Here is a 72,089-nt window from a genome sequence, read left to right as displayed (position 1 = left end):
ACAACACTGCCAAAAAACCTCTTGCTTTCGAATATCACTTCAGGACCCACCTGCACCAAGAACGCTTAACGTCAAAAACCCGATATAAGGTTTAATGAATACCAAGTTACCTCAACAATCCTATGACCAAAAGAAATATAAGAGCACGTAGACAAATTAAGGGAAAATTGTAAAGTAAATAAAATGATTAGAAATGAATACCTCATACGCGGCTGAGTTTGGTATAATGGTGCTAAGGTGAGGAAAATTCATAATTCTAAAATCTAAATCGTCTCGTTTGTCTACGATTTTATTTGTAATAAATCCATTTTTTTTGTACACAGTTACATCTTAACATTGAATGTTTGTCCTCGAAGTTTCATATCTGAATTCAGTGGCTGGATTTTGTTAGCAATTTTGAAAAAAAAAACATGCAGTTCATTTTCTTTTTTGTTTTTTTATTAAAACCAAATTGTTTAACATATTTACATGTGTTAATAGATACATCAAATAACGGTACCTTATCCCGGTCTCGTTTCCTGTAGTATAGAGAATATATTATGGTAAGTTGTGTTAGTACACAAATTTTTATTAATCCGGATATAATGTATGTCTTCCCCTGAGTGATTTATTTTTTTATTAATTGTTCTTTTAAAAAAGTAGCTTGATTAACACGTGTAGTGTGTTGTACGGAATATATTTGATCAAATGGATTAGCTACGAAAATTTTCTAAAACATTTGTTTTGCGGGGATTATGATTGCTATGTCGACATTTTATTCTGTGGTATTTGTTTGATTGAAATTCATATGTGTTTTGATTTATGAATCTACAATAAAATCGGATGCTATTTTATCAGATCATTTCGGTTTTAAATTTTCCAATGAGTTCGGTATTTCTTTTATTTTATTTTTTTTTAAGTTGAAGGTAATATTCATTTACTTAGTGTTCTTGTCATGTTATATACTTTATATCTTGAATATCATTGAACCAGTAAATGGTTAGTTGACAACAACAAAAGGAGACCAGTAATATAACACAACAAGAATAAAACTTCAGTCAAAGCTCTACACAAAAAATAATAAATAAGATGACACACATATGTATGTAGAACTATCAATATTTGAAAGAAGTATTTTTTAACCAGCAAGTTTATTTCATAATGTAAATCAAGTTCACTCCACTTTCTTAATATTTGTATTTATCTAAAATGCATCTAATAGATATGTGATTGTGCATTTGATATCTTTAACATGTTTTCTTTATCTTCTAAAAGATGGCAAATCCCCGTACAATGTTCAACATTATTCTTCTTTCAATTTATTTCAGTGTCATTAATGCTATGAAAGCAGGACATACTCCTGGCCTTGCTTATGCAGCTAAATAAAATCATATATTTGCCACAAAAATTGACTGAGGAAGATTACACTTATATCAAGGATAACTTAACAAAATCAAAAATAACAGCATTACAGTAACTGAAACAAATTAATGAAATAATAATTAGTAAAGCAGATAGAAACTCATCTGCAGTGGCTCTTGATACATGTACGAAGAATTATGCTGAACAAGCTTTGGATGAGCTTAATGACTGAGTACATTACGAACAATTTTTTTCAAATCACAATCTACGGAGATTTTCCATCTTATAAAAGATAGATTAAAGGTATTACATGCACAATCACACATAGAGAACATATCTCTGCGATACCTTTTAGATAAAAATACCGAAAAACTTCAAGTTGGAAGAATGTATCTAACGTTTTGTACGCCAATAATGAACATTTACACAAAATACGACATTCCTCATTAACAAAATTGTACAAATAGAGGCATATGATACTGACTACATTTGACATAAGTAGTTTGTACACAAATCTGAATCACGAAAAAATCCTTCAGGCTGTGAATCAAGCATGGCCTAAAATCAAATCATACAATTATGTAACCCTCTCCCTCCAAGAAAAGATTTTCTGAACTTACTAAAGATGACACTACAGAAAATTGACTTTGAGTTCAATAACAAGATATATAAACCAATAGTGGGTGTTCTGCAGTTTACATCTTGTAATGTTCTATTATATCATTTATGTATTTCTCTGTCCTGAGTGTTCTTGCGTTTATTTGTACTGTATTCCTATCACGTAGTGTTGTCATTTTAGCAGTATCATTAACACTAACATTGCCATATAGGCGGGAGGTTTTGCTAGCCATAAAACCAGGTTCAACCCACCGTTTTGTCTTAAAATGTCCTGTACCAAGTCAGGAATATGGTAGTTGTTATCAAATATTGCGATTTTATGTATGTTGGCGTTTGTTTTTGTTGCAGGTCAGTGTTTCTGTTGTTCTGTTGTTTTCCTATTATAGTTGATATGTTTCCCTCTGTTTTAGTTTGTAACCCGGATTTGTTTTCGTTTATTCGATTTATGACTTTTGAACAGCGGTATACTACTATTGCCTTTGTTTATTCCCATAGGAGCCACATATGGTCAAGCATAACATACTCGAGAATTTATCGAAATCTTCTATAAAAAAACTTTTCACACGCTTAAAAGTTATACACTTGTCAGTATATGTGGCACAGTAGTATTTCCTGGCCAATAGGGATAATGATAGCCTTTTTAGAATTTTCACTACTTTTTACACTGCCCGAATTCTACACACATAGTTAACTGAAGTACTTTCATTATAATAATCAGAAATTAATTTGAATATGTATGATGACCATTTATGTGTTTTGCTATCTTTATAAACCTAAGGCCACTAGTGCTTTTAGATCTTTTATCATGCAGTGAATACAAAATTAAAAAAAAATTCTAAAAAAAATCATTTTCGCCTGTATGTAAAATTATTTCATATCTTTCTACACCTTATTCATCCCTCATTTTGGGAAAGTATGTTCAGTAGACACTGTATTTTTTGTCCAATCATACTGTTCATATTCATTGATTTAAGTAGGGTACACAAAAGAACAACCTAAATTCCGGAATGTAAATTCTACCGTGCCACCGATATCGGGATGACGGCTTCATGTTATTTGATTTTTTCAATATTGCTAACAAGTTTCATCCATTAATTCAATACTGAAACTTCGAGGACCAACATTCAATCTTTAGATGTAACTGTGTACAAAGGAAATAGACTTATTACAAATAAATTCTTATATGTCAAGTTATATCGCAAACCAACAGATAACTATAAGTACTTTGTATAGACCATCAACTCATCCTTCTTCTTTGTTCAGGGATTTTATTACACACAAAATTATCAGGTTTATTCGGTCATTTAATAATAGAGGACATAGAATCTCAAATCAAATTATCAAAGATAAACTCAAGAAACGAGGTTATGTTGCGAATAAAATTAATCTTGTTATAACAACAACAATAATAGGAAAACGAGAGAATTTACATTACGATATAAAGCAAAGACTATAGGGATATCACATCCATTATGTTTCATAACAAAATATAATCCTAGAGTGAAATAACTAGAAAAGATTTTAAGAAAGCACTGGCACTTGATTTGAAATGATAGCGCACCAAACCAATTATTGTAAACACGGCCTATTATAATACTCTCAAATCGTATTTTCGTGTTAATTGACCTGTTAATACAATTTGTAATGTATTTTTGCTATTTAATGTTTACTTATTCAGTGTTATATCTAGTCTCACTATTTTTAATATATACCAACTTTGGTAAGTGTTTAGTATAACGATAAATTTTCACTTTTGTTCTCGTACTAAGAAAAATTATTTCCGTACTCCATGTATATCTCACAACAAAATTATTTTTATTTACCTGTGTACGTTATTTTACTTGGCGGCATTTTGTCCAAGGTTATGGTTGTTTTTCTGATATTGTTAAACATTTGACTCCCTTGTTTTATTAATTTTGTATTTACATTGTGGCATAGATCAAATTTATTCGTTCAGTGTATGTTCATTTCTCGTTTCTCATTTTTTATATAGATTAGACCGTTGGTTTTCCTGTTTGAATGGTTTTACACTAGTCATTTTTGATGCCCTTTATAGCTTGCTGTTCGGTGTGAGCCAAGGCTCCTTGTTGAAGGTCGTACTTTGACCTATAATGTACAAAATTGTGACTTGGCACTCATACCATATCTTCTTATAACTACAAGTGTGGACACAGATGAATGTGGATAGTATGTTTGGATGTTTGACAGTGTTTTATATGACAAAAGGAGTTCTATGTTTTTCCTATATGGTGTTATTAACTGTGTTGCACGATGACAACCAACCTGAGCATGAGGAGTGTTGTTTATTTAATATTTAGATTTTATGTTCAAGACGGGCATGGAAGAGACACTAATTGCATTAATTACCAAATGATTATGATTGAATATTTTCCACATCTTTCATTTTGGATACATTTTGTAGCTAGGAGAGCAACACATAATAGGTTCATTTTTTCATGTGATTTTTTTTTAAATGGGAGATGATATCTGAGAACATGATATCAGGAGGCTGTAATTCAGTGGTTGTCGTTTGTCTATGTTTTTCATAATATTTGTTTTTATGTTATTTTGTGTACGTAAATAACATAAATGACTATGCGTTATGGGCTTTGCTCATTGTTGAAGGCTGTACGGTGACCCGTAGTTGTTAATCTCTGTGTCATTTTGGTCTGTTGTGGAGAATTGTCTCATTGGCAATCATACCACATCTTTTTTATATGTATTTGCTCACTATTTGTATGGTTCTATTTATATTACTTTGTGGTGGATTGTCAGTATCATTAGTAAAATATTTTGTTAAAATGTCGAAATTGTTTTTCAGATTAGAAGACATTTATTGGTTTTTAGTAATGACAATGCCTGACATGATGCTTGGGGCTAGATGAGCTAGAAAGTAAACTTCTGTGTTGTTTTTTATCAATTCTTTGATAACATCTTCTCCAAAGCTGGCCGAAGCAAAAAAAAGTTTTGACCAATATGAAAATGATATCAACAAAAAAACCTTTGTGAGCATGCTTCAAAGACTCATAACTGCTCCAAAAGTAATCTGATAGAATTTCAAGCATGTCAAGTGGGTATTATGAAAATCTACTTAATATGTCTAAATATCAAAAAAGTTATAGTATTCAATATGAAAAAGGTATTGCAAAATTATTCTCTTTTCAATTTATTTTGTTATATGGATACAAATATAAGTGATACCAATACAGTATTTGTTGTGGTATGAAAGTGTAGTAATTAACATTTACTGTAACAATGTTAATTCACACAAATTAAGAAATAAACAAATGAATGAAAAATGTTGAACATGTACAATGAAATATAGTTTTAGAAATCAATTAGGCCAGATAGGCCTTATAAATTTTTGTCTTTTTTTTTAACATACTGAATGACCATTTACACTCAGGACCGAGTCATCAGTAGGCAGTACAGATGTATTAAAACTATCATATTGCTAGTAGCGAGTGTAGCATTGTCGGGTAAATTTGTTCTTTTTTTTAAATTTGGTTAATGGACAAAAAATGTTTGGTTCAAATCATAATAAAATGCTTTTATCTCCTTATTACTTACATTGTACATAGAATGGATACTACCCTGACAAATCCTTGTACATGAGAGTTGTCTGTCAAATCTTTATTTCACAAAGAATGAATTGCATAACAATGACCTGAGCTCAAAGCAAAGCACTCTAATAATACACTTAGACAAAAAGCTCAATCCAGTGATATACTTTGTACTACAGGTCTTTCATGAACATCCTATCCACCAAAACCATATCTCACAAACATGCCATACTACATGGTTGGATAAGAAGTCCTGAAAAAGACATGAATTTTATTATCATATTTAAATTATATATACAGAGGTTAAAAGTTATATACTCCAATGGCAGTCTTTCCTGCTAAAATGTCATGTGTAGAATGTGATATACCATTTTTGGGTCTATATGGGTACTGTCCTTTATATTTATTAGGTCATTTTGACACAGCAAAATATATAGAAAATGTTAACTTTGATCTGGAAATTGAGTTCTTTTTTCGCAAAATAAACCCACTAAAACTAAACTTTGAATGCAAAAGACCCCCAAAATGGCTTACAGATATTGCTATAAAGAATAGTCCATGATGATTCTTGTTATTAAAGAGTTCATGAAATGTACACTGATTCTGTCAGTTGAATGGACTAGAATGAGATAAGTTATATAAACATAAAGGTTTTTTCAACAGTTGTGGTGTAAATTAAATCAGTTTTATTTTATGGTTGACATATTTAAGTATATATGTAGATCATTGGCTTTTCAACACATTGATATTTTACAATATCGATTATCTATCTATTGTTATATTGTTGGTATATTTCACCTTCCTAAAACAGTTTTAACGCAACATGAACGCAAGCTTGATAGATCTTGATAGGGTGTCCTCACATATTTTGACGTTGCTGAAAAATTTTGGTTGACATATTATGTATCCTCTTCTCATCGTTTTTCGTGCTATTAAGAATGCATACTCATTACGTACTGTCGTCACAATTTCCATTGAAAAGGCATGCATAGTACAAATTCATATGACGTACGAAAACATATGATCTGACCATATACATGTACATGTATGTATAGGTTAACAGCTTTTCTACACATATTAGCCAGTAAGCTACAATGAACCTATTATGACGATTGAGCGCAGCTAATGAGCTAAAATGAATCAAATTGTGTCCTCAGTGGGGGATATTTTAAGAGATCTACAGAGCTCCAGATAAGCTGCGTATTTGCGTGATCACGCAATACAAATAATTAAAAACCCAATGCAATTGCCCATTGCAGGGTTCAAAAACCCAATTAATTCAAAGGAAAACCCAATTATATGCCAAAACCATGAGTTCTTAACGCTTTTATTTGCTATCGATTGCGTTATTTACCCTTATCTGATTACAGTCGTCGCGTAAATCTATTTTTATAATATTTATAATTGGAAATGTCCTTTCGTTCTTAAAATAGAGCCCTGCATCAAGTAGCTGTAATGGGTCCCTGTTGGAATTTTCCGTTGCTCAAAAGGTACACGTGTTTATGAAAACATTTCGATCTTCTCGGCGGTTATCCAGTTAGCGTGTGACATGCTGTCATATTTTTTCGAATTGCTCGGGATTTATCATAACATACAATGAATTAAAACGAAAGTAAATGTCCGATAAAAATATTGAATAGAAGCATGTTTTCGGCTTCTTTTTGATAGCTGAGGGAAAGTTATGATGATTACAAGACTCAGCTAGTGATTTTAGGAAGCGTCCATTGAACGCACGGGCGTGTTTGCGTACCTTGACGAGAACATTGCTATAGAACGATAAACTGCACGGGGTTTCGTAAAAAACGAAATCAGTTGGAAAAAGTGAAAGGCCAAATCAATTATGACATGATATGTAGTTGGAAAGCATCGGAAACCAAAAGTTCTGATATGGGACAACTTAACCCAGATTTATGTAAATTGAATTAAACAAAAACAGTTTATATATTATTTTTTTCATTTTAGTTGATGAATGAATACACATATCCGTTTTTTACGTCAAATTATGCAGCTTGACCCTTTCTTTGTTTTGGTCTAATTGTTCTGGATGCTTAAGATAGTTGTCTTATTGGCAAGTGCAGTATAACATTGTCATTTATTTACTTGATGTTGCAGAATTATTTGTAAATTGAAGTTGAATGTGGTCTCCATCATAAAACCACCCTATAAATCTCAAGGTTTTGGGGTATATCTTAAATCTGGGAACTACTTTTTATTTTTATTAAAAAGTAGATCTGGCAAATAGGTGAAAGGACTGGCAAAACTTTCTTACAGCACCTAAATTTCACATATATTACATAAAAATCTAAACACTTAGCCACACCTACCCCAACTATAAACTGTAGGGTGATCATATGGGATCTAGAAAGGCAATTAGTTACTGTCCAACTAGTGACACCAGCTGCAGTTTACATAAGTTTTGAGAAAATACAAAACTGACAGAACGTTTAAAACGGGACACAAATTAAAAGTACAATTGCTCGTCAGTGAATAAAACAAATAAAACAGCTAAGCACATATACAAAGAAAGAAATACATTTAAGATGGAAACACATCTGGGGTTGATATAATGTGATTACAACATGCCTAAATATTCAATATTGTGTTGATGAAAAAACCCAATACATTAAGGAGCTTGGTGGTGAAAAACCCAATTTGATATTTGCTTGAGGGGTGAATTGGAATTGATAATGCAATTAAAAAACTTTATCACCAACTTACATAAAAAAATGGTGGGTAAAAACCCCAATTTGTGAATTCTTATCTGGAGCTCTGGATCTATATAAAGAAAACCTGATCATCTGTTTATCGTTCTATTACTGGCTTTTTCACCTCCCCAACTTGGCCTAAGACAGTTTTTACAGACGAAAGCAAGCTTGATAACTACTCCTCACACACATGTATAGATTATCGGCTTTTCTACACGAGTCATGAATATCGTAAAATGTTAGCCAGTGAGCAGGCCCGCAATGAACCTTTTTAGCGAGTGAGCCCAGCTAATGAGCTAAAATGAATCAACTTGTGTATTCAGTCACAGTTGGTGATATTTTAAGGTATCTACACAAAGAAAACCTGCTTATATAAATCTCAGTGGCGGATCCACAACTTTTCATAAAAGGGGGTGGCCGCTGACTGACCTAAGGGTTGCCCACTCCCGTCATGCTTCCCCAGTGGCGGATCCGGGGGAGGGTTCCGAGGGTTGGAACCCCCCTTTTTTTGGACGATCAATGCATTTGAATGGGGACACATAGATGGAACACACCCCCCCCCCACCCTTTGTCCTGAGTTGGGAACCCCCCTTTTATAAAATGGCTGGATCCGCCCCTGCTTCCCTATAATATCAACAAAATTTTCCGAACCCCCTTGATCCGTCTATGTAACTGTTTATCGGTCTGCGTAATACTGGCTTTTTCACCTCCCTTACTTGGCCCTATAGACAGTTGCTTATCTGTTTATCGTTCTGTCACTGGCTTTTTTTAGACTAGAGACTTCATGTGTACAAACCTGACGTCAAACTCGTGTACTATAAAAGAAGAGACAAATAATTTCACATTAAATCCTGTAACATTACATCTAAAGATAATTATAATCCAAAGTAATTTATATTACGATATGTCAATGGACTAAATTCCCGCGCAAATGTCATCACTGGGATAGACCAAAACGAATTTTAGGTTTATGTATCATTCACATTCCGATCAATTTACTCAGTTAAATAAAATATATGTGTTAACTATTTTTATATTGGTTTTGAATTTAGTTAATCTATCAGAAAAAAGGATTTATTTCTCGCAGACAGCCTTCAATACTATACACCAACTCGACACTGAAGCTAAAAAAAACCCTAAAACATAATAGTATATGGAATCGTCCAAACGGATTACCTAATATTGATATAGGTGAAATATGTAGATTCAGAATTGTGTACACAGAAATAAGATCAGAAATAAAGCCCTATGTAAGGTGAAAACAATAACACATCTGTATAAAATCATTGTTTATTAAATTTGCTTGCATAAGAACCATGAAGTTAAAATTTATAACGATTACGTTTATCCTGTCAACCCCTTTTCTTCATTGCATCAAGGCATCCGTTGCTTTACACCGAGCAGCAATTCAACCAATCGGGGAATGTTAAGTTGGGACAAACCTCTATTTTTGGAAGCGTGATATTTACATCGAGGCTTGCGTTGCTTTACACCGAGGCCACAGTAGTTCGACCAATCGGGGAATGTTTATTTGGGGCATGTGACCTATTGAACTGCAGGTTTTATAATACTTTAATCGAAATTGTAGAAAAATGAAATGTTGTTAGTACATACAAAACAGAAAATGATGAATACTTTTAGTAAAAGATAATTTGGATCCGGGTTCTGTGTATTCACATCATTTGTACAACTCTCCTTACTGATGCCATTTTTTGGAATTTCTGTGACCTAAATGGTTCGCGAAAATTAATATTTTATTATATAGTATAGTAATTATCACAAAACAGAAACACATAAATTAATATATTGACTTATACCAAAACAGTAGGTGCAGTGACATCAAGATATTAATTGCCTCTCTACAAATACACCAATGAGTTAATTAATGAATCATTGAAATAATAACAAAATACTTATTTGCCAACATGGTCTTATTTTAAAACAAAATTGATATTCATTTTGATTGACTGGACTAACTATCTCCAATACGTAGGAAGTTTACATTATATAATGTATGTATAAACAGAAAAGATAATGATATCTTATTATAATTCGATGGACATATCTACTGTTGCAATAAAGACAGAATTATATGTTAGGGATTGTATTGATATATTTGGATCGGTTAAGGACTAGTTTCTTTAAAGAATTCAAAGGAATATATGGTACAAAAAAGGTCACAGCCCTTTTACATGTATACCTGTAGAACCCCCTAACTGTGTAATTGGGCCTTTGGTTTAAATGACAATATTCTGAGCAAATGAGGATATGAACCAATTTAAAATAACACCTAAAACATCAATTTGATATATACGTCATCTATATTTGTATATTTATATCAAGTCATAGATTATAAACAACTAGCGTATTTGTGAGCATCATCCCTTCAAATATATAGTGTGGGGCCCTAGAAACAGTATTGAAACATACATTTTTTCACTTGATATTCAATATAAAAGTAAATTGATTTTTTTTCAAATTCTTTCCGTTTTATTCTCTTTGTAATTTAACCAGCATAACAATCTAAGGAGTAATACAATCAGCTAGTTCTGCGATTTGTATAACTTCCTTAGTATCTTCTCGCTTTCTTTGATGCACAAATATGACAAACACTATATTTGTAATAACTTTATAATAGAATAGTTACCAATACATTCAGCTGTTGGCCTAGTTTGTCTCGTCGTCAATACTTTGTTCTTTCTTAGGAAGTCGGCCACAAGTCCAACTAAAATCGCCATGAAGGACCGACAAATGAACGGCAATGCTGACAGAGTTCCATTTTATAAATTAATTTAACATTGAATTACTATGCGCCAATTATGTGTGATCAGCTAGTACATAGACTCTACAATAAAATGTACGATAAAAGAGATGATTTGTCGTTCTCTATTGTTAATTTTCCTTTTTTTGGAATGATATTCCCTTGTCACCATCTTACGACGTTTATATATCAAAACTCGTTACCTATACCTATGTCTGTAGTGACGTGTTGGATTTCAATTTCAATGAATCTATGTATTACTTATTGATTTATGGATTTTGTTACTACAAATTAATGAAAACTTTTACTAAAATTTGGTTTGAAAGTTCGGCTTGTAGAAGGCTTATTACTAACGGGAAAGCACATCCTAATTTTTACGGTGATGATGTGTACCGAGCCCGTAAATTAAGATACGCTCCGGGGAAACTGATCGATCCTTTATATACACTTAAAAGGTTACCTATTCAATACTGTAATTGAATTGTGTACTATTGTTTGTCTGTTGGTCTTTTTCTCTTTTACCCATGGCCTTGTCAGTTTATTTTTGACTTAATATGAGTTTGAATGTCCCTTTGGTATCTTTCGCCTCTCTTTTAAATATTGTTTTATGGGTTTTGATATTGATTTCTTTTATAGTTTCTTCCATGTCGTACTGTTACACCACTGTCCCATGTTAGGGTTAGGTAAACACGTTTAACCCCGCCACATCATGTATGTGTCTGTCCCAATTCAGTGGTTATCGTTTGTTTCTGTATATCATATGTGTTTTTCGTTTATTGTTTTGTGTATAAATCAGGCTTTTAGTTTTCTCTTTTGAATTGTATTACATTTGGCATTTTTGGGCCTTTTATAGCTTACTATGCGGTAAGAGTTTTGCTTGTTGTTGAAGGCCGTATGTTGACCTATAGTTGTTAAATTCTATGTCATTTGGTCTCTAGTAGAGAGTTGTTTTTTGCAATCCTACCACATCTTCTTATTTTCATAAAGGTTAAAAAGATGTGAAAGATACCAAAGGGACATTCAAACTCATAAGTCGAAAATAAACTGGCAATTCCATGGATAAAAAAGAAAAAGACAAACAGACATTCAACAGTTCACAAATCTCAAGATATAAAACATAAGACTGAGCAACACGAACCCCACCAAAAACTTGGATTATATCCGGTGCGCCAGAGGGGTAAGCAGATCCTGATGCACATGTGGCACCCATCGAGTTACCCGATAATATAAGAAAATAAAATTAGAATTTTCTGACAGACTTGATGCATATTTCAGTCGACACAACAAGCCAAGAGCAAAACTTTATCACTGTTTCAATAGACGACATGACCTGTTATGTTTATACATTGTTCTTAAACCGCAAACATTCCACGACGAACGTAGTCGGTAAAATTGAAGACATCGATATAAATACTGATCTCTTTCTATGTTATTATAATCACAGCTTAAAAATGAACCGATATTCAAATCTCATTAATCCACTAGAATATACAAATCAAGATGAAAAAAACCGAGGGAATCGCATGTCTTGACTTCCAAACGGAGCAAGACATGGTGCGTCGTCATGATAGGGGTATATATATGAAACACCTGCAATGTAAATCCCCACTCGGTAAAATTTGATGATTTAGAAACGCGCATTTCTGTTAATCAAATGCCTAATTAACTTACATCTTTGAGGAAGTTATAAACCTAAGACTAAACAGCTAATGTTCCATTGTCAACCCGTTTCGTACGAATATAAAATAAGGAGATGGAATATGATTGCCAATGAGATAAATATCAAATGAGGAGCAAATGACGTGGATGGAAAACATTTCATGCTTATGATTATGTACGGATGACGCGCGTTTTGTTTACAAAATTCTCATTATTGACGCTCGAATCTAAACAGTAAAAAGGCCAAATTAAGTACGAAGTTGAAGAACTATGAAGAACCAACCGAACGGTCTTGACAAATACAGCTAAGGAAGCAACTATAGTTTATTTCATGGTCTTTAACAATGAACAAAACCCACACCGTACAGAAAGGGTTAATAGGATCTGGGAAAATGTAAAACAATTCAATGGAGAAAACCAATGGCCTGATTTCTGCCAAAACAAGAAAATAACATCATAAATGACAGACAGCAGCCGAAGACAACCTCTTAATTACAGGCTATGGAGTTGGGAAAGGCACATATATAATGTATATATTGTATTATAAAACATACAAACCATGGAATTAATACATTTATAGACAATGATAATGCACTTGATCATCGTTCTCAACTTTCAATTAATTTTAATGTAATAGTGACTTACACTTTTAATATTAAATTTCCGAACTGTCTTCATAAAAGCAGGCAGATTTGTGAGAAGTGTATACCAACCCCAATTTGCACTCACATGGGTACACATTCCCACCCAAAGAACAATTGCAGATCACATCTTTTTCCATAAAAGCGGGAGGTTTGGCATGCCACAAAACCAGGTTCAACCTACCATTGTTTTCTTAAAATGTCCTGTACCAAGTCAGGAAAATGGCCATTGTCATATTATAGTTCGTTTCTGTGTGTGTTACATTTTAATGTTGTGTTTTTGTTGTGTCGTTGTTCTCCTCTTATATTTGATGCGTTTTCCTCAGTTTTAGTTTGTAACCCGGATTTGTTTTTATCTCTATCGATTTATGAGTTTCGAACAGCGGTATACTACTGTTGCCTTTATTTTCCATGGGATTCCTGCCGCCTGCTGTTATTAGAACAATTACACATGAACAAATTTCAACAATAAAATAACAAAATATGTCACAATTAGATTTATCTTCTTGACATAGCAGTAAGACATAAACATTTACTTTTAACAATAAGTATAATTTGTAATAAGAACCTCTTCATATTGTATTCTTAAGTTTTGTAAAACCTTAAGATGAAATGAATGTGAATAAATTACTCTTACAACACAAGAAGTGTATATATAAAAGATAATTACCCCACTTATCGGTGGTGCGCTGTTTCAAGTACATCAATATAATATGTACCGTATACCAAATGAAGACGCTATCATTATGTAAATTGGTGTTCAATCTATCATTTGCCTTTTCAAAAATAATTTCTTCCATTTTTAGCAAAGGTTAGGTTTTAAGCAATTACAAATCGTACAAATTGTAAAAAGTAGTTTCCGACAAATTATGTTTGTTTGTTTTGCACACACGTTGTTGTCGATATAATGGAATTCCGTGCGAATGTCATACAAGTGAAAGATTTAGCTAGCCATAAATCTAGGTTTTATCCATCATTTTATACATAATAAAATGCCTGTACAAAGTAAATGATATGACAGTTGTTTTCCTTTCGTTTGATGTGTTTGAGCTTTTGATTTTGCCATTTGATAAGGGACTTTCCGCTTTGAATTTTTCTTGTAATTTGGTATTTTCATTATTTTACTTTTTTCCATGTACCTTTCTTGTTGTGTCAAACCCAATATTGTCTGTTAGATGGCGTAACTCCGCACGTGAAATCCTTTGATGCTCTGAGGACGAATCTCGAACTTGGTAAAACCAAACAACACTCCAAATACAAGTTAACCCTTCTAAGAAAAATATAAGCAAATACAGTATCAAAATGATGCTAATTGTACACCCCTTCTGGCCAACTTATTGTTGTACTCATTCAAAGCAGAATTCCTACAAAATCTTCTCAAAGACCAAACAAGAAATATCTTGCAAAGATCTGTCATTTCATTCTTAGATATCTTGATGATGTCCTGTCACTCAATACCAAACATATCAGTGAGTGTTTGAATCTTATATATTCCAGTGAACTTTAGATTAAGGATACCGAAATTAGAAGTTCTGTTACATATCTTGATCGTTTCCTCTTAATTTTCACTTCCCACTAAAAGCTATGACAAACGTGATGACATTTAAACTCATAAGGCGATAATAAACTGAAAACGCCATGGCTAAAAAAGACAAGGACAAACAGAAAAACAACGTTAACAGTACACAAAACAACATAGAAGCCCAAAGACTTAGCAACGTTTCAAAAGTCAGCTTTTCATTTCTCAGCGGTAACTTACCCTCTGTCAAATCGAATGCCGTTTAAATGAATCAATTGATAACTTACGCTCGTGCATGTTTATACTATACGGAATTATTCAGCATGTGCTCAAATAGAGGTATAAAGAAGAATGACTGATGTCAACACTACGTAAGTGTTACAGTCGTAATAACGAATTGATTAACCCATACGATATGTTTGTGTTTCAAATTACTAGGAAAATTTGTTCGTAGGTTTAGATCCTTAGATACCAGAATAGTCGTTTAGTGTGTTATTCTACCGATTGTTTCCTATTCCCGACTTTGACATTTGAATTTAGTGTGGATTCGCATGGCGGGTGATGCATGTGTAGCAGGAGACGCTTACTCTGTCAACCCACCCGGTCTAGCTCCTTTTAGAGTTTATTTGATTCCTCAGGTTTTTGTTTGCTGCTTAGATTTATCTTGTTGTCTTGATTTGTCTTATCGCCTTGATTTGTCTTGTCGCCTTGATTTGTCTTCTTTGCCGATTCATGAGATGTGAACCTCGGTAAGCTACTATTGCCTTAAATCATAAACAGATCGTTATGCATACGTTAAGAAAAATCTTTATTTTGTCAATGATGTGGCATTGTGTTGTATCTTACTTTCATGTTCGTGTTAATCAGTGTATTGTTTTCTATGTTATGTTTTGTATAATGTTTTTATCTATTGGTCGTTTTTCGTTTTTGCCATAGTAAAGTTAGTTTTTCATCGACTTAAGAGTTTGAATAGTTTGGTATCTTCCGCCTTTTTCATCCATTGTTTCCCTATTTGAGTATGTAATTAATACCTTTGCATCCCTATTTGTTTGTAATTTTGTCAATCTTAAGCAAACAGAAAGCAAACTAGATTTTCAAAAATGGTCCTCACACATGTCTAATATGTATACTATCTGGTCTTGTATAGGTAGATACATATATATATACATATTGTTGGAAAACCGAATGTTTTTTTCAGATTGTTTGTTGCTGTCTTAATGATGTATAACACCGGTAGTCTTAAAGGTCCTTTTTATTGAATATATGTCAGGTTCATGTATCTCTTTGATATGGCTAAAATGCCAGGCTTATCATTCAGCAAACTAGACGCGCGTTTCTTCTTCATAAGTCTCATCAAATGGAAGGTCAAATAAAATCAAGATTGAAGAGCATTTGAAAAAAACACATTTGGAAACCTATTTTGATTTTATACATTTATTCAATTTGTTTTCCCTCTGTGTGTTGTAATATAGCCTACATCTCTTCTACTTATATCATTATTATTTCAAATTACTTCAGTAAAAAACACTTTACACATTATGTGTTTGTTTTAGCTGTATGTCACCTTGATAATGCAACATATAGACAACTTCAGACTAAACACATGGATCAGATAAACACATTGGTTTGTGCCTTCTTATGAACATCAATTACCTTATATCTATTCATTATTTGCAACTGCAATGGCCTTAACGTTTATAAGTTAAAGAGTTATGATACAATACCCATGGTTCTCACTTACAATTTACTAGGTGTATACAGTAATATGATAAAAGATTATCTGGAAATACCAACGTATTTGAAAGTACGCTGATTACACCAACCAACAACACCCGACTCTTCAGATTCAAATCATGCCCTAATACATACAACAACGAACAAAACCTAGTCCATTAACCATGTTAGTATAAATCTAATTGACGAGTTGTTCTTCTAAAATTTAAACAACTCGACCACTACCACACTTTAAACCAGTTTCCTCCTGTTTTTTGTAATTTGTAAGCTTTTTTTCGGAACGCACGACGGTTGTGTAATGCATAGTAGCATTGTTCATCTTTCCAACAAATTACGATTACACAGATGCTAGCTTTCATCCTTCCAATGTTTATCTACCTGTGTCTATACCAACGTGCTTTGAAGTGAGGGTGGTTTCGTTGATATAGATCAGTTATTGTTATTTCGCCATGCCATCAAATTGTACACTTACCAGTGATGTAAACTATTGAACCTCATCCATTGTCAAAACCATACTCACAAAGCAATCCTGAATCAGCAAACGTGACTATTAGTCCGATCGTTGCACCTAGAAGAAAATTAGTTAAAGTCTGCTTTATTAAAACAAGAGTTCCTAGTGGTGAAGTTGAAACAACCCTTCGTAAATTTTACGGACGCCATCACGAGTTTGGTTGACCGTATGGAATATCCGTTTCACAGATGATAGCGGACATGTTCAAAATGTCGTAACTACAATACCGTCTCTCTTTACCCCGAATGTGACCTACCGATTTAGACTTATTACGGGGTTTGTACTAACATGTGAAGCAGGATCTACTTACCCTTCCGGAGCACCTGAGATCACCCCCAGTTTTTGTTGGGGTTCGTGTTGCCTAGTCTTTAGTTTTCTATGTTGTGTTTTGTGTACTATTGTTTGTCTGTTGGTTTTTTTCTTTTTTAGCCATGGCGTGGTCAGTTTATTTTCGACTTATGAGTTTGAATGTCCCTTTGGTATCTTTCGCCTCTCTTTTTTTTTTACATATAAAGAATCGTCTGTACTTATTAAACAAAGTAATAATAAACATTGACATATCATTCATAATCATTTAATAATTAAAAATTGCATTTGAAGTTAGAACATTTAACTGAAAATAAAATGAATTTTTAAGTTCAGTTGAAGTATGAATACAAAGTACAAAGCACAAGAAATTTCATGTTCATCTTATCTGTATTTTAACATTTTTAAACACTTCTCAAGTAATATTTATATTGGACATAAATTCATTTGAGTTTTTCAGCTCATAAATATGTGTCCAAATAATGCATTTGGCATTCTTCAAATAGTTGCTGATGGAGGTAAACCCCGAAAACCGCGTCGGAGGTAAAGACTTATAAAAAGTGTAATTTGAATTTATAGAAAATAGTTCTATCTTTCGACTATTAAATCTCATTTAATGTTAAGAATATTTGAGTTAATTTATGATTTTAGTTTGTTTCAATATTTTTTTTTAGAAATGTTGATTTTTGCTCTTTTTTGTTTGTTTTGTTTTTATATTTTGCTTTTGTATTTTATTCAGGTACAGATGAAATAAAGTTTTTTTTATATTAAACTTTTTGTTTTGTTTTTTGGTTTGTAAATTGCAACTGTATGAAGCAATGAAGCCAGGAGTGTCCTTGTATTTTAATACTTGCATTTTATATTATCGGAGAATATGAAACATCACCTTTTAGTTCATCCTAAGGTGTCTTTAGAGTGCAATGTTAAGTTTGTTGACTTTCAAACAAACTTTTAGTTCGTATTATTGACAGTGAAATTTATGCATTATCTAACTATTTGTTTTTTTTCTATTGGGCGTTCAAAATCAGTAATATTGATTTGATTATATTGAAACACGAATACATGTGTCTAATTTGCAAGAATATTATTTAATTGATGTTCCGTAAACACGTAATCTATACCATGGAATTCTATACTTTATATATACACTGTATTTAAAAGAATGTATATGTTATTACTTATAATATTTGATTACTTTTTACTGAACTTTTCCCCTGGAAATTCAGTAACTAATAACAGGGATACTCGTACTAACGCTGTAATCCGAGTAAATTGTTAAATCAGATATGTGATAAAAGTTATTTACTTAAAAAAAAAAGAATATTATTAGTCAAATGATTGTTTTGTCATGTAGTATTGGTTTTGATATGACCGTTCAATTCCAATTCAAGTAAGCTTGAAAGTACATAGAAAAGGATATTCCCTCCTTTATGAATCCAGTTTATTAGGTACCTGCGACACCGCCGGTTTTTGGTGGGGTTCGTGTTGCTCAGTCTTTAGTTTTCTATGTTGTGTAATGTTTACTGTTAGTTGTCTTTAAGTCTTGTTTTTTTTTTGCCATAGCGTTTTATGTTTACTTTTGACTGATGAATTTGAATGTCCCGTAGCTATCTCATGCCTCTCTTTATCAAATTAATGGTTTCCTTTTGTTATAAAGTAGACGAGACACATCTCTATGTCAACACTCCTTTCGCCAATTGTTCTTACTGCTACCCTTATTAGGTATGTATACGTACTGAAATAGTAACGTCAAGTTCCAACTACTAAATTATAAAATGACTGTACTTTAAAACTTGATGTATTTGTCTAATAGACATCAATTCAGTTCAGCATAATTATCAAAGATATAAACCTTACGCACATAGGATGATGCTACAAGTTTACTGTTTTTTTAACATTGTCATAAAGCGGTTGATTTGGCATGCCATGATACCAGGTTCAACCCACCATTTTTTCTTAAAATGTCCTGTACCAAGTCAGGAATATGGCAGTTGTTATCAAATAGTTCGTTTCTATGTGTGTTGGCGTTTGTTTTTTGTTGTACTTCGGTGTTCCTGTTGTTCCTTTGTTTTCCTCTTATACTTCGGTTTTGGTTTGTAACCCGGATTTGTTTTCTCTCAATCAATTTATGACTTTTGAACACCGGTAAACTGCTGTTGCCTTTATTTAAAATACATGGGGATTAGACTTTATAATAAAATAAGATCAGATGTATCACCAAGTTATACTCCGATCGAGAATAACTGATACGCTTTTATTACAGATACCTTCATTTCTGTTATCAATCGTAACACCATATTGCAATAAAACGACATAAAAAATAAAAACAACACTTTATAAATTTCTTGTCTCTGAAGCGCTTTTCTGGATTGACCTTCATCAGCAACGATATGGCCAAACATTTGAAAACCAAGAGGTCCAAGAACACAGTTATTTCGTAGTGCATTTCTTTTAGACAATAACTTTCAGAAACCTGCTCTATCCCAAAGAGATTTTTAAAGTGTAGTGTACTACTTTTGGGACAAATTATATAAAAATTATAGAAAAGTCTACCAACTCAAAATATGGATAATTCTATGTTAAAGGGGTATTTAATTCAGTTTGACACCATCAAACATAATAATTTTTGACCTTTTTAACTGGAAAAAATCACTACTTTACATAAAAAAAATCACCCAATTTTTTTTAACATGTTATTTCATCCCCTACTTAATATGTCATGCATGAAATATAAAGAAATAAATTTGGAAAGTGTATGAAAAAAATTGGCAAGTTATACATTGTCCACACTAGGGACTATATTTGTTGACAACGATTGATTGGGTTGGGTGCATCGACAGGTCAGCGTCTTCTTATTTGAGTGTATCAGCCTCCATGTGAATCCAAACTCAGTAAAATGTAACAATAAGGAATAGGACATACTTGATAACAGTGTTTTCGAATGTATATAAATTTATATTAACCATTGTCAAATTAATCTGATATCATTTTTACACGGACATTGTTTCATGAAAATTTGCTTTAATGAAATTTCGAAAATATTTTAAAATGGAGGAAAGTAACATTAACAAATAGTTATCAATGGTATACAAATACACGCTTCCCGCCTAATTTAGTTTAAACATATTTTATTTACTCAAAGTAAAATGGATTGGACACAAGTAAACCATACTTATGAAGTCCGCTCCGAATAACAATAAATTACAATACAATATTAATGTGAGCGTGCAATAATTCAGAATATACAATACTATAAGAGTCTCTATTGAAAAAAAAAGATAAAACATAATAACGGAAACATTGGTAATGATGATGAGGATGATGACGTGAATGTACCGCAAATACACTATTAGTATCATATAACAAGAAATCTCTCAGACCTTTTAATAAACTCGAATACATGTTTAAATATATTGACTTTTTGTTCATACGAAAGGTTTGGATTACCAGATGTTAGTAACTTAACATTTAATATAAGGTCATCAGGAAGCCATCTTAGATTGTTCATCAGAATTTCTCTCTGGTGTGTATATAAAGAACAGTCGAAAAGAAAATGGTGTACAGTCTCAATGTTGCATTTACAAAAACAAGATGGGTCAGAAATTATATTGACTCTAAACAAGTCATAGTTCAAGAAAGATGAATAGCATCTGAATTGTGTTAGAATCATATTTAGTTTCCTCGGTCCATATGAATAGTGCTTCGGTACATCTTTATTTATAGTATTTAGCCTTTTTAATTGGATTTTAAATTTTGAGATAGAGTCTGATTTTCGAAGGGACAAATCGGTATGATTCCATAGTCTAATAGTTGATGGTATAAAAGATTCTTTAGTAAGGGATAATCTACAAAAGGGAACAATAATATCATTGCCATTTTGCAAGGGATATACAGTTGTGCTCTGTACACTGGGTTGAACTAGATTACATAGATAATCCGGAGCATGTTTGTATTGAATGTTATAAAACATTTGTAATTTTCGTCTTTTCCTCCTGTCAGCTAAAGTTTCCCACCCAACTTCCTCATACAGATTTTCAGATTTTGTAAATATAGGCAAACCAGTAACTATTCTAGCAGCTTCTAGCTGCAGACTTTCAAGTTTATTAGCATATCCTATCCCACAATTATCCCAACCTTCAGTTGCATATTCAAAAATTGGTCTTATAAATACTATATAGAGTTTTTCAAAGTTTTTCCTACAAAGTTGATACTTGATTTTTCTCAGTATATTTAAATGTTTCGTTACACTAATAATCAAATTGTCTATATGGCTTTTCCCGCCTAATCTATCAGCCAACCATCCTCCAGGTATTTGTGTGAAAACGTACCCGTAAAAGAATGAAGATAGTATTGCAGATCTTGTGTTCTTATCCCGATCAAATTCTCCTCGCTTTAACAAAGAAAAAAATGTCAGTTACAGCGTTGCTATGTTTCAAAACATCATATCAGCAAAAAATACCTTGTACGTTATATGCACGAGTGTTTGACAGCTTCAGACATACTAATTTTTGACCTTTTTTAACTGGACCAAATTACTACTTTACATAAAAATTCATCACCTAAATTTTTTTAACGTGTAATTTTATCCCCAAACTTAATATCTCATGCATACAATATAAAGAAATAAATTTGAAAAGTGTATAAAAAAACTGGCAAGTTATACACTGTCTACACTAGGGACTACATTTGTAGACAACGAAAATCAAAGGACGATAACTGCGTCCTCGGGCCAAGATAAAAACTTTATTCACATCTCAGAGAGTATCTCCATCATGCATAGTTCTGATACCTTGTAAAGTTCAGGCTAAACGTTTGTCCATATTTAGTTTTATCAGCTGTTAAAAATTTGCATCACGTTTTTAGACTTTTAAAATATTTAGCCTTTAATATCAATCTTCAAACATTAGTTGTCAAAATGCGCATCTGGTGGAGTAAAAGAGGGACGAAAGATACCAGAGGGACAGTCAAACTCATAGATTGAAAACAAACTGACAACGCCTTGGCCAAAAATAAAAAGACAAACAGACAAATAATATTACAGATGACACAACAACAAAAAATAAAGACTAAGCAACACGAACCCCACCAAAAACTGGGGGTGATCTCAGGTGCTCTGGAAGGGTAAGCAGATCCTGCTCCACATGTGGCACCCGTCGTGTTGCTTATGTTATTACAAATCCGGTAAATAGTCTAATTCGGTAGGTCACATTCGTGAAAAGGGAAGGGTATTGTAGTTACGACATAATGAACATAAATTTGTACCTTTTATATTTTATACGTAAAGACAGCGATGACACTGGCAAATAATCTTTCAGAAAGCCAAATCATTTACAAGTTTTACAAAACAAATTGCTAAAAGAGTTTTACAAAATCTGGCTAAAGCTATATATACATTGGTAAGTACAATCCACATGGTTTTAGGAATCTAAGGCATTTAGGATAACACAAGCAGATCTGCTACTTTACATAGCAACATAGACTTATTTTAGTGTACCTTTTGTTTTCATATGACTATTATACAATCATATAATGCCATAGATGGCATTTGATGGGACATTCATTACATGTAACCTTATATTGCTTTAAGAATGATTTAAATACCTATTCAGCTTGAGGGCTGGCTATATCTAATTCACCACATGTATCATGTGCATAGTCCGTTGTGATATTGCTCTGTGATGAATTCATTAATGTAGAATTATCGAGTGGTGTCCTAACCATAGAAACAAGTGCAACACTGATGTTTACTCACAACGCGTATACATTGAAGAATCCCGTAAAAAACAAATATGCCAAAATCCATCTTTGTGACAGGAGAGTTGGAACTTTTTCTAAAAACAATGTTCAAATCAAAATAAAGGTACCATATTGTAATGTATAAACCCATCATACATGTCAGGCATATCATTTTGTCCATCGCTCGATCAGTAAAATAGAAAGAGTGAATTCAGTTTGCACTTTGTAAAACTGACCGGTACTTTATTCTTGATATTTGTAGCACGTGACAAGCTCTTATAATTCAGTAACACCCTTGATTGTAGACTGCAATTATTAATTCAGATATAAAATTTACGGATAGACAAGATATTTCCGACCTGGTTCTAAAACGTACGTGTCGTCAAAAACTTTCTTTTGTGGATGTTCATAAAAGAAATGTACATTTCTGAGAAAAGTGTTTCAAATATGAATGTCTACGCCGTTGGAAACACAAAATATACGGAAATATCAGCTTACCAATTGTGAACACTCCAGCAACGCATGCATATGGGGTATATTTCTCCCAATTGGGTCAATTTCCCTCATGCACCTCAAAATGAGCAGGACATCTAAATATAGAAATAAAAACCTTTATGCATTCATATTGGACACGATGCTATTTCAAACAATTAACTGAGCTTAACCATTTTTTGCTTTTTTTGAAGAGCAAAAGACAGTACAATAAAGATGTAAAACTTTGTTCCATCCGTCTGTCCATATCGTAAAGTTAGACATCGAAGGGGAGACCTTTTCATACATGTGGTTAAATTTTCGGGGTACACAGCATAAGTAAATCTTTCACAAATTGGGAAACCCCGAAAGGCCCCGAGATATGTGATTTCAGGAAGTAAAATGTCCTTATTTTCACAAACTTGTATTCTATGAAAAATTATTTCTTTACAAGCATTTGATAACTCCAAATGTTCACATCTTTATTGTACTGTTCATTACTACTCTTCATTACAAAAAAAACTTATTTCTTAGGTAGGATTTGATTACAGGATAAGGTTTTGAAATTGTTACTTCATATGTAGCCCTGAACATTTTATGATAGGAATGATGATCACAACAGATCAAAGAGGATGTTTAATGTTAGAAATACCAGATTTCCGGTAGTAGCACGTATTCAAATTATTTTTTTTTATAGTGATTAAAATTATAACACACTCTTGACTGCTGTACCCCGATTTTTGTCATTTTGTACATATTATGTCTGTTTGTTTTGCTAAAACATTGATGTCAATATAATGGAATTATATGCGACTGTCATACAAGTGAGAGGTTTATCTAGCTATAAAACATGGTTTAATCCACCGTTTTTTTACAAAAGGAATTGCCTGTACCAAGTCAGGAATATGACAGTTGTTTTTCATTCGTTTGGTGTGTTTGAGCTTTTGATTTTGCCATTTGATAAGGAACGTTCTGTTTTGAATTTTCCTTGGAATTCGGTATTTTGTCATTTTACTTTTTGCATAGATTCTTAGTTCAAATGCACTCTTAGACAACAACATGTTTTTCATAATGTTTTAACAAGGTATGTATATTGTAATTGATAGTTCTCATAAGATTTTACATCCATATTGTGACCTGTGAAGGTATACTGGAAGAAAAAAATTTATACTTACACATTAGATTAATAATTGATGACTTATAGCGATATGAGTGTCATTGCCTTAATGTGCTTAAACAACATTTTTCTACAGAAATGAACAAAAATGCACAAATCTTTTAAGATTGTCAAACCAAAGAGGATCACACTAGAATATTTCAAAAAATCAGATCAATCGTCTTCAATGTGGGTCAAAATCCCTATTCCGCCTCAAAAAGAGGAATACAACTATAGATAATATAAAAACCTCTATGCAATGATATTGGACGTAATGCTATTTTTAAAAATTGATTGAGCCTAACCAGTATCAAAGAGCAGCAGACAGTAAAATAAAAATGTAAAACTTTGGAGTAATTAAATATTTGTAAAGAACTTAATTTACAGAAAATTTGAATGTATAAAAGAATTGATTTTTTTACTTGCTAAAGCCGCATCATATGGGACCTTTGAGGTTTCGCATGAATCATATCTTCGAACAAAAAACGGGCGTCGTTGCGATCAGTTGACAGTTATCGAATTTCTGTGTCTCATGACCCTAGATGTTTGAGTAGTTATGATTCCAATCCTCGCGTGCATGATGCCGTTGGTTAGACCTTCGGTCGGGTCAAACCAAAGACTTGAATACTGGTATCTACTGCTTCTCCGCCATTCACACATTATGTAGAAGTTAGGCCCAAAACGGGTCGGCACGAAATCAAAATCATGTGTCTTTTTAGCATGCAGTTACCTTGGAAACTAGTACATCAAACACCCGGTTCAGCGTGTACAGTCTGTTCAAAGCAGAGTTCATATCACAGTATCATGTTATCGCCCTGATTATGCATGTTATTTGTCCTATACGTTAAACAACCATCCATCATCATCATCATCATTATCATCTTTTCCGTGATTGTGACCTCAGCCAATGGGACCTATCTACGATTTTTTATTTACCATGAGCAACATGATTGGTGCTACAAGTGGAGCAAATTTGCATATCATTCAGGAGCAACTGAAACCCCTATAAGTATTTGGTGGGGTTCGATTTGCTCAGTCTTTAGTTTTTTTATGTAGTGTTTTGTTAACTTGTTGGTCTTTTCATTGCTTTTTTGCCATTATGTTGTCAGTTTCTCTTCGACGTCTGAATTTTGAATATCCCTTTGTATTTCTGTGTCTTTTTGTATACCTATTCTCAATATTGACATTTTATGAAATAACAATCAAACAGTTTTATATGAATCTCTTTCCAACTAAGTTGCATATAAACCTGCTTACCATTAAGATTTTCATCCTTTTTACACACATCTTTTGATCACCCTTCTTATTCTTATATTTGTTGTCCCTATGAAGTATTTACTCACCTGATCCTCGTCGGAAATCAGTTGTAAAGTTTTTTTTAAACTAATTTTATAATATATGAAAAGCTGAGATTCTAACAAAAAAAATATTAAAAATCATATTCTGAATTCGAATCTACTTCCTTGCTACATAGACTAAAAAACCTGAAATTGGCAGTGTGTGTAATTGATTGTACTGTTTTTACTTGACATATTACTCCGGCAAAAAGATGATCACAGTTGAAATCCATAGGAATGCCGATTGTTTGTTGAAAAATATGTCCTCCAACGTAACAAATATGTTGTCAATCAAGAAATATAGAATATTGATAATGTCTTTTTTCAGATAAAATCTTGTAATATTTGTCAAGTAGACACTGAATATTTATCAATTAAGTCTTGGTATTTTCCGATGAAAAAGGACGAGACTTTCTTTGACAAAACTCTGTCTCATTCACCTTTTGCTCAGACACCGATGACGTTTTACAAAGTCTGTGTAGTCTATGTACTCAATATTACTTGACGCCATCTTAATTATAACTAACTGAACTGCCATGAACTCTATCCTACTCAAAACTTAAAAGTGGACAAGGCTGATACGGTCTTAACCAATGCTTGACATATATTCGATCTATGTTTCACTTGTGTCAGACAAGATCATAACCTGTTCTTAATGTCTAAACCATACTCCACCAAAAAATGGGACCATACTACCAATTTAGAATTATACTCAACCAGTTGTGTTAAGTGTAACTTATTATACGACTTTTGCAATACAGCGCATTTGCAATGTTTATATCTTTTTCCAGTTATTAAAAAAAAGCAATTATGACTCACATTTTTTAAGGCATCAGGCAGGAACAGGATAATTAAATTCTTAATGCATTTTATGTTTCAGAAAAGTTATAAACTTTTCTGGATTTTGAGATTCCTTTTTTTTCGTTCCCACAGAAGGTGCCATATTAAACTAAGTTTGGAATTTTACATAATATGTTTACATACCTACATGACTGTTATCAGATATAGAACATCCGTTATTACTACTCCATTATCCAACATACCACAAATTCAAATTTTAAATTCTTGAATGTAGATTGAATACATTCATGTGAAATTTTACAGTATCCAAAATTCATCATATAAATGTTTAAGTATACAAGAAGGAGTACAAAAACAACAACAACACTTTTGGACAGGTAAAGACATTATTTGATGCACATTTCTAAAGGTTTTAGGCTATGTTATGTACGACAAGAAGCCGGTATGAATCAAGAACACTTGGTTACAGTACGAAAACGAAATTTACACAAGATATATGTAGTTTTTTTTTATTTAACAAAATAAACTTTAACTTAGATCTTCATCATGTGGTCTCATGTGGATAATTATCTCACTGGAAATCATACCATATCCTCTTATTTTCATATTTATATATATATTCTATTTATTTCCCATAATGAACTTATCACACGAATTCTGTTTCCTTATTAAAAAAATGCTTTCTTAAAATTATTACTTATTGAATGATATGTAATGAAACAAATGATCATGAACTTATTAAAATTAAATAAATTAGGTAAGTTGGACAGCAACAAAACTACATCCGAAACTAAATAGACACTTTCTTTTTCATTTTTATATTATTTGTATGCGGCCGTCATAGACGGAACATATCATGATGTAACGCTCTCCGTCAGTCCGTCAGTCAGTTTGTCTGACCGTATGTCCGCCATAAAAAGCAACACAATGATGTCATGAAATTTTTAAAGCTTGTATAGAATATTTGAAGCGGTTAAAGAAATCTCCCTTTTGATTTACGATTATTGTTGTTTCAAAGTTATTGAACTTTAACCGTCAAACTTAATACAATATTTAATATACTTCATAACACATTAAACATATGCTGGGATCGATTTTAAACGGTAAGCTCCCTTTCGATTTTAAATGTTTTTTTGGATGACGATCTCTAGTAATGTGACTTATTAGATTTACATAAATTTCTCACATGTCACTCACTTATTCGGGTATGTTCGCACGTATGAAACCACATGACGAATGTGTAAGCAAAAGTATACAAATTACACTATTTCAATGCCATCTTTGTTGCTTTGAAACTTATTTACCATTCAGAATTTTCGATGTTTAACCAAATTTTGGGATTCATCGTCCTTGTGTGTGTCCATATCACCTAGATTTATGACTATGTATTTGTATAGATTATATAACTGTATGCAATTGACAGATAATATTTGCTAATTGATAGTCATATCACGTATGGTTGTCCTATTGTCAAGTTTATACGGTTTTGTAGGTAACAAAGGGAATATTCTAGGCCATAATGTTTTGTTCTTTCAGTTTTTTTATATTATGTTTGTGAAGTCAAATTTAAAGGAATTGAACTGAATGCGGTGCAGCAGATAACAATCCCAAGGAATTATTAAGACAACCAACTAGGATATCAAATGAATAAACTTTAATTCATGTTCTTCTAAATTGCTGGAAGATCTAAGTACATATTTTGAGTGAGGTGTATGTCAAATAAAGAAGTTTTAGAAAATTGAAGACAGTATACGAAAATATGTGCATGTGATCAAAAACTGTAGTGATATATCCTGTATGCATCTTGTACAGTCATGATGCCTAATGTAAACCTAGTATCTTTTACAACCTGCTCATCTAACACATTTATCGCAGAAACGTACAAATAACATTAGTTGATTTGCGATACTGAGAGCTTGTTTTAAACACACACAAGGACACTTCTTTTTATCAATATTGCAAAACTATTGTGCCTAAATACAAAACCAAGTTGCAAACTGGAAAAGGAATTCGTGGGTTTTTTAAAAATAATATCAATTTTAGCAGCGATGATTGCTGATAATGCAAGAGGTTTCTAAATGAAATAAATACTTGGACTATATATTTAGTAAAATTTATTTACCTGCATTACTAAAAGCCTTTAATTGTTCACAAATACATGGCATGAATGGTAACTATTTACATAACGGGAATTTAAAATTCAATAAAACTTTGCTGTGAAATTTCATACATTTAAAAAAATGTTTGTAAAAAATACTTTTCAGGCAATTTATTCTTTTATGAAAGGCTTTGTTCAAAGTGAAATTAAATTCCGTTATTTCATGTCTTATTTCAGTATACATAAAAAAAAGTTTTCATCGAAAATCACGTTCGAAATTTTTCTTTTCAGTTAGTAACTCCTCCCTAAAATGATTTGAGGCATATGAGTCCGCTTTTGTTTCTCCTAAAACAAGTATCACAGAATGCGCGAAATAAGGACACTTATCCTGCAGCGACGAGGATGGCAACAAAGGGACACTGTAGTGACGAGGAGGCGACATAGGGATACTTATTCTGCAGCAACGATAATGATTACATATGGACACTGATCTTGCAGCGACGAGGATGGCGACGACATAGGAACACTTATCTTGCAACGAGGAGCATGTAAACATAAGGACACTGATCTTGCAGCGACGAGAATGACGACATAAGGACACCTATCTTTGGGCGACCAGGATGAAGACATATGGAATTTTATCCTGCAGCAAGGAGGATGGCAACAGAGGGACACTTATCCTGCAGTGACGAGGAAGGCGACATAGGGACACTTATCCTGCAGCAACGAGGATGGCGACAAAGGGCACTTATCCTGCAGCAAGGAGGATGACGACATAGGGACCCTTATTCCTCAACGACGATGACGACAACATGATTCTTTATATTAACCTATGAAACTTAGAGAAGACCTACCTTATGGTCACACGTTTATGTAAGACTTTTGTCCAAAGACTACCTCATTTTCATGGTTTAATAAAACCTGTACATCTATTTATCGCGTGATTGTTTTCATTTATTATGAATAAAAGAACAACAATGATATGTACATCAAATCATTGGAATGTATATAATATCACTAGGCATGCCCATAATCTCCTATAAATTTTGGGTCTTTCTACCTCATTAAAACCTCGCCATCTCACACATATTAATACTTTAAAGCTATTAAAGCTTTTTATAGATGAGAATAAATCTTTCACAACATGGGAAACCCCCAAAAGGCCCTATGTTATGTTGATGAAATTCAAAATGTCCTTAGTTGATTTCATTGGAAAGTTACTTCTTTACCAGCACTTAATAACGCAATCTTTATTCTGCTCTTCATTAACACATCTTTATTGAATTAGGATTATGTTGAAAAATTAGGTTTTTAAAATTGGTACTTCATAGCCCTGAACATTTTATGATACGAATAATGTTCACAGCACATTAATAAGGATTTTAAGGGTGGAAATACGAGATTATTTTGCATATATTTTTAGTTCAAATGCACTCGTATACAGCAAAATAATGTTCACAATGCTTTAACAGGGTCTGTATATTGTAATTGTAATTGTAATTGAAAGTATCGATAAGAATTCACATACATATTGTGACCTGTGAAGGTATACTGGAAAATTTTTTTTATACTTACACATTGAATTAATAATTGATGACTTATAGCGATATTAGAGTCATTGCCTTAAAGTGGTGAAACAACCTTTTTCCCCCACAGAATTTAACAAAAATGCAGAGATCTATTCAGAAAGTCAACCCAAAGAGGATCACACAAGAGTATTTCGAAAAATTATATCTAACGTCTACAAAATGGGTCAAAATCTCTTTTGCGCCTCAAAATGAGGAACATAGCTATAAATAATGAATCTCTATGCAATGATATTGGAGATGATGCCATTTTTTTAAATTGTCAGAGCCTAACCATGTGTCTGTTTTCTAAAAAGCAGCAGACAGTACAATAGAGATGTAAAACTTTGGAGTTATTAAATATTTGTAAGAACTGAATTTCCAGAGAATTTGAATGTGTAAAAGTAGGAACCTTTTACTTGCTGAAGCCGCATCACGTTGGACCTTTCGGGGTTTTGCATATAGCTCCAGTTGTTACGATATTCCACTGCTTGCGTTTTTTGATAATGATTTTCATGATAGAGAGTTGATGCTCACAAGGAAGCCTACTAAGTGCTGCAAGTTGATAAGTTGAAATCATATCATCGAACACTGAACGGACGTCATCGTGATTTAGTTGAAAGTTCTGTGTCTCATGACCTTGGATTTGTTTTAGTTGCGAGCTCGCCTAGAGTGGTATTTAGCTTTCTTATAATCAGCAACACCTATCATGGAAATCATGATAGGAAACGAAAGCACTGTATTTATCGTATCAACTGTGAGAAATATACTCCATATACGGGCGTTATTGAAATGTTGCTACATATAAATGGAAAGTTCACAATTGGGAAACTAAAATTTTCTCTTTTGTCGTAAAGATTAGTGCCAAACAAACCCGTCCTTTTTTTACGTGTGGTTTAGAGATAACGCATATGTATGTAACACTCAGAAACGTATCCATCAACCAAACGTGTCCTATTCCCCCAAACGTGTCCATATTACGTCACTGAATTGTAAAACATGTCTAGGTGTTAAAAAGCGCGCAATCGTGTTCATTTATAAGAACGCCCAAATGTGACCATTCCCCCAAACGTGTCCATATAAAGCCTAAACGTCTCCTTTTTATGAACGCTCAATTTTGACCACATTCTAAACTTCCCTTTTAATTAAGTTGATGTTTTGCCTTCAAATAACGATAACATGTCCACAATATTAAATATGTATTTTTTCAACAACAAGTTTGGTTATTGCTCTTTCATTTACGTGTACTCCTTTTACTCTGTCATATATTGTCCTACCCTAGAGTGTGACTGGGAAATAGAAAAATATGGTCACTTAGGTCTTCCTCCGCCCGACAGTAAAACCCTTGCCAAATGGGGCGTCCGTTTGGCTGTGCGGGATGTAAAAGTACGCAGTCACGTCCGGTCAGAATGGGGATGTTAAATCCGAAACCACGTGTAGGGAGAGTGCCTTTATTATAGACCTACCTATTGTTTTTATTGGTAATATGTTCTCGTCCTGAATATCCATGAAATATTACCCATTGGGCATTAACCAACCAACAATCAATCGATTTATTGTCTGATATATGCATGAACTCAATCAGTTAATCCATTATTTTCTGGCAGTCGACTGTTTCTTCTTTCTCAATTGATTTAACGTTATGTTACAGTTAAAAATAGGATGCATATTTTAAATGACTTGCATTCACATCTTGGAATTTACGCATTTTTAACGTATTTTATCGATACCTTTAGGTACTTAACGATTATGAATTATAATAGATATAAGAAGATGTGGTATGAGTACCAATGAGACAACTGTCCATTCAAGTCACAATTTGTAAAAGTAAACCATTATAGGCCAAAGTACGGCCTTCAACACGGAGCTGACATAATTATAAGGTTGGTATCAGGGATGCTATCAATACATGCAAATTAATTCCTCTTGTTTATGTGTCTTTAGTGCTGCTCAAACCAAAAATATTTTAAAATTAAAAACTTAATACCAGCACATACTTTGAAGAGCTGATTTAAAAATCCGTGATATCTCCTCATACATCATATGAATGTAGTAAGACATCAGCGGAGTATATTAGTACAAAAGAATTCACTTAGTAAACTATAAGAACTGTACAAATCTAATTAATTTCAATTTGAATGTCAGCTCTAAATATGCATGAAATATTTGCGACTGGACATTAAGCAATCAAGAGTTAATTTATATGTTGCAAAAAAACTTGCTATTATGCTAAATATAAACAACCGGCATTGAACAAAACTTAGTATAATGTTATAATAACGTTTGGATTTCTTCTTTCAACTCTGTTACTTGTTTAATGTTGGAATCCGGTATTTGTGCCCCAAATACTTCAGCATTTATGTCCTTTGATAGCGACTTTAATCTTTTTTTAGAATCCAACCGAAACCTAACATCTTCAATCGTGTCCCCTATTATTGAATTGCCATTTTTATCGTCACTAAGGACATCATAGCGCTAAAAGTTTTGAGACGTTCAGGCGTTTAAAAGTGGACACGTTTTGGCAAATAACAATTATCGGACACGATTTAGCGATTTAGAAGTTTTAGAACATGTTTGGGCGAAATAGACACATTTGGGTGAATAGGACACGGTTAAGGTGATGGACACGTTTGAGCGTGTTACATATATGCTAGCTTCTTTTCATATTTCCTTAGAAGCTCCCGTATTTATTATGCATTATGAATACTAAAATAGTTATTGAATCGGTAACAATTTAATAAACTGTCACGTTTTGAAAGACTTTGCACCTTCTCAATGTATAAATCATCTTGAAAAACAATATAAAATGTAAATTTGAAGGTGAGCAGACTTATATGATAGTATTGTTATTGATCTTTTTGCGCTGTTTCAGACGTCAAGGGTACTTTTATATCAACAATATCGAGTTCCGTATCTTTATCTTTCGCCCATGACTGTACTTCCCCTCTTGCAAAACCTCCAAATACAATTATACCAATGAGGTAAAAGACAGCACACACATAAAACACATTTCTCCATTCTTCTTGAGTGTCCTGCAATGAAAACAACAGTTTCATCTAGATATGAAGAGGGGAAAAAACAGATTTTTGAAAAACAACTCCATTGTAAAGAGAGACAAAAACGGTAATTCAAAACACACATTTATGTTAGCTTTGTTTGAAAAGGTACACAGGATTAAGAATTATTAAAAACAATAAAAGAAATATGTGACACATACTTATGTTGCCACATCCTCATTCAATACTTGGCTGAATAAATATGATTTTTCTATTCCACTTATGAAATAAAGGAAGATATTTTTTTCTTTTTCAAAACACAAAGACACATTACATCATCGGCGAACTGATCTGTGATCTAGATTAAAATAAAGTCACCGAGGGTATCACTGGCCCAGAAGTCACCCCTCATTGCTGGCAAGAAAATATGGATATTATTTGATGTAAATGTGCTGTAATGCAATTTTGGAAATTGGTTTTGAAATTAAGGAATATATGCAAAGCTCTGATTCATTGTCCGAATTTGGCTATACTGTAAGTCCTTTTTGGTTTGATCAGCTCTTCAAAGTTTGTATAAGGGTTTAGATTTTCAAGTATTTTGGCCTCGATCATCGCTGAAGACATTGATTGTCAAAATGCGCATCTGGTGCATACAATTATTACTGTTAAAATTCTTAACGTTTTATCAAATGACGTTGTGTAATAAAATTTCAAAGTTGATACTGTGCATTAAAGTTTATACAATTTAATTTTCATGATATGTTATACTGTAAATATTTATTTATCATGATAAAAGTACTTGCTTTTCTGATTTTTGCAAGATAACGTCGCGTGTCTGTTTCGTTCATTTTTGTGTTTCTAGGTTAAACTCATCGGTGGCAGTTCAATTTTTTTTATTTCATCAAAGTCGACCTACTTTCAAGCAATTACCTTTTTGATGCGTTATTTATATTTATTGTTTTTTTCGTTCTGAACATGTATGAACTTATTACCCCCTGGATATTCAGCAAACAACAACCAATTGCTTCGTTTATTGTGTCTTTTATGCAAAATTGCGACGACGATGAACTCATAACACTATCAATATGTCCCAAAAAGGTCCATATCGATCGGGTAAGCATGCATGTTATGCAATGACATGCGATATAGATTAAAGATTGTACATAGAAGAAGACTTATCTTATACCTCTCGAAGAAAAGGAAAAGAGAGGCAAAAGATACCAAAGGGACATTCGATCTCGCATGTCAAAATAAACTCACAACGACATGGCAAAAACGAATAAAGTATTTGAAATATAGATGGAGGGGGTGAAACATGATAAGTTTACATACATTTGGAGTCAAAGCACCTGCTACTAATGGAGCAACCATTCCTGGAATTGTTGCCATGGTATTACAAATGCCCAACATTATTCCACTGTATCTAAGTTAAAAAAAATATCCATATTATAGCCAGATTAAATTTTAAATAATGAATTAGTCAATTTTCGGTAATTTTATTCTAGATTATTTATGTTGAAGACGTATATCAAACAAGATTTTCTCCATATTACAATGCAAGACAAACACAAAATGTTTTCTTTAATTACTTTGCATTGCAAAAACCAAAATGAATAATAATCAAGAATTGCACAACATCAAACATTTGAGGTCACAATTCATTAGTCACAACAATTATAAGGAAAATATTACAAAAGCAACAACAGTTCAACGAGTATTTCACTAAATATGTAAAGTTTCAAACAAAACCTTAGGAAATCGCATGAGCTACTAAAGGAGCAAGAGCAGGTACGTCGATTGGGTAAGTGTCTCCTGATAGCAAGCATCACTTGCCATGCGAATCAACACTCAAAATGTCAAAACCAGGAATAGGTGACAATATGTTAAACTACAGATTAGACGATTATTCTCAGATCTAAAGTTTTTGCGCGCGAAACCGTGTCCTGTCCTGAGCTAAGACACATGCATATCTTAAGTGATAGTCATGCTCTCTACTGAAACCAACTATATGCTGATGTAGTTTTGTCAACAGGATGTGACTGCTGATAACAGGAAATGCCTTATTTTGATGCCAATAGCACAAAATGATAGCATATGTTCTCTGAAATCATAGTATTTGAGGTTGTTGAAAAAGAAAAGGGTATATCCGGCTTTTTTGTGAATTTTACATTTGATTTTTTACCTGTATAAAGGTTTCAAGGATTTAAAGTTAGGGACATTATGTCTTTATAATTACATTATACGTATGTTTCATTATAATACGTTATTTTGATTGGCTAACAGCAATCTCGCGTCATTCCGAAATTAACCTTCATTTCAAAATGAAATGTAACATTCATGATGACACGAGCTTCCACAATAAAGTGCACAGGTAAATAAAAGAAAAACTTGATAGAAATCGTGATTTCATGATCCTAGCAAAAAAAAGTAATTATAAGTATTGATTGCTTCTTTTAGTACTTTTGAAGTGTTGTAAAAGCGTTGACCGTGCGCACATTTTTAGAATGAAGCGCTTCGGCGCTTCATACAACATGTACTTCGGTCAACGCTTTTAAACCCCAATAAATTTACAAAAAGAAGCATTGAATACTTAAATGAAAAAAAGGTGTTGGAAAATTATCTCGGTCGTAACATTTTTTGTCAAAACATAACGAAGGTGCGGCTTAATGTACAAAATTTGTATTGTCGAAATATGTTACATACTAGTTTTCATGTGGAATGATTATGACGACCTTGCTCTTTCACAATTTTTCCTTCTCACATATATAAAAGAGTATATTTCGGAAAACAACTACGACTAGTAGTTTCCAATGCCCACATACGATATTTCTGGAAATATAGAAGGTGTTTATTTTTTTAAAGAGAGGTCATAGCTTTTCGGTAAAAACAATACAAAGTTGTTGCTTGGTGTTCCTAAATTGTTCATTTACCTTTCTTTAATTATACGATTGTGAGTAAATCTCATTCCACGTTGGAAAATGGGAAGATCATAGTCAGCACAACCGTTGACTTTGAATTTTATTAAGGTCAATAAATTATCTGTTGTAGGGACCTATTAACGCATTTGACTCCTGATTTACAGCTTGATGATTTCAATTTAAGGAATAGCATTACATAATGACACTTAATCTTTAAACATAAAAGACAAAAGTCTTACTTTGGCGCAACATCAATATGATTAACAGAATATCCGGCTCTGGTAAACCCACTCATCGTTACTGCCAGACAAAGAAACAGAACTGCTAAGTACTTTTTCTCGCAAGGCACGAAACCTGTGGCAACCAGAAATGTTCCAGATCCGGAAAATGCTGGAATATTAAAAGCACATTTCAGAGCAAAAGAGCCTAATGGTTAACTTTTTATGTATTACATCAAATAAGAAACCACAACGATAACATTAGTAAGTCATCATCACATATACATTTATGAGACAAAAGCTAGAGTCGCCTTCAAGGCAAAGTTGTAAAGATGACTATCTAGGATACCAGCTACACATACCACATACTTCACAATCATGAAGAAAACCCGATGAAATCGGAAAACGACACATAGCTATATTAGTCCTATATGGTAATCTGGATTCGTGAATTTTTGTTACATATGTTCGAGCATTGTTAGAATAGTGCCACTAATAAACCAATTTTTCGTTCAAAATTACATAAACGTTCCAATTTTTTGTTACGAAATAACAGAAACTTTCCAAAAAAAAAGTTAAATCACAAAAATACTGAACTCCGAGGAAAATTCAAAACGGAAAGTCCCTAACCAATTGGCAGAATCAAAAGCACAAACACATCAAACGAATGGACAACAACTGTCATATTCCTGACTTGGTACAGGCATTTTCTTATGAAAAAAATGGTGGATTGAACCTGGTTTTTCAATTTTCGTTCCGAAATAACATAAACGTACCAGATGCGCATTTTGACAATCAATGTCTCTTGAGTGATGCTCGAGGCCAACATATTTGAAAATCAAAAGCTAATTATGAAGAGCTATACATCAAAAAGGACAAAAAAAAGTATAGCAGTCATTTTGATCTGAACAGCCTTTAAAAGATTGAACAATAATCTATCAATTCATTTTTAGTCTTTCAGTCATTTTTCATACTTATCTACTGCAGTAAATACATTACTGTTAAGACCGTTCTCTGGCAGTCAATCAAGATCTGTTCGCTCTATGTTCAGATTGTTCAGTAATTGCTTTTCACCTGTAAACCTTAACATCATTCCTAATTGTCTGAAAAGCTACTGAACAATACTGATTTGAATGCAAGCGAAAAGCGAATTGTCTGAACAGTACAGAATTTAATGCAGATAGTCTCAAAATTGACTGAAAGTCAGAAGATGACTTATTTCTTTATAATTCATTGAATTTAAACCAAATACTTTTTGGAAATGTCTATATATAATGTCCAATATTATTGCTGATTTAATCTAAGATTTAAAGATTTATGGGTAAACATTTTCCTGGATTAAGATAGTTTTTGTCATTTTCGCACATAATGTAAGCAGTGTACAAGGCATCAATATCTGGCATTCGGGCGTAGAAGTAAAATATCAATCAAACTAACATTACCAGAGCATGATTTCATTGATTTCTAGTTAAGTATCATGAAGGATTTTCGAAAAGTTCCGCCTACTGACCTTTGACCTCAATTTAAAAAAAAAGCAGCATTTAGCATTTTACCACAGGCGTTAATCGAATAGAATTAATTTTAAAAATGCAAAAAAAAAAAAATAAGTCCACTAATGTATCAAATTTACCCTTTCTTGTAACCGTACTATATTAGTTCCTCACGTTTTTAACTACCTTGCATACTTTTTTTCATTTGAGTTCCAGATAATTGCCAATCCAGAAAGTCACATCAAACGCACCAAACTTATAAAGTAATTTCTTTGTTTTGTTTGTAGCTAAAGTTATTTTTATTTCATGAAATCATGAGAATGTTTTGAGTCAAATGTAATTGGTAATTCAATAAGTGTTGTAACTTGGTCAATAAATTACAAAAATCGTACTAGATTGAATTTGAAATTACTGTGAAAAATAGTATTTTTTAAAATAGACTTACAAATAGTCTGATTTAATCTCCTGGTTTGTCTTGTTGTCAATATTTTGTTTCTTCTGAGAAAGTCGGCCAAATGTCCAGCTCCTATTGACATGATAGCCTGACAAATGTATGGCAAAGATGACAGACCTCCATTCTATGAATTAAATAAAACAAAAGATAACTTTACGACAGCACATTGATAAGTACCTACATCTGCTTCATGTTTATAAATATATATATATAGTTTGTGTTACTCAAAAATAAACTCCTCGGCCATAGAACCCTAATAAAACTAAGTCCCAGTCTGGTTGGTATGTTGATTGTCTAACCATTCTTGATCTCTCACAAATACTGCCAATTTCAGTTGAAAGTTATGATGATAAAAATTCATGAAAACTGTTTTGACTTTTGTTTTTTGATATATTTTTTGTTCAATTGAGCGGGCAGTATTCAACCAAAAGCTTTTGCTACAGTACCTAGCTTCCTGAGGAAGCGAGTACACTTTTACTGTGTTTATTTTTTATATCGTATATCGTTTATTATTCCCTTTTCTAAGATGATTGCTAACTTGAAGCCAACTTTGAGCTAAGCTGTGCGTGGTTTTATTTTCTACTGTGCGTATTACTTTAACGATATGTGATCTAGACAGGAATGGGAATGTGTCTGCCCACATTAAACTGATTTAACCCAAACACATGTTGTGCCTGTACCAAGTCGTGATAGTTTGACGTTGTGTTGCTATTTGTTGTTGTGTTTTATTGTACTTTTTTTTCGATTAAAGCGGATCTTTGAAAGTGTGTTCTGTTGTACTGTATATTGTTGTGAATATTCCTCATATCTTCGTGTATATCAGTTCTGTGCATTTTAATATGCACCGAATCACTGACACTAGTATATAAATGACCGTTTCAAAACGACACAATTCGTTAAAATCAATGCTGATTTTTTCTATATATGTTAGGTTCATGGACAAACTTCTCCAATAGGAGCAAGAATATATCATATCATAAAACATTAAAACAACGGTTTTTGATACAGATACATTCTATTATAATCAAAGACTTCATAACGAGTGGAATTGGATAGCGCTTGACACAAGTTCGAGTTATTTGATTAAAATGTTATGATAAACGAGCCTTTGACGAGTTTATTTTCATGACTATTAAAATTGGATAACGAGAGTTAAATTAAGCGATCTGCAATTCTATGACAAGATTTTCTTTTTGAAATTGAAAATTCAACAACACATTTTTTCTTATCTGTTGCTCCTAACCAGGTTCATGTCATAAGTCCTCTTTTAGGGTCGACCATTAATATAATATGGTTTCAAGATGTTAATTTGCAAAAAATGGAATCAAATTAGACAAGAATAAAAGTTACAGTTGAAACATGTGCTTTGTATATTATTGAAGAAATTTAAAATGATTGTTACAACAGAAAAAAAACCAGTCAGTTTCGGTGTCGCCTTTGAAAGTCGTCATTGACCTAACGGATACCTAATTTAATTGTCGCATAGTCGTTGCATATTGTATCGATACGATACAAATATGCATATTTGTCGTATCAATATTCATATCACATTACTTTTAAGTTGATACGATAATTGTTTGATGCTGGAAATAGATCTCAGATTATAGTCATAAGATAATGCACTTTTTGTCTGTTTGTTTTGTTCACACATTGTTGTCAACATACTGGAATGCTATATGACTCTCATACAGCTAGCTATAAAACCAGATTTAATCCACCATTTTCTACTTAAGAAAATGCCTATACCAAGTAAAGAATATGACAGTTGTTTTCAATTCGTTTAATGTGTTTGAGCTTTTGATCTTGCCATTTGATAAGGGACTTTCCTTTTTGAATATTCCTTAGAGTTCGGTATTTTTTTGTTATTTTACGTTTTAATAACCATATCGAACTGTCAGCTCAAGCTTAAGCTTAATTTTATAGAAACTTACACTTTTAATATCAAATTTCAGAACTGTCTTCATAAAAGCAGGTAGATTTGTAAGAAGTGTATACCATCCCCAGTTAGAACACATATGGGTACATATTCCTACCCATAGAACAACTGAAGTTCCCATTTTTTTCCATGGTATGTCTGACACCTGTTGTTATTTAAAAAAACCAAATCAGCAATTTGTAACTAGAGTTTAAGATCTGAATCTTTATTTTGAATATATAATCACAAATACAGGTATGTATACTACGTTTTTATGTTGGATTGTAAATTACTATATTATGTATTGTGGCCTACGATGCAGATAAACGTCCAAATGATGATAATTTTTACCATACAGTGATATCATTTAATCAAATACGTTTAGAAATGTAATCACTTTACGACAGTCTTAATCCGTGTAATAACCTGGGGTAATCCAAGGCTTAAACCACAAATAATGTACATATTTCGTCTAAAATTTTGAACCAATATGCATTGATCTGTGATATTGTGAAATGATTAAAATCTATCTGTGGTAAGGACAAGTATTTGCGACTACAAATGTGCAGATCTATCATTGATAGTCATGGTTTCCTACAAAGCTATGCAACTTGTGGGGTATTTCCTCCAACCATAGTTTACCCCAAGTCGCCATGTAGTCGCAACGATCTGTCTTTTGTTTTTGTAGTTTTTGTTGTTTTAAGGTATGGTGAATCACAACAAAAAGAAACGACAATATGTTATAGCACGTAGCATCCTATAAATTGTTATTTGGAAGTGTATCCGTTGTTTTGGGGAAAATCATTTCTGTAATTAACATGTTTATGTTGCAATCACGAATAGTAAAAAATTAAACTGTTTTTTTGGGGGTTTTTTTTTTTGCATGTACCTTTCTGGATGTGTCAAACTCAATAGCATTCGTTAAATATCGTAACTCTGCTTTAGATATTCTAGGATGTTCTGACGGGGAATCTCTAGCTTGGTAAAACCAGACAACAGTCCAAATGCAACTCAATCCACCTGACGGAAAAAAATATATAAATCGTATTCATACACAGTAAAATACCTTTTTTCCGGATTTTGTTTTCCACGAATTGAAGTAAGCAAAACTAATTTTTTGTTTTTATTTGTGTAATACTGTGAACTTTCAGTGGCACTAAACGCGCCTCTTTTAGAAACATGTAATTGTCTTTTCTTTTGTTGAACACAATTGATATGTCTTTGGTTCTTTTTTCTATTGTTTTTGCTTTCCTATTGACCCCGAATTTCCTCCCGTATTCTTCAAATTATAAGACGACCAATATTATATTAATATTTATAAATACATCCAAAATTACTTTAAAAGAGTGTGTGGTTCATTTGTAACGTATCTATGCGAAATGCTTATCAATTTTGATATTGCCTATCTTATTTTAATGCTTTTTCTCTCAGAAAACCTTATGATTCTCCACCCAGAATTTAAATTACATGTATAAAATGTCTTTTAATTGATCTATTCAATTGATGAATTGTCTAATTGACGTATACCCCACATATCAGTTTAATTAAAAAAATAATTATTATGGTTTCCAATTACCGCAATTAAAACAAAGGCTAACAAAAAAAGCTACCAAGGGGACATGCAAAGCTCGTAATTCGAAGAGAAACTGACAAGCCGTAGCATAAACGAAAAACAAGGAAATGACAATCAAGTTCACAAACCACTTCATAGAAAAAAAGAATTGTGGTGGGCTCAAGTGCTCCAAAAACGTAAACAGATCCTGCTCTGCGTGTGTTTTAAGTCATGTTACTCATGGTGAATACTATATGGACAATGGTGTCTATTTCATTTAATATTCATTGTAGAATTTGTCACACACAAACAAACCAAATATCATAATACAAGCACAATGTTTTTGATTTAATTGTCAACTTTAAACTATCAAGTAGTTATTTACTATTTGACTATGGCATGGAATGTTGACAGTCGAAATCAAAGTCCTACGACATCAAAAATTGGTTTGGTGGGATAGTCTATTTATGAAAATGCATCAAAGATACCAGGTAAACAATCTTGTACGACATAGTTGTTTTATCTGTCTTACAATGTACATTACAAGTGTCCTCAATTGTCCTTTTGAAATAATAACTGACCTTATGATGAGTGTGTATAGGTTCACTGAGATTATTACTACTGTATGCTATCTCAAATAGATGAATCAGATATTTGTTATCCTGTCTGCCCATAGTTCTGCAATAGTTTTTCGGCTATTCTAACTCCACATTTATCTGTCTTTGTTTTAACTATTGCGATTTGAAATAAAGAGTCAGAAAATACCAATAGAACATTCAAACTCATAGAAACTTACAATACTCTGTCGTTCCTAATTTCGCTCCTTTTCCAATATTTTTTAATCTTGATTTGATTTTTTTTTTCCTTATCGTTTTACAAGATTTAAACAACGGTAAGCTTCTATCGCCTAAATGCTATATCAAAATACGAAAGACGATTGAATGAAAATAACTTCACAAAACACTACATAGAATACTAAAGACTGAATACCACGAACCCCATCAACTATTGGCACCCGTCGTGCTGCTTATGGTAAGTACACATTCGGTAATGAGTCTCATTCGGTGATCGAGAAAAAGAGGTTGGGAATGTGGTAATGACAATCAGAAAATATAAAGAAGAAACAAATCAAATCAAGGTAACAAACGAAATCTGAGGGAATCGGAGAAGGATTTGGTTATTATTTCTATACTTTTTTTGTCATAAAGCTCCTCAACTGTTTCGGTTCTTACATACTGTTTTTATTTTTTAGAACATGTCCGTGGTCGTCTGTGACACAGATATTACTTAACGGTCAACCAAATTTTGATTAAATTGCTAATTCTTGTAACATATATCAACCGTAACTCTTTAAACACTTACCAGTGATATAAAATATTGAACCCCATCCATTATCAAAGCCATATTCACAAAGTAGTCCTGAGGCAGCAAATGTACCAATTATTCCACACGTTGCTCCTAAAACAAAAAATAGTAAATGTCTCTACTTTATTCTTTGTATCCTTAATACGTTTTTTGATATATTCAAAATAACAGTAATCATGGATACTGTCTAAAAAAATTTTGAAAAAAGAAAGCAACGGACAAAGCTTGATAATTGTTTCATATGAAGTATGAACATCTAATTTAAGACTTGATTTATACTTATACATACTATATGTGTTTAAGAATTGTCCTGATAGATAATGCCATTGATGAACATATTTATTAGCAATTTCAAGCATTCGACATTTGTCATCTTTTGTCATGGTATTGTCAGTTTGTTTTCGACAAATGGCTTTGAATATCCTTTTGGTATCGTTCGCCTCTCTTTTACATTGAGATTGACACCACACACACAAATACACAAATCAATGTCTCTGTTGGATAGTTTCAGGATTTCCTAGATATAGGATTATAGCTGGAAACATTAATCTTTAATATGATAGTCTTTTAAGCGTTTGAATAATATATTAGTAGACGTTCATTAGGAATAAAATGCAGATTTTAATATATCATTTTTTTTTCTTCAAAATACGTTTATCTTGTTGAAATTGCTGATCTAATATAAGGCGTTGTCTGATAACAAAAGGTCACTAAAATCGGATTGTATCATATTGAATTTCATATCATTAAAATGAAAGTACATCGAGAAAAGTCCATCCCGGTTTAACTTTACCAATGACCTCATACATAAATTATCAATTAAAAAAATGTACTCAATATGTACACAGTTATAAGACAGTTTAATCATTTTAATGATTTGTTTTGTTTGATTGCATGTTCGTTTTTGCAGGGGAGAAGGGTGTTATCAGTATTATTTTATTGTGCGTGACTTTTTATACTGGAAAACAGGTGATACATGTGTTAATTGTATTACGACCGATCAATTGAAATATCATTTTAAAGTATGCTAACATACTTAAAAGGTCACCTTCAGATTGTCGCCACTAAATATTAAAATGATAAGCATAAATAATACGATATATCTTTAAATTTGATACAAGTAAACTCAATAAAACATAGTTAATGTAAATATAAAACTTGCCTACGTAGGACGTTGCTATAAGTTTGCTACGTTCTAGAGGAGGAGCCCATCTTCCCCACATTGAGTGGCCAACAGGAAACACGACACCCTTAAATAAATAAAAACAAAAATTAAAAAAAAAACTTGATACATTCTAGGCTTCCAGAACATTCAAATCTAAACATTAGAATGATTAAACAATGAATACGTTTAATTTAAATAAAAATAATGGAAATAAAAGAGAAGAAAAGAAATGACTGTTCTTGCAATATAAAGGTTTATGTTCAAATATCGATATCTGGGATGATTGCTTTATGTATTGCAAAAAACAAAAGCTAGGTAAACATGAAAGGAAACGTAGATGTGCCAAAGGAAACAATAACAAATTGAAAGTACAAGATAAAAAACATAAGCAATAAAAATGTAAAACATAAAATACCCAACTCCAATATAAATTCAAAAAGGATGTCCATTCAAAACTGACAATATCAAATGATATCAATCAACGGAACAAATGAAAAACAACTGCCATATTCCTGATTTGGTACAGACATTTTCCGAAGAACATGATGGGTGGGATATAAAAAAAAAAAGAAAACACTGCTGCCATACGGCTGGGATGGCTAAGGAGATATGAGAAGAGGAAAATTGTATTCAAATGTCGATTGCGTCAACTTAGGCAATATCCTTCATCATAAATTAGTTCAGTCGAAAATACCTCCTTATTTTAAAGATCAGTCTGTACTAATAATTTCTCATACCTATACCAAACTAATTGCAACTAAAATTTTCAATTACAAACACGTTTTGCAGGATCTCAACATTGACGACTTTAAGTCTAAACCTCCTGATTGCACCTGTGCTAGTTCCCAATTCACATATAATCCGGCTGGCCACGTGATTACCGGAGACCTCAACATTGTCAATAACACTTCGCTGCGAAATTTGTTATCCAAAGGTACGAAATATCGCGAGCCTAAATCCATCAATTGGAAATACAACTTCAAAATACTGATGGATTCAGTCGAGGATTATGCTAGGCAATGGGCTAAACGCGAGAAAGAAGACGTTGATACTCTTTCCGAATGGATTAAGGCTGTGAGGTCGTTGATACAAATCCGAATTAAGAAACTAAATGGGTCTATCAATACCCACGCTACGTCAATTTTTAAAGACCCAAATGTTGCAAAACACTTGTCCTACCTCCATGACAATTATGTTGTTGTCCCCGCAGATAAAGCCCCAAACAACATCGTTTTTGTGTGTAAATATCATTACATAAACTGCTTGAGAAATGAATTAGGTATTGACAATTCATTTGGAAACTCAACATATACCCTCACGACACTTACCAAAGAGGAAATTCTGGATAATCATAGGTCTGTTCTATGTTCCTTTGGAATTTCAACCAAAGATGAAGAACTGGATCTTCCATCACTGCATTGGATACCTAAACTACATAAGTGTTCTTACAAACAACGGTATATTGCTGGGTCTTCCAAGTGCTCCACGAAACCTCTTTCTTAATTATTAACATATATTTAATCAGTAATCAAACCCGGGCTCCAAAGTTATTGTGAAAATGCCTATTCTAGAGGTGGCGTGAATCAGATGTGGATACTAAAAAATTCCAAAGATCTTTTAGAGTACATACAATCTAAGACTCTCTCATCTTGCAATAGTATTAAAACATTTGACTTTTCTACAATTACACAAGTATTCCTCATTCGAAACTAAAAGACAAATTGAAAGAGTTGGTATTACTTTGTTTCATTAAAAAGAATGGCGAACGTAGATACAAGTATCTTGTCTTGGGGAGGGATAAATCTACTTTGTAAAGAATCACTCTGAATCAAACAAAAAATTCTCTGAAACTGACATTATCAAGATGCTTGATTTCTTGATTGACAACATATTTGTTACGTTTGGAGGACGTGTTTTTCAACAGACTGCCGGAATTCCAATGGGAATCAATTGTGCCCCTCTTCTTGCCGACTTGTTTCTTTATTATTATGAGGCTGACTTCATACAAGAACTTCTTAGGAAGAAAGATAAGAAGTTAGCAATATCCTTTAACTTTACGTTCCGCTATATAGATGATGTTCTCTCACTAAATAATACAAAATTTGGTGACTATGTTGAACGAATCTATCCCATCGTACTAGAGATAAAGGATACTACAGATACAGTTAAGTCTTCCTCATATCTTGACTTACATCTAGAAAATGACAATGAGGGTCGGTTGAAAACAAAACTTTACGACAAAAGAGATGATTTCCGCTTCCCAATTGTGAACTTTCCATTTCTATGTAGCAACATTCCAGCAGCGCCTGCATACGGAGTATATATCACCCAATTGATACGATATTCCCGGGCTTGTATTTCCTATCATGATTTCATTGATAGAGGATTGCTGCTCACAAGGAAGCTATTAAACCAAGAGTTCCAAATGGTGAAGTTGAAATCATCCCTTCGTAAATTTTACGGACGCCATCACGAGTTGGTTGACCGTTATGGAATAACCGTTTCACAGATGATATCGGATATGTTCCTTATGTCGTAACTACAATACCCTTCCCTTTTCACTAATGTGACCTACCGAATTAGACTATTTACCGGATTTGTAATAACATAAGCAACACGACGGGTGCCACATGTGAAGCAGGACCTGTTTACCCATCCGGAGCACCTGAGATCACCCCCAGTTTTTGGTGGGGTTCGTGTTGCTTAGTCTTTAGTTTTCTATGTTGTGTCATCTGTACTATTATTTGTCTGTTTGTCTTTTTATTTTTGGCCATGGCGTTGTCATTTTGTTTTCGATCTATGAGTTTGACTGTCCCTCTGGTATCTTTCGTCCCTCTTTTTTCAAATCTTATAAATCGATAAGGGAAATACAAATCAAGGTGAAAAAAAAGAAAAAAGAGAGATAATCGCATGCACCCCAAAAGGAGCGAGACCGGGTTCATCGACAGGTTAAGTATCTCATGTTATGCATGCACCGTCCGCCATGCTAATTAAACGTAATTAAATATAAAGATAATTATCATTTCGTGCTACTCAATTCTAAACATGTCAAGCGCGATAGGACCAAAAGTGACCAAAAAAAAAATTCCAAATTCATCTATGATCAACGTTCCTTAAAGTAGTTGGAATTTAAGTTTATCATGTGTTTCTTAATAAGTTCTTCATTCATCAACAGATACTTCAAGAAAACAGATTGCTTAGACACATTTAATTAACGAAGCACTGACTGCCGAGTTTCTTATACCAGACGGGACTAAAAGAGAGGCGAAAGATAGCAAACTGTATATCTACAATCATAATTCGAAAACGAAAAACAATAAAAAAAAAAAACACCAAACAACTGAATACAAAACACAACAGGAAACTGAAAACTGAGCAACAAGAGCCCCACCAAAAACCGGAGATGAACAGAGGTACTCCTTTTTAGAACCTTTTCGAGTAACGATCTTCATGAGGCTATAGAAAATGTTCTACATAAAGGGTGAGAAAGGGAAATAAAAACAAAGAGAGAACAAATCAACCAATTTCCTCCAAAATATGATAAAAGGCAGTTTAAAATGGAATAGCAAAACTACTTTTATTTACTAAGATTCAATAGATTCATCATCAATTTGAAAAATCAATGAATATATCTTATAAATGTTTGAATGAAACACATACCGTAGCTACTCCCACAACAACACGAAGTACGTATACAAGTATAACAGAGGTTCTTGCAAACACTGGCATCAAAAGTGTTGCCACTCCAGATATTGCCATAGCGGTGCCATAAATACGTTTCCCACCAAATCTATCAGCCAACCATCCTCCAGGTATTTGTGTAAAAACGTAGCCGTAAAAAAATGAAGATAATATTGCAGATCTTGTGTTCTTATCCCAATCAAATTCTCCTCGCTTCAATAAATTATATGTGAATGTTGATATGGTTGCATCTTAAAGCATAGATATTGTATCAACAAATTTACTTTGTTTTATGGTTACCAACAACAGTTGCCTTGGGTATACAATATGTTCTTTTCTTTTGTTGTTTTTTGTTGCTGTCTTATCTTTTTTTGCTTTTCGTTTAATGTTTTATATAGTGTGTACTTGTGTTGTGCTGTTGCACCATTGTCCAAGGTTGGAGGGAGGGTTTGGCGCAATCTAACTAGTTTAATCCTGCCACATATATTTGTGCCTGTCCCAAGTCAGGAGTCTGTCATATTTGTTTTTCATAAATTGCTTTGTTATAAATTATGTCGTTAGTTTTTCCAAATGACTGGTTTCATATATTCCTTTCATAGCCGACTATATGGTATGGAATTTCTCATTGTTGAATTCTGCACGATTGCATATAATCCCTGACATCCAATTCATTCGAACTTAGGTGGATAGTTGTTGGCAATCATACCACATCTCCTCTTATTTTTATACTAGGCAGAAAACTTCACATTGAAAATTACCGATTAATTCAAAATCACCTAGAGGACAGGGCCTCAAAGTGGTCGTCAATCTGATATGTACTGATAGTAATGCAACTTTAAAAAAAATGTCATTGATCTATCACAAGTAGTCCTATCAAACTAACTGCAGCAGAAAACTTAGTTCAACACTTTGCTGGACCTCGTTCAATAACAATTTCACCGTGTGATCGATGTTAGAGTGTAAAAGGTCAATATAAGCAGCTCAAATGCCTTTTGTGTTGATTTCAGTACTATTCATTGTTTCGTCTGGTGTTTTCAATACCATAGAGTGTTGTTTTTTTTTAACCTAAAATGAATTAAATTGCTTTGCTTTGCTGTAAAAGAAAAATGAAAACAACACGTTTTAAATGGCATGCGTCCGAAGCGCTTTTCTGGATTTACCATCAGGAACGCTCAAAGCCGAATATTTGAAAGACAAGGATGTATATGGACCAAAAATGTTGTAGAGCTTTAAACTATCAAGGACATTTTCATGCAAATTGATTGTCCTTTGAAACAACTTACTCAGATGAATCGAGGTTTTAATGGAAGAATGACTAAAATACCTCTTGAGCTTTAGGGCTCGTGACATCTAGTACACCACATGTTTCATCAGTCGTAAAATTGCTCTGTGATGAATTCATTAATGTTGAATTATCAATCGATGTCCTCACCATACAAACAAGTGCAACACTGATGTTTACTCTCAACGCATATACATTGAAGTATCCCGTTAAAAAGAGATATGCCAATATCCATCTTTGCGACAGGAAGGTTGGAACTTTTTCTGAATATCATGTGTAAATGGAGATAAATAAACTACATGTATGTTATTGTGAACAGGAAAAAATTCAAAGGTAGATATAAATAATTAGAAAAACCCGAAACGTGACATATTTATTCAACAGACAGTTCAATGAAACATACAAGATCATACAAGTAATGCTCTGAATACTTGACTTATATTAGAGGAAACAGTAGTGTACGTCATAAATCATGGTTTGAATTGATAAAGGTTAAAAACAAAACGAAGGGAATCGCATGAAATCAAAAAAGTAATGTTGACTTTAAACATTATTCATCATAACTGTGTTGGATCAGTTATTGTATCAGCAGATAAAGTTAAATTTAGGAATTAAACAGTTATGTGTGTTTGAGATCTTGACTTCACAGAAGCGTCTACACATGAAGAATATATCTAAATTGATACAATATTTCAGGCTTTTGATTAACTATTATGGTGTTAATAGAGACGTGCTTACCTTTAAAACTTTCAGAGTTTTTACACACATTGTGCGATCCATCGTCCTTGCTTGGTTCCATATTACCTACTTTTGTTACTTTAAATTTGTTTAGATTGCGTAAGTGGCTAGTTGACAGTCAAATCACGTATGGTGGTCATATTGTCAAGTTCATATAGCTTTGTTGGTCAAAGATAAAATATATAGTTCTTACGCAAATTTTTTCAGTGTTATAATATAATGATCCTGAAGTAAAGCATTGGACTGAGTAGATGTACTTCAGAAACACTCCAAAAGAAAAGTGAAGACAACTATTACATCAAAGGAAAAAAACTTTCATTCGTGTTCTCCAACATTTATACATTATACAATGTATAACATTGTTATATTTTTTTTCTAGTTTGTGATTATAACCACATGTATTTTTTAATAACTTCTGGTGCTTGTAATAATTTTTACATAAAGAAACATACTTGACAAGTGTGTTAAATTCTGAATTTAAGACATATTTCAGTTGTGAATATATTAAGTTGCCAAAAATAGAAATTTCCGTGTGTTTTGTATTTTTCTTTTTTTAGATTTATATATATATTTATTTATTTATTTATTATTTTCTCACTTTTCAATGATAGACAAGTAAAACATATGTAGTGTCGATTTTAGTCGTTCTTCCTCCCATTTCTGTTGGAGCAGTTTATGTATAAGGAGGAAACCCATGTGACTTAAGTCTGAGTAGTGTAAACATGCACAGGCGTAACGTAAAATACGATATGTAAACGTCAAAAGATGGAAATACTGACAAAATGTTGATTGATTAAACATTTTACAAATTTGTCTTATAAAGGGAGTTAACTGTGATAGTTCAGTTTTATAAAATAATGTACAAACAAAATTTCCGTTTTCTTTTGTCTCAAGAAATCAAGCTAGCTGATGCTATCTTCTTTTTTTCGAAAGGATTCAAATGCCATCTTTTAATGTTTATTTCAACATTCTATCATTTACGTTTCTCCCTGCCTGATCGCATAATAATGCATTTTCCATACCAAATCCTTCAAGATTTGTCAATATATAATTTCACATTCAATAGCTAGAAAGAAAGTGTGATGACCTGTCCTTTTCATCATGTTTTAAGATAACAATTTATAACTACACTTTTTGCTCAGTATGGCGAAATATTGTTGGGTTTTTTTAATTTATTTTTTTTCTTTGTTGCTAAAACCTTAGTTCTACCATAAGTTTTAATGAATGCATAAACAATTTATTTTTCAAATACAACATATACAATAACATAGTATGAAAAGAATACAATGACATAAAATATTAAGAAGTTCTCTCTTTGACATATTGATATCACTAAATCTATAATTTGATTTTTTCGCGAAGAAATAATGTATAAAAAGGTAAAAAGAATGTCCCCTGAATTTATTTCACCCTATGACTATCATACTAAACAATCTTGATATCTTTTTTTAAAATTGTCATTTTGCAGCTTCAAGGGTGTACAAAAAGTTAATAATTCCATCATGTTGTATTTCCAAACATGTGACTTAATGTTTATAGATAAATGAAATTTTGAATCCTTTATTTATTTGGAAAAAGGAAAAAAGACAAACAATTTTGATCAAAATTAATAACGTCCTTTTGAAACAATTCAATTGAAGCTCGTTGTGAATTTCCTTTAAAACAATATAAATCAATAGCTTAAAGAATGATGAGTATAAAGCGCCTAATGCGCCCTATCATTTTCAAAAATTACAATTGTAGAGGTATCAATAAAATATCGATATAGTTTGTACATATTATAAAACTGTATTTCTTATATAATAGCAGTTAAGATTCCTTAATACACATGTTTGAGCATCTTTAAAACTAAAATCATACTTTTTCTTTCAACTTCGGCCATAAACTATTGAAAGACTAAACAATAATAAAAAGCCATAATGAAAATTGACAAGATGTTTTGTTTTCAGTTTCTTCCAATACACTAACAACATGTCAATTTGAATGTACATGTATATTCTTTACTGAATCAGATTCATTGACTCATAAACACAGTACAACCTATAATAATACTAATAAAATTCTTTATTTAACGCAGGTAATGTATTTAACAATGACATGTTAATCTTCCCTGAGGCTTTCAAAAACTATTAATACAAATAGAAAGGAAAAAAAATACAAACAAATAAAATGCATAATACAGTTATATAAAGCAGCTTAAATATTGAATAAGCACATTTGCATTCAATAGAAGAAGTAAAAATAATTAGATTCAGGTATCTTCATTCTGTACAGTTAAAAATGTTAATTAATGTAAACATAAAAAGATATAAAAAAGTTCAAACAGATTCAAGTATAATTTGCTTAATGAATCACATCATTCTTGTCAGACGGTAATCTACTCTTTATAAGCTGGCGGAGAGGTGTCAAAAACTTGTTGTTCTGACGAACTTACAGTGCTAGTTTGATGTCTGCCACTAGTTGAGATCTGTTCCAAAGATAGTTCGTTTTTGTTTACTATTTGGCACTGTTGTGCACTCGGATATTGAACTATTGTTTGTCCAGTAGTTATCTGAATTGGACTATCCATTGGAACCTGGGTCTGTGGCGCATTCGTGATCATTCCAGGCTGTGTTCCATTCACAAACACAACTGCTTGCTGTTAAATATATACATACATTAGGTCTTTAGTTGATTGCATGAAGACACTTTACTACCAGAAATGAGCATAAAACATGAACTTTGAAATATTTGATCTTTAATGTTACTGATTGTGCCTATTTCTGATTGTGAAAATTTAAGTAAATGGAAATCTCATGACAAGAGAGGCGGGCATAGTAGAAGATGCTTATCCTGTAGACCTGGTCTATCTCCTTTTGAGACTCCCCCCCCCCCGGTTTTTGTTTGGTACCCTGATTAATTTTTTTATATCTCAATACGCTATATCTACCTAACCTGTAAAGAAATATATATTGAACCCAGGACAGGTCGTACTACACCACTGGCATTATGTCGCTCTCATGTGCCGATGGTCAGTAGCGTGTGTCTGTGTAGGGTTTAGGTTAGATGCATTCTGTGTAAAGTTTGGATTTCGTTTTCTATTGGATAGTCCTGTAAATTATTGGTGGTTTTTGCCTGTATTGTATTGTTGATTTATATATGCATATCTTGTTTTTCGAAACATGTCTTATATGTATGATTATATATGAGCTTTTATAAAAGACAGTTATTGTAAAACCAAACGAATAAAAACAAAAACAAATATTTAAAGTAAAGGGAAATACGTAATAATATTAAAGAAAATTTAATATAAAGATAATTAATACACAAAAGAACATTGAATAATTGTTTTTGCATGATTAATCTTTATTTGGATGAATGGGTATTAATGATAATGTTTGTCAATATTGAAAAAGTGACATCTATAATGCCTCTCCTTGTTAAAATAAACATAGAACAAGGCATGAAATGATTTTTCGGCTCTGTAATATAATATAAATTTATAACTTTTTTTTTTCATTTAAACTGACCTATAGTACAAGTTCAAAAGGGATCCATTGATTTGATGAAAGAAAGGCGCACTTAAAAAAAAACAAGTGTTCACGATTTAAGAAACAATTCTTTCATGGCAGGCTCTTAGCTCATTTTAACATGTTTTGCATTATATTTGTCAATATCTTTATACCGAGCTAGCGTGAGCGTTGACAAATGTAATGCCTACCCATGTTCAAACGAGCAAAGAGAACATGGCATGAAAGAATTATTTCGATTCTTATATAGAAACATTTAGAACTTTTGTTCTTCGAAGCGTACATATAGTACACGTTCGAAAGGCAACCATTGTGATTTGATGAAAGCAAAACGATATATAAAAATCAACCGTTTCACGATAACCAAAAATGTATACATGAACACTCACTTTTAAAATTATTTTATTTAATTTCCCAGCGAGCAACACCAACACAAATGTCAATAGTAACGTCAATCACGTGCAGCCTATGTTCTATGCAATTAGAACATGGCTTTGTTTTCAATTATCAAAGCCAAAAAGAACATCCTGTTAGAATTAAAGTCTACAAATATATATAGGCTTTATGGTTCACTTTTATAAATTGTAACTTGGATGGAGAGTTGTCTCATTGGCACTCATACCACATCTTCCTATATCTATTTAATATATATATATAGGCTTTATAGCCGACTATACGGTATGGGTTTATCTCATTTTTAAAGGCCGTGCGATTAACTATTAAGTGGTTACATCCACTTTATTTTGAACTTTAGTGGATAGTTAACTCATTGGCAATCATGCCACATCTCCTTTTTTTTTTTTTTGATAATCTGCCAATACAACAAATTCTTTTTTAAAACGACATATATAAATCCATACCCCTTCACTTGGTATTTCCCAGGGTGAACAGCAGCAACAAAATGAAGCAGCAACGGTCGCCACTATAGCTTCAACTAATGCTATTAATACAATGAATGCTGATAGAATAGGGTTGGCTCCATAGAACAATCTCTGAAACAAAACAATGGCATGACGAAACAAACAGTAAAAATACAGATTTAGAATAAGCAACGCTTACTGTGAACACATAAATCGTTAATAATATCTCTTGCATATATTATTGAATGTCAACAAACAAAAGTAAATTCAACATGCATTCCTTTTTAATTGATCTCGAAAATTTTACAAAATAGATATAAGATGTGATATGAGTGCCAATGAGACAACTCTCCATCCAAGTCACAATATGTAAAAAGTAAACAATTTTAGTTGTTTGTCGTTTTTTTCTTGGTCATTGTGTTATCTGTTGTAATTGTTATGATTTTTTATTGCACTTTATTTCTTTTCTCTCTTTATTTTTAACCATACCCCCCTTTTCATACATCATTTCAGTTGTAAAGTTTTTTGTTTTTTTGAATATGAACACATTCTCATTTCTTAACATGAATCAAAATAATTTAATACTTGAAAAATATTGAATAAAATACATGTTCTTACAAATAGTACTCCGTTTATTCCTAGAATGATACTCGTCGTACTAAAAATTGATGCGCCAATAATACTGCACACCATAAACCCAATTTTCTAAAAAAAAAACAAAAAAAAAAAAAAAACATACTATATAAAGAGTATAAAAGATGTGTTTATGTCAAATTTTAAGTTTATTCCTTCTCATTATCCTTAATAACGCTCCTGGTGCGGGATTTTCTCATTGCGTTGAAGACCCATTGGTGGCCTTCTGTTGTTATCTGCTCTTTTGTCGGGTTTTTGTCTCTTTGACATATTCCCATTTCCATTCTCAATTTTATTATTAACTTTTTCTTCACAAAACATCAGGAATACAATATGGAAATGGCGAATGTGTCAAGAAGACAACAACACGACCAAAGAGCAAAAACAGTCCAAGGCAACAAACTCCGAAACATACAAATGAACCAAAATTAAGTGGAAAAAGAACATCTCGTTTCATCACTCACCAAACTTCTCCAACTTGATTGTCTTTTTCTTGACATACACATTGGCAGGAAACCAGTCAGAACAAACTGAAAGTTTAGAGTATGTCATAATTAGAGGTTCATTGTACAAACACCTTTAACAAAACAACTTAATTGTGCGTCCAACCATTCAAAATGCCCCGATCACTGCTACAATTTACTGTATTATAGTTTATTCATTGCCAAACCCACTATCCCGATTTGAATAGGTTTTGTGTTGCTCTTTTTCCGGGTAGTCTTCGTTAGATCGTTATATGTATTTTCGTCTTTTTTTTTCGGCCTGTCTCTCTTTAACTATTGATGCCATTCATGGTTGGTTTTTTTTCTTCTATTTTTTAAGGTTTATACAGAGAACTACCGAAAGTGTCATTTATTGGGAATAACATGCCGTAAAAAAATAGCATACTGATTGTGTTGCAGTTTATACATAGAGTCGATTAACTTGAAAAAGGGATGATATTTACTTTTACTATTGTTAATTTTTCCTTTTTGGAAGGTGGTGTTCCTTTGGTACCGTATAACGGTGTTTATATATCCCAACTTGTTCGCTTTGCCCGAGTCTGTAGCAACGTTTTGGATTTCAATGAGCGTAATCTATGTATTACTTGTAAATTAGTAAGTCAGGGATTTCGTTACCATAAACTACTTAAAACCTTTAAATAATTCTTCCATTGATACCAAGATTTGGTTTGCAACTTTTGCTGTACCTGTAACAAACTTATTTCTAGCGGAATAAAACATCATAAATTTTACAGTGATGTTTATAAGATTTAGATACGATCCGGGTAAACTTTTTAATAATCTAAATAAACTTATTATTCTAAAGTTATTTAATCTTTGAACATTTGTTTTGGGGTATAGATATTGATTTTGTTAACATTAGATTAAAACCGTACTAAAAATCATTATTATTCATACATATGCACGTGACTACAATCTGTCGATACCTATAATTTGGTATTGTACAATGTCATGTTTTTCTCTGACTGTTAATTACGTATTTCCCTAATCCATTGGATGTTGGATGTGTACTGATTCATATTTTAGTCTTAGATACATGTTTTTTAGTTGTTATTGCCTTAGTTCTAGCTGTCAGTAACTACGAGTACTTTCAGATCTGTACTAAGTGTCTTTTTTTTTTGTTTTTTTTGGTAGGGATGAGGGATGTATAAATACCTGGCACGTCCGGTCTGTGTATTTGTTTGATGTTTTTCTGCTTTATATCGATCTGATGACTTTAGCCTTTTTCAACTGATTGTTATAGTTTGTTCTCGTGTTTTGAGGTTATACCACTGTCCCAGGTTAGGGGAGGGTTAAATGTTCTCAAACATGTAACCTCGCCACATTCTCTATGCGCCTGACTCATGTAAGGGGCCTGTAGTTAAATGATTGTCATTGGTTCATGTCAGTCATATTTATTTTTCGTAAATTGTTTTGTTAAATATTAGGCCGTTAGTTTTCGCAATCGAATTGTTTTATATTTTTCATGTCAGGGTCTTGTATAGCCGAAAAAAATAATAAAATATAGTATTTCAAAGTTACTGAAAACAAATCCATACTTCTTTACTGGCTGGGTTTTTTTTTAGGGAAACTTTTCTACAGCAATGTTATAAACCGAATTATCAAACACGTTTCTATTTTCTGTACAATGCGCAAACATGTACAGAAATTCAATTTATAAAAAAGTAATATTTCAGTTTTTTTTTCTCAAACTGCTAAAATTGAAAATTGATGGCAATTCATTGAAATACTAACAGTAAAATAATCGCCTTTGTCAACACGACTTTTCTTTCAAATGGGAAAGGTCATTTTTTAACTTGTTAACTTTGTAAGTAACATTACCGTAAAAATCTAGTTGTTAAACCCACATGTTATTGAATTCCTACTGGTGGAATAGTACGTTCTAGTTAAAGCCCGATATTTCTTATCAAATTTGTTGAAGGTTTGGAACAAATTCTATCATCTATATCCATTTTGACACTCAAAACGGATTGACCTTAGCATAACATATGGTCAACTATAGATGTCTTCTGTCAAGCAGTAAAATAACCATTGCTACAGTGGGGTGGATGTTTAATCGTACTTGATGAATAGATACGCAAGTATGTCCGGGATAATATGGGAACTTCAAATCTTATGCTCTTTGTAGAGAGTGTGCCATTCTTTCTGCAAGTTAAAGAATTCTAACAACAGGCAAAATGTCTGCCCCTCATCACTTTACCATCACTTCTTAGTTCCTTAATAATGGTCGATCTATTTGCTAACCATACTTTTTGGTATTTGTTTATGTGTTCAATGACCAAATATGCATCCAATATTTGCCGTTAGAGATTAAGCATGCAATAATCAATCAATACATTGTTAAACAGTGCCATGTTATGTTGTCATTTTAGCGGTATGTTTGACATTGCCATAAAGCGCGAGGTTTGGCTAGCCACAAAACCAGGTTCAATCCACAATTTTTTCTTAAAATGTCCTGTAACAAGTCAGGAATATGGCAGTTGTTATCTAATAGTTCGTTTTTATGTATGTCGCATTGTCATTTGTTGCTGTTGCACTTCAGTGTTTCTGTTGTTTCGTTGTTTTCCTCTTATAATTGATGTGTTTCCCTCGGTTTTAGTTTGTAACCCGGATTTGTTTTCACTCAATCGGTTTATGACTTATGAACAGCGGTATAATTATGTTGCCTTTATTTAAGCTTCTATTGAATTGAGTTACTATGTTATCAAAAATTGAAATTAATACCTATATTAGCCTATAAACTATATATATATATATATACACTTACCCATCCACAACATATTAAACACACTATGTCAAATGAGAATAACTCCTCACTTTTATAGTACCTCCGCCAGCTCCAGTACATAATACTATCATTAATTAACTGTTCATTATGCAGGAGACAGTCATGGAAATTTTGAATGCCCATGGCATCAGTGATGACCGCTATCAGGCATATGATCCCTAATATTACGCCTAACCCAATCTGTATACCTCCAAACACCTTGAATGTCCTCACTGGGTATGTAGGGTTTCTTTGAGATGGTTGGTCTGGTGCCTCTTGTGTGATCAATGGATCTGCTGTATTTGTCTTGTTTATAGACATGCTGCAATATAAAGCAACGAATTATCTTATTTTGAATTGCTTTAAATAACCTTAACTGTTACTTCTGCGTACAAGCTGTAGATGTGTTAAGTATACGCATGAGTCGTTTTATCAAAATGGTTAAATCGACTCAAAATAATAGGTAGTTTGATATAGTAATAAATAGTCCATGTACTTTTTAAATAATAAGTATTTTGAAATAGTAATAAATAGTCCATGTACATTTTTTTTTAGGTAAATGGTTGAATAGGCTCAAAATAATAAGTATTTTGAAATAGTATCAAATTGTCCATGTACATTTTTTTTAAATATAAGTGCAATATATTGTTCTCGCAAGCTCGTGCAATATGACAAACTGCTGAATAAATATACCGATATATTCATACAAAAACCCTCTATTATTCTCAAATTTTGAATAGCTAAAATTTTTCACCATTACTTAGAACAAAATGTCCTGTTTGTTGTGATGATTATAACACATTTGTGTACTTTAATATAGAAACACACAAGCGACATAATTATCTTCATTATTCGTAAGAAATGAATTGTGATAATTGACGTATATACGTAAGGGAATGAAGGTCAGGGTGGACATGATGGTAGATTGAAAAGGAAAAATTTGTTAAATGTTTGTCATTTAGCACAAGGGTGTGGACGGGGTTGATTTTGTTATCAGTAAATTAAAAGTAAACTAAATATTATTGTTATATACATAAACACATTCATGGATCTACAATCTGTCGATACCTGTATCAAGGCATTGCACAAGGTCATGTTTTTCTCTGACTGTTTATGACGTCTTTACACTAAATCCATTGGATTTTGGATGTGTACTGATTGATAATTTAATCTTAGATGCATGATTTTTTATATGTTGTTAGTGGCTTTGAACTAGCTGTCGGTAACTGCGAGTACTCTCAGATCTGTACTTAGTGTCTTTTTGTTGTTGGGATATACAAGTACCCGGCCACGTCCTCTCTGTGTTTTTGTTATATGTATTTCTATTTGTATCCATCTGATGAGTTAAGCCTTTTTCAACTGATTTTTATAGTTCGTTCTTATGTTGTACTGTTACACCACTGTCCCAGGTTAGGGGAGGGTTGGGATCCCGCTAACATGTTTAACCCCGCCACATTCTGTATGTATGTGCCTGTTCCAAGTCAGGAGCCTGTAATTCAGTGGTTGTCGTTTGTTGATGTGTTACATATTTGTTTTTTGTTAATTTTTTTGTACATAAATTAGGTCGTTAGTTTTCTCGTTTGAATTGTTTTACATTTGTCATTTTGGGGCCTTTTATAGTTGACTATGCGGTATGGGCTTTGCTCATTGTTGAAGGCCGTACTGAGACCTGTAGTTGTTAATTTCTGTGTCATTTGGTCTCTTGTGGAGAGTTGTCTCATTGGCAATCATACCACATCTTCTTTTTTATATTGACTCTTTGAATATAATTGTCACACCGACGTGCCGTTAGTATGTGTCACTTTTTTGGAATGTCAAATATATCAATGGGGTGCAATTTCGTGGAGTTATCTATATTATGATGCCTGTAAACACCTTGCATTGATCGTTTTATATAATATTTATTCAACCCAATCCGTACTTCCGTACAAAAATTTGTCTTCTGAGAAACCCAATCCCTCCCCTGTGACCAGTGGCTTCGGAAAGACAGACGCCAAGGGACGTCAAATACAGCTCTTCTGATTTATGTTTAATTTAGATACCTTTTAGATCATACATTCATATATAATTATTGTTTCTGACATAAATATGTTTTTTTTTGTTTTAAATTCACAATACACTTAAAATGTATAGCATTGACGTGATTGAAGGGAAAAAATAAAGAAGAATCTCCACGGACACAACTCTACAGTATAGTTTAACATTTATTAGTAACAAAATACTTCCAATTTATGTAACAAAATACAACATTTTATTGAATCATTAAATTATAAACATAGCAGTACATATATAGTACTTTCATTGTTCATCTTATTTATTTGTGTATTTTCATAGTGTTATGTTCGTATTCAAGGATGCACAACATAAAGCTTGATTGAAAAATACAATTACTGATTTACAGTAAAATCAAATATTTAACATGTTTGGAATTCATACTTGTAATGTACACAGGAAAGTTGATGGTTGAGAATTATAAAACATAATAAAAAATAATTTTGCATACCGGATTATTTACGAGGGTCTAGATGTGGTTTACAGAATGGAAAATAATGGGTAAAACAATAAAGAATAATTGAATGAATAATGGGCCGCTGAAAACATAGACTTATAAAGAATAATAGACAGAATCAATATAAAAAAAACAAAGAAAAATGACCCTAATGTTAAAAAAATTAATACCCTCTCGATCCTCACCCCTCCAGAGCATCAGTTATACTAAAACCTTAATTGAATTTTGGTAATCTTAGATGTATATGTATATCATATCTATCACTAATTACTTTCCTTATAAGTAACAATATATATTATCACAGTGGTAACAATAGTTCAATGCATTTTACTATTGAAACTGATACTGGGAATACATATTTCTTTACTGAAACAAATTATATATAAATTTACTAACCTTGAAGTGTGACGTTTATAGATTCAGCGGAGAACAGGTCAAGGATGAATCATCTGATGTTTACAACTATATTAATTGACTTACAGTACACAATCTTGTACGTTCTTCTAGTAAATTTGCTGATTCTGTTCATGTTATTAAGTATATTTAGTAGTATATTTTATAACATGGTTTAAAAAAGCATCACACCACCAACCACAATTTCATTTCACCTAAACAGTATATATTGTTTTCATAAATAATTATATTTGTGTATGTATATATATATAATATCTCGTTTCTAAACTATGCAGTGTGGATTTCGCAGTTGGCTTTGATATTATTCCTTTCCTATCTGAAATCGATTTTGTCCTAGTTTTAAAATACCTCAATATATATTTTTTTATTATATTAACAAATTAAAAGAAAGAAATTAGACGAAATGGTAACATTTATGTAAAGAAACATTTTTACGGAGGAAAAAAAAATTTGTTCATCCAAAAGACGGTGACAAACTAACACTAGTCAACTGATAATTTAAACTGATAATTTACAAGAAAAGTGTTTAAGTCTTACAAAGTAGGAACTGTCCTGTTAATTATCTTTCATGTTCAATTAATTTCTAATGAATTGACTGTAGCGCATTGTGAGCTACATGTACGGGTAACTATTTGAATTAATGGATATACGAAGAAAAGAAATGGTTAAGATGTATGATTGCGTTATAATTACATGAATTAAAATGCATCGATATAAAAGGTATGTTCTGATGCGATACTGGTCAAGTAGCAAGTTTTAATGGTCTGATTTAACGTACCGGAATAGTATGTTTCCGTGAGATTAGAATGTTCTGAACGTAAGCGTCAGCTAGGTCATCTTTCAACACCTTTTAGTGGGGTACATTTTGATAAAAGAAAATATCTAAAAAGTAAATACGTGCAATGTTTTAAGCATCATTGCCAAATCCACATATTATTATCTTTCTTTTTATTTTGTCTGAAAGATATATCTCGTTGAAAATCATAGCATACCAAAATTGGTTCGAATATATTTACGGATATATTTTACTTCAAAAAATACTTTGGAAACAATTCATAGTCTGAATTTGAGAATACAAAATCTGTGTTACATACCGAAAATGCATATGACAGTTAAATGAATTCGAATTTCATATGAAAACTTGCAGCAGGTTTACAATGATAGACGATGAAAAAAGGGAAGCTGCAGTCAAGACATTTCATTAAATTAAATAACCGTGAATTACAAAATAAAGGATCGACATAAGTTATTTATCAATGTTTAGAAATAAGTTATTTGCTAATTTCCGATTCCATACTATCGATCTATATTTAAATATGCTGAAGTTATCAGATTAAGTCATATACCGTTAGGTGTTAAGGGTGTATGAATATGCAGCAACGTTCTAAATTATGGTTTTCTCTCTGGACGCATAATGCCTTTCAAATTTTCAAATAGTTGTTCATATGTTCCCTTTAGATCATGAACGATCTGTTGGTCTAGTGTTCCAAGTAGATTGTGAGCATTATTTGTTTCGTTTATGTGTTCCTTTTGGTGTTCCTTCAGGATTGTGGACTATAATTTGTTTTGTTGATGTGTTCCCTCAGGATAGTGAACTATAATTTTTGTTGGTGTGTTCCGTTTTTAGGATTGTGAACTATGATTTGTTTCGTCTGTGTGTTCCCTCGAGATTGCGAACAATACGGGTACAGATAGTTACTGCCCTACGGTAATTTAAAATATTGGAAGCGATTGGTTAAAACATACACTTAAATACATACAAACCATTATAAATACGATCAATTTGATCTGATGTAACTTACGTTATGATCTTGTTTCTCAAAGAAATACAAAAATATTTATTATACATTCTTTTTTATTTTTTTATAACAATTTACTGCTCACAAAATGCATTCGTGGTCGATATGTTAAAGGTCAAAATGAAAAGGTTATGTTTATGTTGGCGGATTGGGAGGTGGTGGCGGTGGTGGTGGTGGAGTTGGTCCTACTGGTACAGCTGATGTATTACTGGAAGCCTCTTTCGCAAAACTGCCTAGATTTATGACACAACCTTCAACTACAGGAGGTCGGATTCCTCGAGAGTTGTCTGCAATGCGAAAGTATTGTATTTGTATAAGGCTTAACAATCACTGTACATAATATATGTGTGTCTAGTCAACACACCTGGTGCTCTGAATGAAAACACTAATTCTTTTTTATGTTTCTACCTCATTAGTATTTTTTTTCTTTTCAGTGAGTGAAGATGTTGTTTCAGTTAACAAAATGTTATATAAACTTAAATGAGATGGATATTCAAATATACCAATTAAAAACCAAAGTAATTCAAAGCACGCTTACGGTCTTCAGCAATAGACAAAAGAGTGGGTTTTTTTATATTATTATTTGTTTTTGTTTGCAAAAGACTGGGTTTTCAGACACATTTGACGTCAAAGTGACATTCATTTGCATTTGTCTTGTACGTTCACCCACGGAGTGAAGGCAGGTAAAAAATACATATCAACAGGTTATTAATTTGAGTTAGCTGCTGATCTATTTTGGTATTCGTACATACTAGAATTCAAGATCTTTGGATTTGAACGTTCCTGGTGATAGTAAATCCAGAAACGAGCTTCCGATATAAAACAAAATTTAAAGTTTTGTTCTTGTTTCTGTTACTCCGAACATTCTCTGATAGTGTATTGTTAATTATTGTTTTACTTGTAGTCGTGTATTTGTGGAGTAAAGTATCATCAGTGGTTGTCATTGGTCATAATATCTTAATTATGTTTTTTTTTATCATTTTGAAATATAACACAAATGTATGGTGTTTTCTTGACAATTTTTATTTATTCTATTTTTAACTTTTTAGAATCAAACAGTTCTACATCTTGGTATATAGTATAACTCATTTCTACTGTTGATGACTGTATGCAAATTGCTCTCTATGTTTCTTTTTTATCAATTTTGTGTAGTTGGTTTGGTAACTCACAGACTTACACCAAATTGTGTATGCATTTTGTTTTCATATCAATAATAACACTCTAAAATACTATAAAGTTAAATAATGCAAGTTGGTGCTTATGTGATACATAGTTTTGAATATTTTTCTAATATAATAAGACATATTTCTTATCATTTTGCTTATCTTGATATAGTTATATTCAATATCCTATTAATATTCGTTTATTTAAAATGTTTTAAATTCATCGATTCTTATACTTATAAAATAAATTAAGGTGGATCATCGATATATATTTCCTCTGATAGAATTTCCTTATACTTTGTCATACGATTTTACTATGCTTTTTTTCAAAAATATAATAAAACGTATGGGTCACAATCTACAAGTCGTGTCAAATTGCCCAAATTTCCATAGATTGTTCATGAGAAAACATTTTTTTGTGAATAAAAAGAAATCTATGAGATAGAATTTTGAAGTAAAATATGAGAAGATATGTTTTATAATATGCTTTAAGAAAATGAAAAGAAAATTGATGTCATTTGTTTTCTTGCTACAAGTAAAAATTGGAAATTTCACTATCAATCCAGTATAAAAAATTTACAGTAAGAGTTATCTCTCGTTAAATGGCCAAGTTGAAAATTTGATCCTAAAAAAACAAATATTGATATTTGTTTAAACATTTTAGATATTGCAATCAATCACTTATTTTTCTTAATACAAATAAACAGTTTTTCGCATAAATTGCATAACTATCTCTAAAGGAGTAGGCCCGGTAAGACCCCTTTTTGGCCCCAAAATATATCATTTTTACAAAGTTGTTAAATTGTTAACTTTTACTTATTAATTGGAAAGAAACATGCTTTTGTTACATAAATATGGGCTGTTTTTGATAATACAATGGACATGCATCTGGTACTAGCATCATTATTGCATGCAAAAATATTGATATCTTCACAATTTAAACATTTGTGCTAATTTTCAGACGGTTTTGTCTTAAATGGATGTGGCCGCACTTGTGTTCATTCTTTATATTTAAATATATGTTGTATTAAATGATAGTACATAATATATATAAATGTTGAGAGTGAGCACGAATGCGGCCATTTCCATTTTAGAAAAAAATCATCTGAAAAGTCACGTTAAATGGCATATTTGATCGATTTTTCATATTAAAGCTTGGATTTGAGCGTTTTTAATGACCAAGTCAGTCAAAATCTTTTACAATAACCAATTGAATCGAATGAAGAAGATACTAAAGTGTTTATAAAATGTCAAAAATCTTTCGTCAGATGTACTTCGAATTTTAGGCCGAAATTAGCCCTTACCGGACCTTTTTCTTTGCAGATTTAGGCAATAAACTAAACCAAATGTGTACTGCTATTGTACAATCCAAGATAGTATACAGTGAATCTACCTGAATTCGTGTATGCCAAATTTAAAACACGTCAAGGAGACAGCAACCAAACAGCACACATAAACGAGAGATATTTACAGGTTGTCGGTCATATGTCATGCCGATTTAGACGTTTCACCGATATATAGTTATATATTTATAATAATATTACAGCAACATGACAGGTGACTGATGTGGAGCATGATCTGCGTACCTTACCGAAGCACCAGAGATCCCTCCTCCAGATTCTGATGGGGTTCGTGTTGCTCAGTATGTTTTTAAATGTTGTGTTTTATATACTATTGTTAGTCTTTTGATCTTATTGTATTTTGTCATGGCATTGTCAGTTTGATTTTTCCTTTGGTATTTTTCTCTATTCTCCTTATCAAACAATGTCCAAAAAGACATATATCTATTCAATATCCAAAGCAACTTTGCCTTATTTTTTGTGTATTCATCTATTATAAGAGTGTTGCGTTTTACTTACCGAAATTCCTACTTTCAATGTCATAGTACTCTGTTGGATCTTCAGTTGAGCCATAAAAACTACCTGAAATTTAACCTAGATGTAATATGATGAGAAATGCAATTACTGACGTTGTTTTCGATTTATGAAATATCTTCACTAATTGTTTTGCATTGTTAGTTCATACAAATTAGACCAAGTTTGACTGTAAAGTTTGTTAACAAACAGTAACATAGATTAAAGCAAAGAATGTGAATGACTGATGTAAAAAATCGACAAAACCAATCTTGACCTACATTTTGTCTTGACAAACAGCACAATAAAATTTTAAAAGGATTGGGTCATGAATTCAATGGCATTAAGATAAACTGTAAAATTTCGGGCTGAAGTTGGTACAAACATAAGATATTGTATAGCATGTTCATATTTCCGATGCATTGAGTACAATAATTGCATTTAACAATTGTTTAGCTGTGTGTTTTATGGCAAAAAAATATCATCATTTTGTTAATAATAATGTTTATATAAATTATCCATTTCTAACTAACATTTTCAGAGACATTTATTCCGTCTTGCAATTTAGAAACTCACGTTGACAATCCCTTAGTTCTTTTAACTGTGCGTCCTTCTTCAATTGTTTATCCATATCAGTTTTCTGTTTTCATCTGGATATAAAACTAATGATTCTATAACACAACAGAGGAACCTGAAATAAAATCAACAAAAGTGCCCTGGTCTTATATACTGGACTGCAATGACGTCATTATACAATCCATTTGATGTTGGAAGGGTGATGATAGATAAATGATTTTTCATTATTTGTTATTGGCTTTCAACTAGCTGTTAGTAACTGGGAGTACTCTCAGATCTGTACTTAGTGTCTTTTTTTGTTTGTTATAGGGATGTATAAATACCCTGTCACGCCCACACTGTGTTTTTGTTACTTTGTATCGATCAGATGATTTAAGCCGTTATCAACTTATTTTAATGGTTTGTTCATTTATGGAGAAATTCCAAATAACTGTCCATTGCTGTTAAATAATGGAGCGGAGGCTCGTTTGGGCTCCGGGTAACATGTTTTACCCAGCCACATTCTGTACGTGCCTGTCCCAGATGAGCCGGTAAAATACATGTACCTCCTAATGCCTATAGATTTATGGGGATATGAATAGTTAAAGAACTACACGTGGTGACTATATATATTTGATATAGGTGTCCTAAAAATATGAGGTTTGTTACCATATAGGATTAGTTACCATATGGGGTTCGTAAGGAGTTACTTCCCTTTCAGACCAAAAAGATGGCGACAAAAAAAAGACGCAGAAGCGTTTCGCAAGTTAAACAGACAACGGTGTTGAGGAAAAATCTTAAAGATTTCAACAGACAAAGAAATTGATGATGAACGCTTAAAATAAATTCACAAAACACATTTAAAGCTAACAAGTTGTTATTGTTGGCATTTGTTTTTGTATAGACAAATGAATTCTTAATACTAAAGGTATTGAAGACTTGATCACTTTAAAAGGCCACTAGTCTAAATACCACATGTTAAGATAGTCGGTAAGACAAATTCGTTACATAGTGTGATGGTAACTAGGTCACTAGCACACTATGTAACTAATAATATATAGTAAACTTTTTCACTTTTTTGGTCTTTTGGAAAATGTTGTTTGTGCTGTATTTAGACCCCTCTACCAAGAAATTTGTTTTGCATGCACACGTATAAAAATTGCGGTTTTTATCCAACGCAATCATAGGTTTGAACGTTGTTTTCAATTTAGACTTGTTTATATTTGTTCGTTTGGGCTTGTATCATATTTGCCTTCGGGTTTATATGATCCGTTCATCCTATTTCGACTCTTTCAAAATTCAAGAGTCTATCCTAAATTGAGGTAAATTACATGGCCTTCCAAATACCGTTTCGATTCCTAACATCACTGAAGAGACATTAATTGTCGAAATCCGGATATGGTGTACAAATTTTTGCACCTCATGTTTGCGGTATACCATCTTTTCCGCAAGTTTATTGTTTTCTGTTTGGTAATAAATTATTATAAGATCCATTTTGTTACATCTGGTGATCCGTTTATTTGGCAATCGCCAATGGCAGTCAGCAGGGTTTAAGAACATCAGTTGTTCGACCTGCTAGTCAAATGCGTTTTGTTAAAATATACTTTTTCACTTTTTTGGTCTTTTGGAAAATGTTGTTTGTGTTGTATTTAGACCCCTCTACCAAGAAATTTGTTTTGCATGCACACGTATAAAAATTGCGGTTTTTATCCAACGCAATCATAGGTTTGAACGTTGTTTTCAATTTAGACTTGTTTATATTTTTTCGTTTGGGCTTGTATTATATTTGCCTTCGGGTTTATATGATCCGTTCATCCTATTTCGACTCTTTCAAAATTCAAGAGTCTATCCTAAATTGAGGTAAATTACATGGCCTTCCAAATACCGTTTCGATTCCTAACATCACTGAAGAGACATTAATTGTCGAAGTCCGGATATGGTGTACAAATTTTTCCACCTCATGTTTGCGGTATACCATCTTTTCCGCAAGTTTATTGTTTTCTGTTTGGTAATAAATTATCATAAGATCCATTTTGTTACATCTGGTGATCCGTTTATTTGGCAATCGCCAATGGCAGTCAGCAGGGTTTAAGAACATCAGTTGTTCGACCTGCTAGTCAAATGCGTTTTGTTAAAATATACTTTTTCACTTTTTTGGTCTTTTGGAAAATGTTGTTTGTGTTGTATTTAGACCCCTCTACCAAGAAATTTGTTTTGCATGCACACGTATAAAAATTGCGGTTTTTATCCAACGCAATCATAGGTTTGAACGTTGTTTTCAATTTAGACTTGTATATATATATATATATATAACTAATTTAAATATCAGCAAAAAAATGTTGAGTATGTAAATTTGCGGAAGCAAATATTTGTTCTTCCCTCGCCGGGAATCGATCTCATGATATTGGGATACCGAGACACTACCGCGTGCACTGTGTCCATCGCTCTTTTTTTTCTTTCTCGGCCACCTAGACTGAACAATAATTCAGCTTTCGGTGGCCTAGTGTTACCTTTCCTCGTCAGTAGAATCTTAGAATTGTAACACAATACATGACATATTAAGCATGAAGATGGAATTGATTGCAGATTATCTAAATATCTATCGTAAAGGATCGTATGATACAATCGCAGTAATAATCATTTTGATAAGTACGTCTAAACAAGTGACAACTCTACGACAGATCCATCCATTGGGTCGCCAGTGAAGGCTGAAAACACATGTTATATTCATAACTACTCTAAATATCAGCACAACAATGTTAAATCTGCAAATTTGCGGGAGCAAAGTTTTGTCTTTCCCTCGCCAGGATCGAACTCATGCTATTAGGATATCGAGACATATATATTCTCATTCTCAATTTTATATATACATAACTACTCTAATTATCAGCACAACAATGTTAAATCTGCAAATTTGCGGAAATATATATATATATATATCAGCCCGAGACGATCGTAGAGGTCTGATATGGGTCGACGGATGATACATGGGCCGATATGGAAAAGGTCATGCATTAATCTTTTTATACTATCGATGTACGAACGCTCCAAGACTGATAGTCCCATAACAGCCCGATCACGCGAATTATACTTGAAGTCACATAAGACTGATTGATGCTTTATTAGCCTAGGTGTGAATTTAAGGGTAGCTTACTTCCGCTCGATACACATATGCAAAAACTAGCATAGTAATGCTAGTTATATGATAAAAAGTAATAACTGTTAGCGCTTCCAGTCGTCATATTGGTTCTTGAGACAGTTTATGAACGTTACATTGTGGTAACGTAGTGACGATGTCGCGTCAGCAGCATTTCACATTACTTTCGGTGTAGCTTTGGCTTTGATTTTACCCTTATCTGAAAGTTAAACTGAGTGTTTTACCTGCGATATATTGATATCGAAAATAAACTGACAACGCCATGGCTAAAATAGTAAAAGACAAACAGACAAACAATAGAACACAAAACCCAACATAGAAAACTAAAGACTGAGCAACACGAACCCCACCAAGAACTGCGGGTAGTTTTGTACAGTGTAGAGTTTCTACATAACTTTTTTTATCCATATTCATACATAAAAATGTTATGCCGTGCAAAAACACAACTTGGAATATTTTAAACAATTATTGAATTTTAATGCGGTTGGTACAACGCTTTCTAAGAATTATTCATTTATTTCCTTTTAAAATAAACGAAAAACTACTTTGAATCATGTATTTTTTTCCGCGTAGTATGTGACAATAACAACTCCTTTAAAAAAATAGAAAAACATAGAAACGTCTTGATAAAATAATTTAGAAAAGACACTACAAATGCACTATATGTCTACATTTGTATTTAAATTATGTCGATTTTTGTTTTTCAAGAACTCAAAAATATTTACGTCGGGGTCCTTAAATTATTGATGAAAAACATGAGATATAATAACTTTTTGTCTTACCTGTAGGAAAGGGTTCAATAAAATGGATCAACAAATCAAATGTGAAAGTTTCCGTATCAAAGAATTTTATATGCATGCTTCGATGATTCTATAGCTTCTTGTATGAAAAGATTATGTTAAAATAATTTCCTAAGATACTGAAACCCTTTTCGAAAATGTTTTTATTGACGTCATCTAAATCTTAGATATAAGAAAATGTGGTATGAGTGCCAATGAGACAACTCTCCATCCAAGTAAAAATTTATAAATTAAAGTAAACCATTAAAGGTCACAGTACGGTCTTCAACACGGAGCCTTGGCTCACACCGAACAGTAAGCTATAAAGGGCCCCAAAAAATTACTAGTGTAAAACCATTCAAACGGGAAAACCAACGGTCTAATCGATATAAAAAACGAGAAACGAGAAACACTTATGAACCACATCAACAAACGAAAACTACTGAACATCAGATTCCTGACTTAGGACAGGTGCAAACAAATGCAGCGGGTTTAAACGTTTTAATGGTACCAAACCTTCACCCTTTTTCTGAAACAATAGTGTAACATCACAACATAGAAAGACACACTATAAAATATCAACTGAAATAGCTTAACTCAATCAAAGGACATATTAACACCATTGAACATACACTGAACAAATAAATCTGACCTATGACACAATGTAAATACAAAATAAATAAACTAAGGGAAGAATAATAAAAGTAACATGTTATATCGGTAAGAAATGTTAAACAATTAAATAAAAAACAATATGCTCGAACAAAAATACCATCCATTTGCAATAACTTTAAACACAGGTAAATGAAAATAATTTTGTTGTTAGGTATACCTGTACAGTACCAATAGAGAAAGGAAATATTTTTACAAAATAAATAATTTTGAATACAAAATAAATAAACTAAGGGAAGAATAATAAAAGTAACATGTTATATCGGTAAGAAATGTTAAACAATTAAAGAAAAACAATATGCTCGAACAAAAATACCATCCATTTGCAATAACTTTAAACACAGGTAAATGAAAATAATTTTGTTGTCAGGTATACGTGTGCAGTACCAATAGAGAAAGGAAATATTATTACAAAATAAATAATTTTGATGTTCATAGTACGAAGTGAAAATTTATAGTTATACCAAACACTTATAAAAGCTGGTATATAGACCAGATATAACCCTGAATAACATTAAATAACAAAAAAGCAATACAATTAGTATCAACAGGTCAAATAAACAAGAAAGTACGATTTGAGAGTACTCGCAGTTACTGACAGCTAGTTAAAAACCAAAACA

General features: G+C 32.5%; 2 protein-coding genes across 2 annotated transcripts; both read right to left on the bottom strand.

Annotated features, from left to right (window-relative positions):
- Positions 1–33,337: 33,337 nt before the first annotated feature.
- On the bottom strand, positions 33,338–50,628 carry LOC127701789 (uncharacterized transporter slc-17.2-like). The gene is made up of 11 exons (XM_052205754.1): positions 50,297–50,628; positions 49,601–49,821; positions 48,256–48,489; positions 44,593–44,680; positions 43,428–43,523; positions 41,403–41,533; positions 40,530–40,679; positions 38,590–38,722; positions 36,676–36,826; positions 34,851–34,941; positions 33,338–33,554 (listed from the first exon to the last, which is right to left on the bottom strand). The coding sequence occupies exons 1-11, from the start codon at positions 50,355–50,357 to the stop codon at positions 33,369–33,371; spliced, it is 1,542 nt and encodes a 513-aa protein (XP_052061714.1). The 5' UTR covers positions 50,358–50,628; the 3' UTR covers positions 33,338–33,368.
- Positions 50,629–51,338: 710 nt separating this feature from the next.
- Positions 51,339–61,529, bottom strand: LOC127700590 (uncharacterized). Its single transcript, XM_052204135.1, has 6 exons — positions 61,474–61,529; positions 58,569–58,890; positions 55,763–55,828; positions 55,284–55,370; positions 54,666–54,797; positions 51,339–52,934 (listed from the first exon to the last, which is right to left on the bottom strand). Exons 2-6 carry the CDS (start codon positions 58,887–58,889, stop codon positions 52,674–52,676), a joined length of 867 nt encoding a protein of 288 aa, XP_052060095.1. The 5' UTR covers position 58,890; positions 61,474–61,529; the 3' UTR covers positions 51,339–52,673.
- Between the last annotated feature and the right edge of the window lie 10,560 nt (positions 61,530–72,089).

The sequence above is a fragment of the Mytilus californianus genome, unplaced genomic scaffold, assembly GCF_021869535.1.
Source record: "Mytilus californianus isolate M0D057914Y unplaced genomic scaffold, xbMytCali1.0.p SCAF_5, whole genome shotgun sequence".
Lineage (NCBI taxonomy): Eukaryota > Metazoa > Mollusca > Bivalvia > Mytilida > Mytilidae > Mytilus > Mytilus californianus.
This window is presented reverse-complemented; position numbering and strand designations above follow the sequence as displayed.

Coding starts and splice junctions, on each gene's coding strand:
- LOC127701789 (XM_052205754.1), bottom strand. CDS start 50,357: ATGGAACCAAGCAAGGACGATGGATCGCACAATGTGTGTAAAAACTCT. Junction 41,534..43,427: donor TTCAATATTTTATATCACTG/GTAAGTGTTTAA, acceptor TTTTTCCGTCAG/GTGGATTGAGTTGCATTTGG. Junction 40,680..41,402: donor AGTTTGACACATCCAGAAAG/GTACATGCAAAA, acceptor AAATAACAACAG/GTGTCAGACATACCATGGAA.
- LOC127700590 (XM_052204135.1), bottom strand. CDS start 58,889: ATGTCTATAAACAAGACAAATACAGCAGATCCATTGATCACACAAGAG. Junction 54,798..55,283: donor GAATAAACGGAGTACTATTT/GTAAGAACATGT, acceptor GTTTTGTTTCAG/AGATTGTTCTATGGAGCCAA. Junction 52,935..54,665: donor GGGAAATACCAAGTGAAGGG/GTATGGATTTAT, acceptor TATATTTAACAG/CAAGCAGTTGTGTTTGTGAA.